Source organism: Rattus norvegicus, chromosome 20 (genome assembly GCF_036323735.1).
Source record: "Rattus norvegicus strain BN/NHsdMcwi chromosome 20, GRCr8, whole genome shotgun sequence".
In the NCBI taxonomy this organism is placed as follows: Eukaryota; Metazoa; Chordata; class Mammalia; order Rodentia; family Muridae; genus Rattus; species Rattus norvegicus.
In genome coordinates this window covers 51,454,029-51,526,117 of record NC_086038.1, presented here as the reverse complement: position 1 = coordinate 51,526,117, position 72,089 = coordinate 51,454,029, and the positions used below count along the sequence as shown (strand labels likewise).

The following is a 72,089-nucleotide window of genomic DNA, read 5'->3' as shown; positions in this document are numbered from 1 at the left end:
TAAATATCTTGGTGTAACTCCAAGCAAGCATGTGAAAGACCTGTTTGACAAGAAGTTTGCTACCCTGAAGAAACAAATCGAAGAAGTCGCAGAGGATGAAAAGATCTCCCATGCTCATGGATTAGCAAGGAAATGACAATCTTGCCAAAAGTGGTCTACAGATTCAATGCAATGTCCATTAAAATTTCAACAGAATCTTTTTACAGGCCTTGAAAAAGCTATTGTCAACTTCATACAGAAAACCCCAAAACCCAGGATAACCAAAACAATCCTGAATAAAAATCCTTCTGGAGGAATCACCATCCTTGACCTTAAGCTCTTCTACACAGAAATAGTGATAAAAAACTTCATGGTGTTAATACAGAGATTGACAGGTTAATCAATGGAATAGAATCAGTACCCAGAAAAAAAACCCACATACATACAGACACTCGAGTTTTTGACAAAGAAACCAAAACCATACACTGGAATAAAGAACACATCTTTACCAAATAATGCTGGTGATCTACATATAGAAGAATGCAAATTGATCTATATGTCTCACCCTCCACAAAGCTCAAATCCAAATGGATCAAGGACTTCAACATTAAAACCAGGTACACTGATTCTAATAGAAACTAGAGAAAGTGGGAATTTGCTTTGAACCCATTGGCCCAGGAGAAAATTTCCTAAATAAAGCACCAACGGTTCAGGGTCTAATATCAACAATTGATAAGTGGGACCTCATGAAACTGAAAAGCTTCTGTAAGGCAAAGGACACTGTCAACTGGATAAAATGGCAGCCTACAGATTAGGAAAATATCTTTGATAACCTTATATCTAATAGTGGGCTAATATCCAAAATATATAAAGAATTCAATAAGTTATAGTCCAAAAAAATCCCAATTTTAAAAATGGGGTACAAAGTTAAACAGAAATTTCTCAATAGAGGAATCTTGAATGGCCAACAAGCGCTTAAATGAATAACATCATCAGTCATCAGAGCAATGCAAATCACCTTGCACCAATCAGAGTGGCTAGGATCAAAAACTCAAGTGACAGCAGGTGCTGGAGAGGATGTGTAGAAATGGGAACACTCCTTCATTCCCGGTGGGCTCACAAATTCATACAATGACTCTGGAAATCAATCTGGGGGTTTCTCAAAACATACGGAAATAGTTCTATTTGAAGTCCCAGCTATACAACTCCTGGGCATGAACCTAAAAGATGCTCTGCCACGCCACAAATACATGGTATCCATTATGTTCAGAGCAGCTCTTTCCAAAATAGCCAAAAACTGGAACCAGTTCAGATGTCTCTCAACAGAAGAATGGATACATGTAGGGCTCTGGCGCCTGGAGGGCTCATCAGGGCAATCTCTGGCCATGAAGAGCTAGGTGTGTGGGCTCAGGTGAGGGGAGAGAGAACTCTCCTCAGGGAGAGGGGATTGCTTCAGCGGCCCCCAGCTGCAGGCCCTGCCCCAACCTCCATTTCTGCTGCCTGCAGCTTGGGTTGCTCACCCTGCTGAGCCAGCAGGAAACTGACTAGCCAGTGAGGGCTGCAGGGGAGTGATTTCAGGGATAACAGATCTTTTCCCCAAGCCGTGGTGTTACAGCTCTTAAGACAGAAGTTTTCAGACAATGGAATAATATCTGCGCACTTTTAATTCTGAACAGGACAGTTAAATAGTTTTTTGGATGGATCAAACCTCATCTACATATTCTGGGTCATGGTCCTGTTTTTATGACTGATCTGTCTTGAGCCTACATGACCTGTGGTCATGCCTTCACCTGTAGAGGAGGGCCTTGGGGCATTGCTCTATGTGACTGGTCTGTCTCTAACCTTTCTATAGGGGTTTGTGGGGGGGCTGCAACTAGTAATACCCTGATCTGGAAGGCCTACTGTCCCTTTTAGGGTCCCCCCCCGCCAGGGATTCGATCTGTCTCAACCAGGAATCAGGGTACCTGTCACTTCCTGCCCCCCCCACAGATACAGAAAATGTGTTTCATTAACCAATGGATTACTATACGGCTATTAAAAACACAGCCATCCTGAATTTTGCGGGCAATGCAATGGAACTAGAAAATACCATCCGAGTGAGGTAACATATACCTAAAAGGACATGCCTGGTATGTACTCGCTTAAAGCTGTATATGAGCCAAAAAGTACAGAAAATCCATGATATGCCCCACAGATTCAAAGAAATTAAACAAATTAATATTTAAATCCCACCTAGAAGGGGGAACAAAACAGTCATGGAGGGCAGAGGAAGGGAGAAGGGAACGAGAAGGAAATAGGGGGCTGAATCAGGTATGGGGAGAGACAAGGGAATAGACCCACAGGACCATGAGAATTAATGAAAATATGAAGAGGATGGGGTCAGGGGATCTCTAAGTAGTTACAGAGACCTGGGATAGAGGAGGCTCCCAGGATTCAATGTGGGTGTCCTTAGACAAAATGCTTAACAGTGGGTTCTGTATGGGTCCTGAAGAGACCAACTCCGGTAATCAGAAAGGACCCCCAGTGGAAAGATGGGAACTCCAACCCACCTACACAACTTTCGACCCAAAATTGCTCCTGTCTAAAAGAAATGCAGGAATAAAAACGGAGCAAACACTGAAGGAAGGGCTGATCAGTGACTGACCCAACTTGAGATCCATTCCATGGGCTGACATCAGCTCCTGACACTACGTCTAATACTAAGTTGTGCTGGCAGACATGAGCCTAACATGGTTGTCCTCTGAGAGGCTCTACCCAGTAGCTGACTGGAAGAGATGCAGATACCCACTACCAAGCATGGAGTGAGGTCTAGGATGCCTATGTAAGAGCTAGTGCAAGGATTAAAGGAACTGAAAGGGTGGCAACCCCACAGGGAGACCAACAGTGTCAGCTAACCCGAGAGTTCCCAGAGATTGAACCACCAACCAAAGAGCTTAGAAGGGCTGCTCCAAGACCCCAACACATAGGATAGGATGCTCCTAATTCTGGGTAGACTTGATTCTCCAGGATAGTAGGATACTCAGGGTGGTACCCTCTCAGAAGTGAAGGGGACTAGGGAACAGGCAAACTCTGCAATGGTGTACCAGGAGGCAGGCAGCACTTGGGATGTAAATAAATAAAATAACTAATTAATAAAAATTGCGTGATATTGATTTTTGACAAAGGAGCCAAAACCATCCAATGGAAAAAAGATAGCATTTTCAGCAAATGGTGCTGGTTCAACTGGAGGTCAACATGTAGAAGAATGCAGATTGATCCATGCTTATCACCCTGTACAAAGCTTAAGTCCAAGTGGATCAAGGACCTCCACATGAAACCTGATACACTCAAACTAATAGAAGAAAAACTAGGGAAGCATCTGGAACACATGGGCACTGGAAAAAATTTCCTGAACAAAACACCAATGGCTTATGCTCTAAGATCAAGAATCGACAAATGGGATCTCATAAAACTGCAAAGCTTCTGTAAGGCAAAGGACACTGTGGTTAGGACAAATCGGCAACCAACAGATTGAGAAAAGATTTTTACCAATCCTACAACAGATAGAGGCCTTATATCCAAAATATACAAAGAACTCAAGAAGTTAGACCGCAGGGAGACAAATAACCCTATTAAAAAATGGGGTTCAGAGCTAAACAAACAATTCACAGCTGAGGAATGCCGAATGGCTGAGAAACACCTAAAGAAATGTTCAACATCTTTAGTCATAAGGGAAATGCAAATCAAAACAACCCTGAGATTTCACCTCACACCAGTGAGAATGGCTAAGATCAAAAACTCAGGTGACAGCAGATGCTGGCGAGGATGTGGAGAAAGAGGAACACTCCTCCATTGTTGGTGGGATTGCAGACTGGTAAAACCATTCTGGAAATCAGTCTGGAGGTTCCTCAGAAAATTGGACATTGAACTGCCTGAGGATCCAGCTATACCTCTCTTGGGCATATACCCAAAAGATGCCCCAACATATAAAAGAGACACGTGCTCCACTACGTTCATCGCAGCCTTATTTATAATAGCCAGAAGCTGGAAAGAACCCAGATGCCCTTCAACAGAGGAATGGATACAGAAAATGTGGTACATCTACACAATGGAATATTACTCAGCTATCAAAAACAACGAGTTTATGAAATTCATAGGCAAATGGTTGGAACTGGAAAATATCATCCTGAGTGAGCTAACCCAATCACAGAAAGACATACATGGTATGCACTCACTGATAAGTGGCTATTAGCCCAAATGCTTGAATTACCCTAGATCCCTAGAACAAACGAAACTCAAGACGGATGATCAAAATGTGAATGCTTCACTCCTTCTCTAAAAGGGGAACAAGAATACCCTTGGCAGGGAATAGAGAGGCAAAGATTAAAACAGAGACAGAAGGAACACCCATTCAGAGCCTGCTCCACATGTGGCCCATACATATACAGCCACCCAATTAGACAAGATGGATGAAGCAAAGAAGTGCAGACCGACAGGAGCCGGATGTAGATCGCTCCTGAGAGACACAGCCAGAATACAGCAAATACAGAGGCGAATGCCAGCAGCAAACCACTGAACTGAGAATAGGACCCCCGTTGAAGGAATCAGAGAAAGAACTGGAAGAGCTTGAAGGGGCTTGAGACCCCATATGTACAACAATGCCAAGCAACCAGAGCTTCCAGGGACTAAGCCACTACCTAAAGTCTATACATGGACTGACCCTGGACTCTGACCTCATAGGTAGCAATGAATATCCTAGTAAGAGCACCAGTGGAAGGGGAATCCCTGGGTCCTGCTAAGACTGAACCCCCAGTGAACTGGACTGTTGGGGGGAGGGCGGCAATGGGGGAGGGTTGGGAGGGGAACACCCATAAGGAAGGGGAGGGGGGAGGGGGATGTTTGCCCGGAAACCAAAGAATTATTATTAAGTATTAAATAAATTAAAAAAATTGCATGATAATATTGTATGACTGTGATGCAGAACTGTTTATGTGGAAGGGTCAGTAGTACATAGGCAGAAAGACTTTTTATCTCAGAGCTTGCATGTACTCTTGGATGGGATAAATGGAACTAACAGAAGAATATCATTGTGTTCTGTTTGAGGGTTCATAAATGCAATTATGAGTGTGGATAACTTTAATACTGTTTGAATAAAAATGAGAAAGTTTGGACATTTTTTTAACCTAGGGATTAGATTTTATGATAAGATTGTTTTCCCAAATATAATAGATAGATAGATGATAGATAGATAGATAGATAGATAGATAGATAGATAGGGTATACACACATACATACATACATACATACATACATACATACATACATACATACAAACATAGATGTTGCAAAAATAACCTATGAATTGAATATGATGTAGCCTCAGGGTAAGAGTGATGAGTAAAGAAGCATGCCATGGGAGAAAACATTGAAAAATGATGTTTTCTATTGTCTGAGAGGTGTCAGTTTTCTATGTCACCATGACCATCAGCTTGGAATTGCAGGTGCAATCTGAGGAGTATGGGGTATGTGAGCATGAGCTGAGATTTGCAGATAACATCACGGATATTCTTCAGAAGAATTAGATCTACAAGGTGACAGGGAGACTGGCAAAAACAGAAGTAACAGATTTACATAGAGCCAAGATGCTAAGGCCCTCTTGCGGAATAGACTGAATCATTTAAAATAGTGATGAGACTTTGAAAGGAGAAAGAGAGAACTAAGAGGGTGGTTGTTGGAGACTCATGAACCTCCGAGTGAGTAGGTAAGGGGGCTCACCGAAGATAACAACAGTCTTCAGAGCACGAAGGAATGAAAGTCTAGACAGCAGCAGAGAAGAGCTGAGAGATTACAAACTCACAGCAGAGAGTGGGTAGGGGTGAGGTGGGAATCAAAGAACTGCAGAAAAATTAGATTCATTTAAACATTTGATTGGATGAAAAATTACATGCAAATTAAGTAGGTTGCATCATCATATAACCCAGTATAGCTCTTAGTCATCTGAGATATTTTGGTTCAGGGTGTATTTTGGATTGTGTGATTATTCAAGACACAAAAATGATCGCTCTTTGAAAACCTCATCCTCCCAAGACTTCTTATAAGCGAAAATTTCTTTTGCAAGAGTCTGAACTAATCTTGTTGCTTTTAGCTTCATGAAAGTTCAGTTTTTAAAAGGTACCCACTCTTTATTACATAAGAATAATCAGCAGTGCCTTGGCCTTAATCTCACTGGAAACAACAGTTTGATTTTCACTTCAGCTTATTTTCTTTGAAAATAAAAATACAGAATGAATGAATGAATGAATGAATGAATGAATGAAAGAAATACAGAAAAAATGCATTTAAGACAGATGCTTACTTTGTTATAACTGTGGCATTAGTGTGGAGATTAATGAATGTAATATAATGATAGGAGTGAAACTCAATCTAAAGTTGTAGTATATAGCTGTGTGTGCTTGTACATGTGTATGCATGTTTGTGTACATGTGAGCATTTGTGTACGTTAATATGCATGTGTGTATATTTTGTGTGTGTGTATTTACTTATATCTTCTTGATAAAAACATCATTTCCAAACATTATCATTTAATATTTGTCCAAAGTGTAGGTGTAGAGTGGAATAGAGATAAAATTTTATACTATAAATCCATCCAATTGTACCCAAATTGTGTGGACCTGTTTTTTTAAAACCCTGGTATTCTAAAATCAAGAAAAATATGTGTGTTCTAATATTCAGTTTCCTCAAAATACAACTGTAAAATATTCTAGACAAAAAAATGTTTAAAATTGTGAACAAAAAGCTATTTGAAAAGAGCATCGATGATTATATATTAACCTCCAGATAACATTTACTGAGCAATGAACCCAAGCAGAAGAAAAGGTTACAGCTCATTCTGTGAGGTGCTCCATTAGAGGTAAAGTTCTTTATTGGCAGCGTTTCAGGGGTCTCACTATCCAGGAATGGAAATCACTTACAAAGCTAGCTATGTGGTTCTTACAGACCCTTTAAAATGCCTTGAATCCCTGCTTTGAGCCATATTTTGTTTCTACGTACATGTACTTCTAATGAGCCATGTGGTGGCTTATTTTGATAGGATTTATCAACTCTATCATGGTAACTTTCACTAGAACACAATGACACGTATATATAACACATCAGTCTGCCCATTAACTTTCCTTACCTTCACTTTTCCCATACTTAATGCCCTGGTTCTTTCCTAATAGCCCCCTAACATTTCTATGTCTTCTTCCAGCCTTGTTTTCATGTATAGGTAAAAACAGACACTTGCATTTCTGTGTTTGGCTTGCTTTGTTCAAACATGAATGATCTCCAGTTCCATACATTTCTTGAAAAATGACCTGACACTATTTTTCTTCTGCTGTATTTATATAACCACATTTTTAAAATCCATTTGTTAGCAAGTGAGCAACTGGGCAGAGTCTGTAAATTGATGGTCTTCAATGGTTCCATCATGAACATGGATGGATTATAATTACAGTATTGATAATATGATAGTGAACATGGGTGTGCATGTTTCCCCACTATAAGCAGTCTTTGATTTTTTTTTCAAAAAAAAATGCACAAGGCGAGTGTAGCTCGATCATGCAAAGCAGGGATTGCTCTTCCAGAAGAACAGAGTTCAATTCCCAATACCTACAGGGCAGCCGACATTCATCAGTAACTCCAGTACCAGAGCATCTCACGATCTCTTTTGTCCCTTTGGACACTAAGAACATCTCATTATACATCTCATTGTACATGTAACACCTATACTCACACATAGCATAAAACTGATTTTTTTAAAATTATACAGTATTAATATTGAGACTCAACATTTAGGCATTTTATAAAACTTGAAAGTATGCAATTAGCTTATTTTAGGGATGCTGTAAAAAGAATATTCAACGAACCAAAGTTTATTGATTGCTCTTCAACAGAATTCTAGATATTTTTCATAAGGTCTTCAGTGTTTTCAGCTTGTAAAGTCCTGGGTTTTTAATTCCATTCACTGTGCAGTAACTACACAGGTGTGATATTAATGTAAGACATTAATAATACAAATAGCTCATCCATAGGCATCGAAATACATTTGGTGCTACTAGAGAAAAATCAATTTCTGCCCTGTGAAAAACAGGATTCCATACATTTTTACTTCCTTGTAGAAGATAAATCCATTCCCCAAATCCCTCTCAACATTCCTGGTTGTCCTTATGTTTCTCTCCTCCACACAATATTTCCATCCAAATGTAACATCTAATCCACAGTAATTTCAGTTAAATATTACCTTTAATGTATTATTCATTCCTTGAAATATAAAATAAACATTCTACTACTGAAATATGAAGTGTATTTAATATTATTTATAAATTTTTATATAGAGTATATATATGTATATGTGCATTGAGTGGGTAAAGAAAGAAGAAAGGTTTTTAATCTAATAAGTTTTATGAAAAAACAATAAATATTTGTTAGGTTTTCTACAAGAGTGTGTATGGACCAGCCCCAAGTCATATGGGTGTGTAATCAAGAACCAACACCATAGGAAGGTCATATATGTTAAAAGTTCATCTTTTTTACAACCATTAATGGAATCAATTTCACAATGTTTCATCCAAATGGTTATTTTTACTACAGTCAATGAATGGAAAGATCATTAAAAACATCTTGTTTAACTGGAAATTTAATATTTACTAAATATTCTTGTCTAATTGCAGTATATTTTCTTCTTAAAGTCATAATACAAATTTTAATGATAAATGGTTTTGTAAATCAATTCCTCCTTTCAAATTTTGAAAGTAGTTCAATGAAAACTATGAAATATTAAAAAAATTAATCAGAGCTAGGGGGATGACTCAATCACTAAAGGGTTTGCACTTGCATTTGGATAGCTACTACTCCCATGAAACGCTAGGCACAGCGTGCATATCTGCAACCCCAAAATGAGAGATACTGAGGCAGAAGAAGCCCCAAGGGCATAATTGGAAGCCTTGACAAACAAGTAAGTCCTAAGTTTAGTAAGATAGCCTGTCTCAAAAAGTAAAGAAGAGACTTATTCAGGAAAACATCCAGCCTGGATCTCAGGCTTCCATACATAAGTGCCACAAACTTGGACAAACATTTATCCAGGCAAACACACAAAAGGCTATGAAGGATAAAAGACGATAGCTGTGTTTGAAATATTGAATGCTTGCTGGATTTCATTTTAAAGTGCTAGCGTCACATACAGAATACCTAATGAATATAAACGACCTTCGTTTCAAATTAAGTTGGACCATTATGATAGGCTGACACATAGTTTTATCTGTGGGTCAACACATACAATGACTTTCATATTTATTATTTCATTTGATCGAGAGTCATGGGAAATGTTCTTACCAAAGAACATTCACAAGATTCATTGAGATTTGTTTTAAACTGAAACATATATTGAAGACAAAGCGTTTCGTGAGATAGGAAAGAGGCGATGAAATTTTTTCTAGGATGTGTATATTTTAAGGGTGCCTTTCAAGTGAGAAATATAAAGTAAATGTGAAACAAACACATATACGAATTGTAGTTCACGCCCTGAAAAGAAAAACTCTTCCAGGGCATGATTAGCTTCTGCATAATCAGGTGGTGATGTGTAGACAAGGGCTTGGGTGAGAACTATTTTATTTGAATACTGCCTTCACCAAAGCAAGGTTTTTACCTTGATTGTAAGTGCATAGCTACTTGTTACTTTGTGCATCACCAAATGTCGTTCCCCTGCTAAGTAGGATAAGATTAGCTGCCGAGACTGAGTTAAGATTAGAGACCATTTGTTAGACATTCTACGACCTCCATGTAAACTGGAGTGACTCTTCAAAACAGCATAGCCTCCCATCAAATATTCAAGGATAAGCCAATTAAATGGTGAACTATGCCCAACTTACTGCTAGTATATGCCTCAGAGGGAAAAATATTTGCTGTCAGGTCTGCCCACCTGCGCTTGATTTCTGTGAGGTACGTGGTAGAAAGAGAAAGGCAATTCTCAGAAGTTGTCCTCTGACCTCCAAATTTTCATCACATGTGCTCAGACATATAAATAAAAAGAATTGAATTGTAAAAAGCAAAGGGAGTGACGATGAAAAGTAGAGTTTGACCCTTCCGCAATTGTACATTGCTAGTGTATTTCAAAATCAACTTGTTTTAGGTGAACACTGCATGGGAGAATAAATACATTAGCAAAACCTCAATGCAGATTCATAGTATCAAGACCGAAGTATGAGTGCATCCAAATTTGGAAAGAAATATGACGTCGACTTTTTGGTTTCCTAATAGAAGTTAGCTGGAGTAACTTTAACATGGCAATAGAAGATAAAGGCATAAATATTTAATCTTTGTATGCTCATGCGTAATTAATCAAAGGTTGATAAGGAGTCATTACATTATTTAAGAATGATTCTCACAGTGCAGGTAGTGCCCATACCCAGCCTCTAATATAAATTATGCCATTAAATACAGTTTTCCCAACTGCATCTGCATCTGTCACAAAACATGTTTTCATTAGAATGGTGCAGAAGCATGTTCCAAAAGTCCAGGATCGTCTGAGGCCATTTGTATAAACTAGTTTGCATCAGCAACACAACGAAGAATAAGCCACAAAAATGTTCTGGGTACATTAATCTAGTAAAATTCAAACCATTCTGTACTGTAAGGATTCTAAAATAATCTGGTTTTACCATGTACACTGTAAGGCAATGCATTAAGGAACTTCTAATATGGTCACCAAACCTTGACAATTAGGCACCATGGAAAATACACTTGATTCAAAGTAGACCTAAAAGAATAAAATATTAAAACTATGATTAAGACCTGCTTGAAGTATGATGAGGTGTCTTGAGAGCAATATGTCTTAATGGGTAAGTGAACAGTTTCCAGCTGGCACATGTCCCACCCAGTTGAAATCTATTACCGTCATTTATTTTTGGCTTAAATCCACTTGAATCACAAAAGTTTGTGGACAAATCCTTTAATAACAATAATATAAATAGAAATATATTCACAAATTATAAAATGCTAACTTCAGGACACTAAGATGATATAACAAAGAAAACAGAGGGCTACCGTGGAAGCTATTCATTCAAATGGACATTTTCTTTCAAATGGTTTAGTACTGCAATTCCTCATTCTAAAACATCAGACATTTGTATCATTTAATATGTTTCAATATTCTTCACTCGCATACAAGACTGGTAAGAAAGTCACATATTCATTAGTTTCTAAGATATTTTTAAATTAATAATATCCCTGATACAGACTTAACTAATCAAGGTTGGTTTTTACAGTAAGGAAGGAGTTTTTCGAAGGAATTTATCATTTTAGTAAAATAGGACTGCTTTGGGAGTTTTTTGAAAAGCTGGAATTAAAGCAAAAGCTGTTTTGCAGTTGTTCACAGACCTTGATCTGCTGCCCTGCCCTGAAGCAGCCATTGTGAAGCTTTAGCCTTGGGTTTTATATCCACCATAAAGGCATTGTCCGGGACAAACAAAAGTAGCCGGAGAGGACTTTCAGTAAGACGACTCAGCCATAACACTTTTTCATGACGCCTACCATTATGTAGACTCTCTGTCAGTGCTGGAGGCTGGCACTGTCCACTTGTCTTAAGTGGTAAAAGGATAAAATGCACAGTCCTTTTCATTTTCATTTCAAACACTTAAATTATTAGATGGATTGATAGGTGATAGATGGATGATAGATGATGGACAAGTTGATATAGATAGATGATAGATAATAGATATAAATAGATGATTGATAGATGGATGATAGATAAACACTACTTGATAGATAAACAGATATGATACATAAATTGACAACAGATGAGAGAGGAGATAGTTAAATACATCTATGTATTTATAGATAACAGGTAGATAGATTATAGATAATTGATAACAAATTTTATTCTACTTCCTTTTTCAATAATTTGGGAAATTACAATTAATAATATATGAATAAAATAAACTTAATAGAACATATACAGCTATTTTTCTTCCTAATAAACTTCAGACCAATTGCCTAGAGATCAGATTTGTTTCAGAATTTCCAGGTCAAGTTGTTTCTGTCCTGCCCTTCAGAGATCCCCATACAGATGCTGTCCACACTTATGGCCACTAAGGCTCTGAAGGCTGCTCACCATATATATATATATATATGTATATATATACATATATATATATATATACATATATATATATATATATCCATGAAGAAAAGGGAAAGGGGGAGGGCAGTTCAGATATGGGAGGAGATGAGGAAATACAGAGGATCAGGAATTTGAAAGTAGGTGTATAACAGTAGGGGAAGGGAACTGGGGTTAACCACTAGAAAGTCCCACATGCCAGGGACCCCAACAGATTCCCAGGATCCAACAGGAAGCCAAAATACCCAACAAAGGGGAGATAGAACCTGTAGAGACCACATCCAGTGGATAGGCACAACCTCCGGTTTAGGGATGTTGCCATCCACCCATCTCACAAATATTAATCCAGAATTCCTCCTGTCAAAAATGCAGGGACAAAGAGTGGAGCAGAAACTGAAGGAAAGGCCATCCAAAGACTGTCCCATCTAGGGGGTCCACCTTATCTAATGACACCAAACCCAGACACTATTGCTGATGCCAAGAAGTGCTTACTGAGAGGGGCCTGGTATAGCTGTCCCCTGAGATGATTTGCCAGAGCAAGAGCAATACAGATGGATGCGGATGTACACTGCCAAACATTGGACTGAGCAAGGGGACCCCGATGAAGGAGTTTGGGCAAGGACTGTAAGAGCTGAAGTGGTTTGCAACTCCATAGGAAGATCAACAATATCAATCAACCAGATCTCCCAAAGCTCCCAGGGACTAAACCACCCACCAAAGTGTACAGGATATCTGGCATAGAATTGCCTTATCTGGCATCATTGGGAGGAGAGTCCTTTGGTACTGTGGAGGCTTGATGACCCAGGGTGATGACCCAGCTTGATGACTCATCAAGCTGGGGCACTGAGGCAGGAGTGGGTAGGCAGGTGGAGTAGCATCCCTATAGAGGTACCGAGGAGGGAAGGGATAGGGAGCTTGTGGAGGGGAAACTGGGAAGAGGGATAACACTTGAAATGCAAGTAAATAAAATAACCAATAAAAATGAAATAGAAAGAAAAATACGAATTGCTAAGCATTGATCCTCCTATTGTTGCAGTGTTCAGAGCTTGAGGCCTGCTGAAAGAACACTATAAACTTGGAAACAAAGTCTTTATGGTGTAAACATCATATCTGGCTATATATAAGGAGAAGGGCTGCTTTATATGGAGGAAATTTTATACCAGGGAAAATACAGCAGATCTTGGTCACAGAATCGTAATCAAATTTAGAGTAAATCATAATAGTCTGAATCTATTTCCTTGATGCACACAACATTCACAAATGTCCACACATAATATGAAATAAAAAATTGATTTACTTAAGATATATTATGGGTTCAGATGCAGATATGTGTGTAATACACCCTGTATATATGTATGTATGTATGCATGTATATATGCTTCACATGTGTTGTGATTATCAACATTGTAGTTAGAATAATCTTCTTTTAAATTTTTTGCAATAATAATTTATTTTTTGCTTTATTTCTTAATGCATAATATTGTCATTATATCTGGAAGGTTATTCAAATGTACTTAATCTCTTTGGCCACTAATTAATATTTCAGCATTTTTGAGATATTTCAATATTTAATTCTTTTACACCATTTTTGAGCATATACACACACACACACACACACACACACACACACACACACACACACACATATATATATATATATCATTTTATTTTTGGAAATTGTTCATTTACTTTTTAAGTCCCGAAGTTGATCTGGATCTTTGAAAACAAGAGTGGAAATGATGAGTCTACAACAAGAAACAAAATCCAGGGTTTTTTCTTGGATTTATTGCCCATTAGCCATCGCAAAAAATATTGACCTTAGGTCTTTATGAGATTTAATAATCTTGAATTCGTTTAGGACTGTCATTTTTATTCTTAACCTTCTTAATTACAAGCCATATTTTTATGAGTTTCCAGTCTGTGTTTTAAAGCACACCTACATGCATTTAATGCACACGATTCAGCAGCCTTTCCTCCTATTCAATTATTAAGAGCATTTTATTTTAATTTGCAAAATAATGATACTTTGGTTAAGGATAAACAAGGTGTTGTAAATAAGGACCAGAGTTCTTACAGCATTTGAAGTGTGGGAAAAAGGAAGTGAGCTAAAGTGCTTTATTAACTATACTCACATGTCATCATCAGCTCCGGCAACATCTTAAAAGGAATTTTTAACCAGCTTTGCTATTACTGTAATCTGCTACAAAGTAATCTTTGGTGAAATTCTTTCTAGCAGCGAAGCGTGATTGTGTAAGCCATTAGAAGTCATGAAAGAGGAGCTCGTGGGGAATATTCTAACAGGAATTCCTCAATGCCTGCAACTTGTTGTCCTTTCTAAATCACCATTAACTTCTAAAACGCTACAAATTTTCCAACCTACTCTGAAAGCATCAATCAGGAATCTTTGAGAGACAAGAATGAGCCATCCTCTGAGGAATTTCAGACTAGAAAATGTAATGTTGTTTGTGTGATGAATATGACACAGAAAGGAGGCTTATATATTAATTGATTTGATTCCAGAACAACATAATGCGTAATGCATAATGGCAGTAGTAGGAACTTACACTGTGTTCAAGTTATCCAGAAGGGCCATAACTTCATCCCTTTCGTCTCTGCCTCAGTCCTGACTAAATGCTGCCTTTCTGTGCACCAAGAGAATGTCATGTACACAGTAACGAGATAGCTAAGGCCTGCCTTAACCCTACCTGTTCAAGAGAGCAAAACACTTCATTTAATTCTTTCAGCTAAGATTTCCATGCTGTCTTCAGTGTTTAGGTTTTTTTGTTCTGTTTTCTTTTGGTTTTTTTGTTTGTTTTTCGTTTGTTTGTTTGTTTGTTGTTTTTAAGAGACAGAGTCTTATACTGCCCAGGCCATTTTCCAGCTCAATCTCATGAACGCCCACCTCTCTGGCAGGTGTACACATTCTAATTAGGGAATAGAGTACAGTTGGAATCATTTACTACAGAAATCTCACCCATATAAGAAAGTATGCTGTGATCCATGTCACTTCATTTCCTCAGTCTTTTGAAAATGACGATCATTTCCTTCTTCCTTATACAGTATGTCCCTTCCAGATTTTGGCATGTGTCCTATTTAATTTGAGAAAACGGTAATCAGGCCAATTTCCCCCTCCCCCAGAGGAACCATATCTCATCATTTTGCCTCTGACAATTAGAGTTTCACTTCAGTCTAAATGACATTTTCTTATAGAAATCAAACTGTGTTGGAATAAAACAATTATCTAAGACATGATACCCCTGCATCCTACCTAGCCTTAATGTCCATGCCAACAAGCCAAAACGAGCACCAGTGTCCTGGGCCTCAACAATCATGGTTATTCGATTTCTTGGTTGTTCTGTGAAGAGCATTTCTAATCTTAGACTCTGAATTAAGTCTCACTTTCTCCACTACCCCATGGATGAAAACCCATGATACTTTGTACCTACCTGCACATGGACTCAAACACTTACACATAAAACTGACACACTTCTCTCTCCTTTCCTACTGTCTTCTAGAAATCTATGTCGGCCTTACATTTGTTAAACATTTTGCCTGAAAAAAAAAACCTTACCTCCCGTAAATTCCTACTTACCGAATGATTTGAATGCTCTAACTATGGTATACACAGATGATAACACTTAAGTTCAGAGATATGAACGGCACAAGTTTTCGAATTCTCTTGGAAATTCAATACCTCTAAAACAATAAAATGTGAATTTTTTAAAAATACAAGTAAAAATTCTTTTAACACTTGAGGCTATTATTTCATTTTTCAAAATTCAATTTCAATGCATGCCTACGAAAATCGGAATGCATCTTCATAATGAATCCTAAAATAGGTTAAACGTAATGCTGATCCTAAACTACCTTATTAGCATATTGCCATAGCCAAGCAAATGGTGATTAGGTATTAAATGATTTATATTCCACCAAATGCAGTAGTTGTGGACTGTTTTAAAATAAAAGCAATTTTCCAACAAATGTCACCAGAATCTGAAAGAATTAAAGAATGAAGCTCAACCTCCTTCCTTCAGTGAGCCCGGAGTTTGGCTCTCTGCTTTTAAGTGAAACACCTCAAGGATCTGCTACACTGAGAAGCATTTCTAGGTCATTGCACGTGGGGACAGGAACTGACTTAAAGAAGCTTCACGGTGTATTTGGGAAGTGTAGTCAAATCTTCTGTGCTCTGATTGTTGTGACAAACACATGCATAAGCGTTTCTCAAAAACCTCAAAACTGTCAGAGAGAGTGAGCTTTACTTCATTTAAATGGATGGATAAGGGAACAGGTTAAACCTGAAGAGTGTAGGCCACATCCCCTAAATGAAGTTAAACTATTTTTGATGATGTGTGGTGGGTTATAAACATTCCATATAGATAAATCGAAACGAATCTGTATCCTTTGCAGAATTATAAAATAATCCATGTATTATACACAGTCCTCATGTTAGGACAAAGCATCTATGTTCGTAGTACTGTGACTGTGAGGTATATACTTCAATACTAAATTTATTTATTTTTAGTTTACTGATATTCTTAATATTAATAACACTAAAGTTATAGAAAATATACTACTTTTAATGACTAAAATCTTTGTTTCACTAATATGACAACGTCCCTGAACTAATCACTTCATGCCTTTCCAATGCCCAACATATAATAAAGACAATATTTCATCAATATTTCTTTGTAAAACCATTTCATAATTTAAATACATACAAATTAAAATATATACTTCTCAATCTATAGGAATTGTGTCATATATCCAATGCTTTCCTTAAAATTACAAATGGAAGAGTTTATATCAGAAATGTAAGCCCAATTTATTGGAGTTAGAATGTTGCATTAGACTGGATAGAAGTTACATTTTACTTTGATATGGCTTATTGGCTTGTATTTTTAAATTCCTCTGTAACAACTCCTTCCTGGGATCTATCACCATCTTCGAAGGTTTTGAGCCTGATGTCTTAGCAAAGGTTTAAACTCTGTCAATCATTCAGCAATCAGGTTGCCACTGCTTGGAAAAGCTTTAACTGAAAATAAGTCATAAATCAAGAGAAAGACTCCCAGAAGATGGAAAGATAAGTCTAAACCAAGGAAGATTGATCTTGATTCTGTTTTCTGTTAGTTTTTTTTTTAACTGTAACACTACTTATTCTCTCTTCCCCAATTTAGCTGAAATTCATTACAATAACAGTCAGCTATACAGAATGGAATATTTCCCAGAGAGTGACAGGGATTTCAATCTTTTAAAATCACATTTCCTAAGGACATAGGACTTCCTTCTGTGCACTGTCTGCTTTTGGAATTAGGCAACAGGTAGGTCAACTCCTTCAGCTGATTGGAAAGCTGAAAGTATTCACCCTCTGCCCCAATCTCAGACCCACGTTGCTTTCTCCAAATGTATATCCTTCAAATAAATTAAACCTGTAAGAGTTGGAGAAGCAGTCTCAGCCTGATAAAAGGCAGCGGTAGTGACTGCATGGTGTCCATTCTGTAAATTCCTCAGCCCCATACACTGTTCTCAGGAGTTCGGCTGAGGTCTTTGCTAGAGACTCTCATAATTTCTTTTCAATACAGAGACACCACAGAATTGTTACCGTAATACAGAAAGGTTCTTCACAGTCACTCAGAGAGGGTAAGGATCCATCACGGCAAATCGTATTTACTGTCTTCTGAGTACCAGACTGCAATAGGCACTAGACGCCTCAGAGAGCAGAACATGTTACACGGCCCATTTTCCATCCTACCTTTGAAATAATTGGCTGATTCTAATAAACGTTCCTCTTTTTTTTAATCTCACGATGTCGCTTTTCTTTTTCCTCCTTGACCCGCTGTGCGCAGTCTTTGTTGTGAGCCCACATCTGTGTATGCTGACATTTCCTTCCCTGTAAGGTGTCAAATAGAGGGTTTGTTTCTTCTTTTTTTCCCTGGGTGATTTAATGCATTTACTTTGCCTTCACTTGCATCAATAGAGAGACAATACACTCAATGATTCAGCTTTTCTTAGAATCTTTGAATATTCAAGGAGACAAGACCCTCAAACAGTGATCGAAATTGAAACTACTCTTGAAAATCCTCACAGTTGTCTCCTGAGAAAACAATTCCTGGAAATGATGAGGCCAATTTTATTTTCTTGAAAACTATGTGAGATATCTGGCTTGTATTTGGGATCTGTGCTATAGGGAACACAACCTGTTGTAATGTAGTAAGATGGTATAGTCTCACCAACCAGGCAGCATACACTGGCTGAGATGAGGCCCCCAACACATGTATAGCAAAGGACTGGGTTCAGTCAGAGAAGATACATTTAACCCTCAAGAGACTGGAGGCCCCAGAAGCTTAGAGGTCTGGCGGGGTGGGTGGGGTGGGAACATCCTTGTGGAGACAGGGGTACAGGGAGAAGTGTGGGCGAGGGGAGGGCAGGGAGGAGGTATGGGATGCGGAACTCTGAGGGGAGTAAAATCTGGAGTGTAAAAATTAATTAACTAATTAATTAATTTTAATTCAAAGATGATATAATCTTAAATATCAAAAGGGTGGTTTACTAGGAAAGAAGGTCAGATCTGAGGCTGAGTTAGAGTCAGTGGATTCACCTGTACAGCCTGCTGTCATCTGGGTCATTTGCTGGAGAACAGGCAGATTCCCAAACTATTTAAACTGGTATGTACTTTGTGTGTGTGTGTGTGTGTGTGTGTGTGTGTGTGTGTGTGTGTGTGTGTGTGTACCTGTGTGTGCACTCACGTATACATGTGGACATGTGTGTTACACACACATGCATGCCTACTTGAGTGTGTATCTGTGTCTGCAAATGCATTCTTGAGTGTATTTTTGTACATATGTGTATGAATGCATGTGCATGAGTGTCTGTGTGTGTGTGTGTGTGAGCGTGTGCATGCTCACTCATATGTCATAAAGCAATATTATCTTCAACATAAGCCTTTGGTTACGTTTCCAGAGTTTTTGACCCACTCACAAGAACACTTAAGAGCCATTTGAAGTAACATGGGGTCGCTGCAAGTAGTTGGTAATCATTAGCAGCATGAATGAATCTGAAGAAACTAAATCGTCTGTGAAGGAGTACTGAGCTTCTGAGCATATCTATGAGGGACTAAGGCTTAGTTAATTTACATGAGAAGACCCACGCCCAAAGTTGAAGGGACCATTTCGTGGGCCAGGATTCTGGACTGTTTAAAATGGAGAAAACATGCAGAGCTGTAGAATGCAATATCTTTTTCAACTGCAGATGTGATGTGACCAGCGCTTTATGATCCTATTTTCTTGACTTTCCATCATTAAGCTGTAAACCAATGGGAACCCTTTCTTCCTCAGGTTGTCTTTGCCAAAGGTATTCAACTGCAGAAACAGAAAATGAAACCAGATAGCATCAAAACCTGAAGACTGATTAATTGGTTTTTTTTTCCTCCATCTTTATTAACTTGGGTATTTCTTATTTACATTTCGATTGTTATTCCCTTTCCTGGTTTCCAGGCAAACATCCCCCTAACCCCTCTCCTTCTCTATGGGTGTTCCCCTCCCCATCCTCCCCCCATTACCGCCCTCCCCTCAACAATCACATTCACTGGGGGTTCAGTCTTGGCAGGACCAAGGGCTTCCCCTTCCACTGGTGATCTTACTAGGCTATTCATTGCTATGAGGTTGGAGCCCAGGGTCAGTCCATGTATAGTCTTTGGGTAGTGGCTTAGTCCCTGAAAGCTCTGGTTGGTTGGCATTGTTGTTCATATGGGGTCTCAAGCACCTTCAAGCTCTTTCAGTCCTTTTTCTGATTCCTTCCACTGGGGTCCCGTTCTCAGTTCAGTGGTTTAATGATGGCATTCGCCTATGTATTTGCTGTATTCTGGCTGTGTCTCTCAGGAGAGATCTACATCCGGTTCCTGTTGGCCTGCACTTCTTTGCTTCATCCATCTTGTCTAATTGGGTGGCTGTATATGTATGGGCCACATGTGGGGCAGGCTCTGAATGGGTGTTCCTTCTGCCTCTGTTCTAAACTTTGCCTCCCTATTCCCTGCCCAGGGTATTCTTGTTCCCTTTTAGAACCTTTTCCAATTCAATAAGAGCCACATATTTCTATTACCTATTGAGGAAAAGAAAATTATAATGTTTTATTCTTTCCTATTTGGTTTAAAATTTATTAAAACCATTCACAAGTGTAAGACTACTTCTGTCTCTAAAATGTATTTGGGATCTGTTCTCACTTGTCCATCTGCGCCTGGTGACTCCAATCCAAGCCAGGACATTTGCTCTCCATGTTTACAAATGTGCCCACTAGGGATCACAGACACGGACACCCAGACTCCTCATTGACTGCATGAAAGAAAGAATATTTTAAGCATTTGTTTGCTTCTTGTGTGTGTGTGTGTGTGTGTGTGTGTGTGTGTGTGTGTGTGTGTGTGTGTGTGTGTCTGTGTCTGTGTCTGTGTCTGTGTGTCTGTGTGTCTCTGTGACATGGCACAAATGAGGACAAGTTCTTTCCCTCTATCATTTGGGACCAAAGGGAAGAACTCAGGACATCAGGTTTGGGACCAAGCACCTATAGCCTCTAAACGAACCATCTTGCCAGCCCAAGAATAATCATTTTAAGACATAAATTAGATTATGCAAAAGTTCTGCTTGAAAGCCTCAATAATAAAATCGACTCTTAGCCTTAAGAAACCTCTGCTCTCTGACCATTTATTTATATTGAAGAACATTTCAGATTATTTATGGCTATATGACCATTCCTTCTGATAGCCACATGTCCATCACTGCCTGAATTTATTCCCTTCTTGTTCATTAACATTAAACTTCATTGCTATCCCAAAACCTCTTTTACAAAAGAGACAGCTCACCATTTCAGAGTATATATTGCTCATCTAGAGGATTGAAGATTGTTTCATAAGACCTACACCTGATAGTTCACAACCTCCTTTAACTCCAGCTTCAGGAAAATCCGATGCCTCTGAACTTTGCCAGCATCCTCACTCGGAGACACATAGACATAAAGAATTAGAATGAATAAAATCTTTAAAACAAATCTGTTTTCTTCCCTGTACCAATACTGGTTTATATACAATTTTACTGAATAATAATTAACAAACAATAATGACATATTTAAATAATTTTTTATGTGTAACTTTATGAAGCTATCACTAAACCCGAGATATTAAATATGCTCATCACTTCAAAATGTTTTTCTGATCTCTTTGGAAGTGAACTTTTTATCCCTCTCTGTTCATACTTCTCAGCCAATCAATCCCAATCCTAAGCAACTAACTAGTAATCTGTCATTATAGAATAAATTTAAAGTTCCTAGTGTGTGTGTGTGTGTGCTACCTGGAAGAAAAGTGCATCTTGTTAATGAAATCAAGAGGAATTTTTATTATGTCATTCCTGGTAGATAGAATAAAGCTAGTGAAACTAGTTGGAATGGTTCCACACTGCTGAGAACCTGGCAAGGAAATAATGGCCCGTGGACTAGCACAGGGAAGTACGAGGTCTAAGGAGTTGCACCGAGTGGCCTGTTTTCAGACAACTTGCTCAGAATGAAAGTAAGAGAATGCAGGCATCACAGGGAACCTTCTTGAAAAGCCTATTAGCTAAGGTGAAGAAATGGACTACAATACCAAAGATACACAGGCTTGGGATTCCAGTTCCATTAAGATTTGATATGCTTCTCAATAAGCCAGCATGTATAAAAATATATACTCTATTCATTATTGTGAAAACTTGGGGACGTGTTGATATGTAGTTAAACGCTAAAATCCGGTTAATCAGGAAAGGTCAGCACTAGGTCTTCTCAAGTACTAACCCAATACCTCATCATAATTTTGCAGTTCTCAAATTTACTCAATGCCCCTTAGACCATTTATTTTTCCTTCAGATTAACCCACATTTAATTATGTTTGGAAAAGAGAGGCTTCTAGCCATCATACAGTTAAACAGTTCCTTTTCATATATTTATGCACTTCTTGTGAAAATACAACTTAACATTTGTTTAGTTTGGAAAAGTAAAGGACTGTAAGGAAAATTTTTAAAAGTATCCGTCAGATAATTTAAAAATGTATATTCTTGAAATATCACTGTGGTGGTGAAAATAACAAGCCATAAAATCCCAACAAAAGATTTAAATAGCTTTCTACCGTACTTTTACAAAAGTGGTTGGCAAAATAAAAAATAAAAAAAATAAATAAGAAATCAAAATTTAAATCACCATATGAGAATTCACCTAGTAACTCCATCTATGAGAAAAAAAGCTAGGCCTGTCAGCTTTAAAAAAAAAAATGTCTAATGACATTTTGAAAGAAAATCAGAAAACTTCAAAACTTGTGCTCAATCTACTTCCTTAAATTGAAAGGTGGGAACTGCATCAAAGTGATAAAACCCACAAAATAAAGTTGAAATAAGGAGGCACATCTCCCTGCTTCGTCATTTTCGTGAAAACAGGGAGACTAGTTTCATTTTAAAATGAAACCTTAAAGCGAAGAGTTCTCTGTGGTGAAATACCACAAAAAATTATCAAAAAATTTGAAAAACATCTGAGAAGGATGTATGAAATGACTTCAGCTTGCATTTCTCAGCTAATTCCAGTTACTACAATCAGCCGATGATACCTGTATTGTTAAATTTATTTTGTTTTTATTATATTGTGCGTATTTCACATTTTCTTCTTCTGCAATGTGACTGTTGACACATTCCAATGTCTTTGAAAATTATTCCACAAACCCAAACTTCCTGTATGACCTGCAGCTCCCAAAATATTCCTTCTGTGTAATTATGTGGCCTGTGACTTTGATTGGACTCCATTAACTGCCTAAGGGTGATTTTTTTTGCTGTTGTCCCAAAAGAGTCAATAGATTTCTAGACAAAACAGCCTAATTCTACTTCTTGGTCAAATTTATCTTGGGGTAATTATATTTGGCTCTCCTAAATCTGAGCTGTTCTGTTTTCAGTCTGACTTGATATCCCTCCTGGGTACCAGCATTGTTCTGGTGCTGGGCTGTGAATTGTGTGACAGATGTGGAATCTCACCCTGGGGTGTGATAGAGTGGAAGACGCTGAAGTTGCTACACATCTACTTAAACTCTGTACGATCATTGAAATAAAAGACACGGTGCGAATAAAGGTTGTTTTTCTAAATGAAAGACATGTGGTATTAGGAACATTGGTAGCTCCGCATAGTGGTATCCTTTCCATAGACCCAGTTCATTTGACACTCACTGTAATGTTCATCACGAATAATTTTGAATATATCATTATTAACATCTACGATCTGTAACATTAGATTGAGGCACCAACAAAAATCACACACTGCTGACACCCAGGAGTTGCAGTCCAACACACAAAGACATGGTCTTTTTGGTAATTAGAATTGGTGTAAAAAGAATTGTATGTCCAAGTGGGTAAACCTCTATCTTGCCACAAGGAATGTAAAGTTGTCAGTGAAGAGAACAAAGGGAGATTCACACCCATAAGGCAGGACATTCCAAAGTCCTGATTTCTCTCTGGAGATTTTGTATTCCTTACTTTTAGGTTTTGCATCTTTAATACAAAATAAGGTTCAGACTATATATTTGAAAACCTGTTAGTGAAACTGCTGATTACTCCACCATACAAATACAATTATAGTTAGAAATTTAATTATAACCCACAACATTCATATGTCCACTATCTCAAAATGTAACTTTGTCTTGTAATAGGGTCCTAAAAGACATATATATGTACATTGTCTGAGAGATGTAGATGTGATAAGAGAGGAGATATCTATAGCTACATATATATCTATATATGTATACATATATGCATATACATACGTATACATGTATGCACATACATACATACAAACACACACATTATATCCCCATTGTATATGTCCCCATATAATAGCTTCTATCTGGAATCAACTTCACTGAATAAATGGATTGAAATACAGTTCACACGATGGAATATTATATAACTATGAATGGAAGTCTGCCATTTGTGGAAAAATGAGTAAGGATGAGTGATGTGCCAAGGGAAATGGGTCAGATACAAAAACATGTGTCTTGTGAGATCAGTCATCTTGTGTTGGTTTGAATATAAAATGTCTGCTGTAGGCTCACCTTCTTGAACAGTTTTTTTATTGGTTATTTTATTTATTTACATTTCAAATTTTATCCTCCTTCTCTGTTTCCCCTCCACAAATCCCCATCCCTCCCTCTCTGCTTCTATGAGGGTGCTCCCCCACACACCCACCCTCTCCAACCTCAGTTCCCTAGCATTCCCCTATGCTGGGTCCTCAAGCCTCTACAGGACCAAGGAACTCCCCAACCATTGATGCCAGATAAGGTAATCCTTGGCTATATATGCAGCTGGAGCCATGGGTTCCTCCATGTGTACTCTTTGCTTGGTTTGGTTTATTTTGTGGGAGCTTTGGGGGTTCTAGTTGATTGACACTGTTGTTTTTCCCATGGGGTTGCAAACCCCTTCAGCTCCTTCAGACCGTCCCCTAATTCCTCCACTGGGGTCCCTGTGCTCAGTCCTATGGTTGTTTGCAAGCATCCACATCTGTATTTGTCAGGATCTAGCAAAGCCTCTCGTGGGACAGCTCTATCAGGCTCCTCTCAGCCAGTGCTTCTTGGCATCAGCAATAGTGTCCGGTTTGGGTGTTTGCAGATGGTTTGGTTCCCAATGTGGAGAAGTCTCTGGATGGTTTTTCCTTTAAGGGTTATAAAGTTGACAACCTTGCACAGTTGGATCCTAACTAGAGCAGAGCAAATCTTTGGAATGTTATCGTCCTGCCCAATGTCCTGTCCACTCATTCCTTCCTGACTTCGAATTCAATCCATCCCTGGTGGTTTAAATAGATATGGCCCCCATAGACTATTTTGAATATTTTGTTTGAATGTTTGGCCCATAAGAAACGCCACTATTAGGAGGTGTGGCCTTGTTGCAGTAGTTGTGGCCCTGTTGGAGGAAATGTGTTCCTATGGGGACAGTTTGACATGTCATATGCTCAAGATCCACCAAGTCTGGAAGTTAAGTCTCCTCTTTGCTCCCTACTGATGAAGACGTAGAGCTCTTGTCTCCTACAGCACCAAGTCTGACTACACACAATGCCATGCTTTCTACCATGATGATTATGGACTAAGCCTCTAGAAGCCAACCCCAATTAAGTGTTTTCCTTTAATAAGAGTTGCCTTGCTCATGGTGTCTGGTCACAACAAGAAAACCCAAACTAAGATATCATCCATTGTTCTCTTGCCATGTTGCAACCCCTTACAAAATGGACTGTATCCCTCCAAACTGCAAGTCAAAATAACCACTTTTGTCTTCAGTTGATTTTTGAAATGCATTTGATCACCATAACCAGAAAAGGTAATTAAAACACACATGGATTTGAAAGAATTACAGTCACAGAAAGTAAAATCTGGCTACTTGAGGCTGGTGGAAAAATGTTATCTAAAATGAAAACAGCATGCAGTAATAACCTCAATGAGATATAGAGACCCAAAGTACAAAATAATGGCTGCAAGCTAATAAAAATGTAATTAATTTCAACTTTGCTGAGAATTTTCTTCACACCACCATGAAACAAGAAAAGAGACACCTGTAAGAATTCAAGGTCTCGTATTCTTACGTAAAGAGGAAATTCACAGATAGATACACTCACAGGGAACCTGTAACGAAAACATGAACACACAGCTTGTAATGGTACAAGTGAATGAGACTGCCAGCAATAAACTCCAGGAGGAAGAAAATGCTGACAGATTCCTTTCGCAGTCCTCAGAGAAACCAAGGCTGGGCCATTGACATTAGATTCACAACCTTTAGAACCACATAGCAGTAACTTTTTACTAAGCATATGTAGAAAACTAATATACATTTTATTTAACTTTAATATTAGTTGATATATATTATGTACTATATGACATATAATTATATTAATTGATTTTATATGGTGTTTATTTTTTATTTAGCTTTATAGTCTGCGTGTAGGACTTTCAGGCAAAATTATGCTATGTAGCAAAAGCTATCCTTGAACTCTTAATTCCTCAACCTCAGCTTCCCAAGTGCTAAGGTTAAATGGGTGAGCCACCATTTCCAACTGAAAAGCTCTTTCAAATATTAATATAGAAGAGAAATATTAACATTTCTACAAATGAGAAGGTTGAACACCAACAGTATGACAGAAGAATTAGGTAAATAATGTATGTTTCCACATGTTTTTAAAATGTATTTGATCTTGGTATTAGAATATATTTTAATTATACATTAAAATTTGGATAAAATATAATTTGTCCTTTCAGCATCACAAATGGAGAGTCAACCAGCTCTTGAAGCTCAAGTAGATATTCCTGGAATTCTTTACAAGGTGGAAATGTGCTGTGAGTTCAAACTGTCTCTTCACTGTTACCATCTGTCCATTCATAATTCTTTCTCATCCAAATCATACTATTCAGAGTTTTCCCTCCTTGTGCTCCTGCCAGACCCTCTTCATCATGCCTCTCCCCAGATCCATCTCCCTCCTTTTCCTTTTTGGAAAAAAGTCTGATTAAATCCATATTCCATTTTTAAATTATGTTATTTGGTTTTTTATTATCTAGTTTCTTGATAACTAGATATTCTAGATATTAGTCTTCTATCAGACATGGAATTGTTCATTTTTTCCCCACTTAATAGGCTACTATCTTGTCCAAATTACACAGTTTTCTGCCTTAGAGAAGACTTTCAGTTTCATGAGGTCCCATTTATTTTATTGGCCTTGGTGTCTGCCCCATTGGTGTTCTGATCTCAAAGTCTTTTTTGTGCTAATCAGTCATTGCTATTCTCAACTTTCTCTTTTACCAGATTCATTGCATCTGGGTATTCTGTGGTCTTAACATTAGGACTTAAGCTTTGTGAAGGATGTTAGGTATGAATCTATTTGGATTCCTTAACATGCAGCAATCCGGTATGACCAGCACCATTTGCTGAAGATACTCTCTTTTTTCCACCATGTATCTCTGGCATCCTTATTAAAATCGCATGTCCATAGGTGTTTAGAGTGAAGTCTGGGTCTTAAATTCAATTCCATTGATCATAGGTCTAATCATAGGTCATGTGAGGTTTTATTATTATAGCATTATGATACAACTTAAAATCAGGGATGGCAATATATCCAGCAGTTTGTTGATGTTGCTGCTGCTGCTGTTGTTTTGTTCTTTTTTCTGCCCGGGATTGTTTTAGCTCTCCTGGGATCTTGCATTTTCCTACTTTCAGGTCCAGGAAAAATATTGCAGTGGAATTTTGATCACAATTGAATTTCTTTTGTAGGTCGTTTTTAGTAGGTTGGCCATTTTTACTATGTTACTGGGAGATCTTTCCATCTTCTAATATTTTCTTCAATTTTTTTCTTCAAAAACTTGAAACTTTTACTATATGTATATAACTGTTTGGTTTCAATTACCCCCCCAAGGTATTTTATATTATTTAGGTTACTATGAAAGGTATTGTCTCCTTAATTTTTTTCTCAATCTGTTTGCCATTTGTATATATGAGGGCTAGAATTTTTTTTACTTAATTTTGTATTTTGCTACTTAGCCGAAGGTGATTTTCACCATTAGGAGTTCCCAAGTTCTTAGGGCCACTTGCGTATTCTTTCATTTTATCTGCAAATACTTACTTTTCTTCCCCATTGTATAATTTTGACTTTTTATCAAAACTCAGGTGCTCATATGTGTGTAGATTTACATCTGCGTCTTCAATTTAATTCTATTTATCAGCCATTTGAGTATACTTTTATTCAAATATCATGTGATTTTTTTTTTATACTATAGCTGTGTAGCAGAGCTTGAAATCAGGGATTGTAAGATCTCCATAAGTTCTTTTATGGTACAGGTTTGTTTCAGCTATCTTGTTTTTCTGTTTTGTTTTGTTTTGTTTTGTTTTGTTTGTTTATTTTATTTTGCTGTGCTTTTCCATATGAAGTTGAATATTGTTTCCTCAAGGTCTGTAGAGAAATGTGTTGGAGTTTAATAAAGATTTTACTGAGTCTGTAGATTATTTTGGTAAGATGGCCATTTTCACTGTTAATCCTACTGATCCATTAGCATGTAAGATCTTTCTGTCTTCTAATATCTTCTTCAATATGTTTCTTCAAAGAATTGAAGTTCTTGTTATACAGGTCATTCACTTGCTTGCTTAGGGTTACACCAAGATATTTTATATTATTTGTGACTATTGTGAAAGATATTATTTCTCTGAGTCCATTTAACTTTCGTATATAGTAGGGCTACTGATTTTTTTTGTTGTTGTTGATGTTGCTGCTAATCTTGTATCCATCCACATTACTAAAAGTGTTTACCAGCTGTAGGAGTTCCCTGGTAGAATATTTGGTCAATGTATACTATCATATCATTTGCAAATAACATTACTCTAACTTATTCTTTTCCAATTTACATCCCCCTGATCTCCTTTGTTTGTTTGCTGTAACTAGATCTTCTAGTACAATATTGCATAGTTATGGAGAGACTGGACAACCTGATTTTAGTGGAATTGTTTTGCAATTCTATCCATTTAACTTAATCCTAGCTATTGGTTTCTGTATATTGTATTTATTATGTTAAGGTTCGTCCCTTATATCCCTGATCTCTCCAAAACTTTTACCATGTGAAGGTGTTGGATTTTTTCAAAGAATATTTCAATATCTAATGAGATGATCATGTTTTTTTTTCTTTCTGTTTGTTTATATGGTAGACAAATTTCTATATATTGAACCATCCTGCATCACTGGGAATGAAGCCTACTTGATCATGGTGGATGATCTTTTTGATGTATATATACTTGAATTTGCTTTGTGTGTGTTTTAGTGAGTATTTTTGTATCATTGATCATGGAGGAAATTGGTCTGTAATTTTCTTTGTTGAGTCTTTGTGTACTTGGTGTATCAGGGAGAATGTGGCCTTGTGAATATGGCAATGTGCCTTGTTTCTGCTTTGGGGAATAATGATATGATCTCTTCTTTGAAAGTCTGTGAGAATTTAGCAGTAAAACCATCTGGCTCTGGTCTTTCTTTGGTTGAGATATTTTAATGACTGCTTCTATTTCCTTAGCAGTTATAAGTCTATTTGAATTGTTTATCTAACATTGATTTAACTTTGATAACTGGTATTTAATCAAAAACATTGTCCATTTCTTTCGGATTTTCTCATTTTGTGGAGGAGGGGCTTTGGAAGTATGACCTAGTGATATTTTTGGACTTCCTGTGTCTGTTGTTATGCCTCACTTTCAGTTTCTGAACTTTCAGGTGTGCTGTTATGTTGCTATTGTGAGCTCTCTCTAATTTCTTTATGAAGGCTCATAGTGCTATGAATTTTCTTTCCTTTTAGTGCTGCTTTCATGATTTCTCAGAAGTTTTGTATATTATCCATTAATTTTCATTAATGCACACATATTCTAAGAAGTCTTTAATTTCTTTATTTCTGCCTTGAAGTGTTTTCAGAAATCGCAAAGAAGTAATACTCCAGGGATAGCAGCTGGACATGGTAATGTGTAAGAATCATCCTGGTGGTGCTAGTTTCGAAGGCCTAAAGGGGTCATAGAGCATAGCTGAGGCCTGACACTGTGTGAGATGAGGGAAGGCCATTGATGAACATGCATCCCAGGACAGAAGAGATTATGCAAAGAAGTTGAGATTTGGCACCATGAAAAGAGCCTATGGGAGGTTATTTCTAAAACTTAGTTGCAGCAGAAGACCTCAGCATATTAGAGAAGCCAGTACCATGGGAAGACTACCAAGAACAACAGCAGTAGAAGAGTGGAGCCACCCAGAGCCTAGGGTGCTAAAGAGAGCAGCGCTGCAGAAGTGATGCAAGTCCTTCAGAGAAGCCCAGAAGTTCATATGTGAATCCTAGACATTGGAACAAGGTATTCTGGAGAACCCAAAATGTTAAAGATGCCAGAGCAATGGGACACCCTTGAGGAAATCTGTACAAGGAGTGGAACCATCCTAAGAGAAGGAAGTTTGTGGCAGCCATCAAAAATGAAAAGTGAGTTCGAGATCTGAAGACCACTTTGATATCCGACATGGAGATGCAGAGTTTGGAGTTAGCCTAGCTGGTTTCTTCTCTTGCTTTGGGGATTACAGTTAAGTGCTTGAACGAATCTCAGAAGAGACTTTTAACTTTGGATTGTTAACATTGCTGAGTTATAGACTATGAGGATTATTTTAAAATTTGGATTAAATATATTTTGCATTGTGCTATGGATAAGTATGGCCCCATAGACTCATGTATTTATAGTATCCAGGGAGGGGAATATCATGATTTGAATATGCTTGACAATGGCAGTGGCATTATTAGGAGATATGGCCTTGTTGGAAGAGATGTGGGCTTGTTGGAGGAAGTGGGTCATTGTTGGGGTGGACAATGAAACCATCCTCCTAATCACGTACAAGTCAATCTTCTCTTAGCTGCCTTCAGATGAAGATGTAGAATTCTCAGATCCTCCTGTACCATGCCTACTTAGATACTGCCACACTCCAACCTTGATGATAATGGACTGAACCTCTAAAACTGTTAGCCAGCCCCAATTAAATGTTGTTCTTATAAGAGTTGCCTTGGTCATGGTGGTCAAAGCATTAAAACCCTAAGACACATGCTGATTTCTGAGTTCATCGTTTTGGATGGATTTCTCCCCCTTGGTTTCTGTTTCCTCTCTTGTCTTATGGCATGAATGGCTTGAGTTTCTGGTAACCAGTGTGTCTTCAGGTCCAGTAGGGTATCCTCACTGAAGTGTAAGGTGTTCACATTGCCTTTTGGGTTCTGGGATTCTGGAAACTAGCATTGTCTCAGGAATTCCAGGTACCAGTTTGGCCTCTGGAAGAGCTGGAAACTTTTGCTAAAATTCTAGTCAGAAATATGGAACTGAGGGAAATGGTGCTATTGAAGACAGCTGGGTAGGCTCTAAGGAGTGTTAGCACTTCCATTAAAATGGGCAGTGTCTTACCTGGTATCTGTAATACTGGTTTGGCCTCAGTTAGAACAGGGTTCTTCTAGAGCTGTGGACTGAGCTAGGATACAGAGCCAAGGTGAAGATTATGACTTTAAAGAAAATCTTACCAACAGACATAATCCAACTCAAAATAGGTCACATGGGGAAGTAAAACTAGAGATAAAACAAGCAAAGCTCAAAAGATTTAAAGTAGCAAATCTATGACAAAATTAGCAATGACACAACTGAAACACTTTTGTTAGATTTCCAATTTTATTAAACAAAACAACAAACAATGCTTTTCAGTGACTGCTCCAGAAAAGCAGAGATTGGTGGAGTTGGTAAAGTTAGCTTTCACTGATCAGTTTTCAGGTTGCGCAACACCCTGAGGCCTATCTCAGGATGACGCTATGGCCCCTCTGCATTTACTCTTTTGTTGTCCTCAATTACAGTTTTAAACACCAGTTGGCTCCTGCTGTGGTTTTCTCCAAACCATTGGGTGGCCAGATATTCCTTGTTATCATATTCTTAATTATACATTGGTTCCTTTTGCAATCATTATATAAAGTTATTCCAAGTTACTCTTGTTTGTATTGCTAGTTTTCTGCATGTCTTCAATGTCACATTCTAAATATTTATTTCTTAAACATAATTTTGAATATTTTTCTTTAAGGTTCCCCTGAATGTAACATTTCTTCCCTCCCACCCTCGATTCTTTTCTTCCTCCTTCTTCTTCTTTCCCTCCTCTTCTTGCTTTCGCTTTCTTTCTCTTCTCTTCTACCCTTTCCTTTCTTCTCTTTTGGTCAGTTAGGTTTTCAAATTCTTGTGATTTCCCTCATGTATGTGTTTTATATATTATCTAACTGTACTAGATCACTGCATTTTGAAAGGTTATGAAAAAGTGTCTCGTTGGTTTTGGTTTGTTTTTTTGGAAATGGGCATCACCTTTCATTTCCCAGACTAGACTTGAACTCTCAGATGAAAAAAAATTAATAAAAAAATTCATTAGCCTTTCTCTATTCAAAGGATAAACAGGCTGAGAAAGAAATTCGGGAAATGACACCCTTTATACTAATCACATAATATAAGATACCTCAGTGTGACTCTAAACAAGCTAGTGAAAGATATGTATGACAAGAACTTCAGGTCTCTGAAGAAAGGAATTGAAGAAGATTTCAGAAGACAGATCTCCAATGCTCTTGAGTTGGCAGAATTAATATTGTAAAAATGTCTACCTTGCCAAAAGAAATCTACAAATTCAATGCAATTCTTATCAAAGTTCCAACTCAATTCTTCATAGAATTGGAAAAGCAATTTGTAAATTCATTTGGAATAACAAAAACCCAGGATAGCTAAAACTATCCTCAACAATAAAAGAACTTCTGGGGGAATCACAATCCCAGACCTCTGTATTACAGAGCAATCATGATTTTAAAAAAAAAACTGTATGGTATTTGTACAGAGAGAGGCAGGTAGATCAATGGAATAGAATTGAAGACCTAGAAACCAACCCACACACCAATGGTCACTTGATCTTTGACAAAGGAGCTAAAACCATCCAATGGAAAAAAGAAAGCATTTTCAACAAATGGTGCTTATTCAACTGGTGGTCAGCATGTAGAAGAATACAAATCAATCCATTCTTATAGCCCATGAAATTCATAGGCAAATGGATGGAACTAGAAAATACCATCCTGAGTGAAGTAACCCAATCACAAAAAACCACACAGGGTATGCACTCACTGAGAAGTGGATATTAGCCTAAAAGTTTGGATTACCAAAGATACACTCCACAGACCACATGAAGCTTAAGAAGAAAGACAACCAAAGTGTAGATGGTTTAGTCCTTCTTCAAAGGCGGAACAGAAATATTCACAGGAGGAAATACAGAGACAAAATTTGGAGCAGAGACTGAAGGAAATGCCATCTAGAGACTGCCCCACCTGGGGATTCAGCCCATATACAGCCATCAAACCCTGACAACATTACTGATCCCAAGAAGTGCATGATGACAGGAGCCTGAAATAGCTGTTTCCTGAGAGGCTCTGCCAGAGAATGACAAATACAGAGGCGGATGCTTGCATCCAACCATTGAAGTGAGAATGGGGTCCCCAATGAAGGAATTAGAGAAAGGATTGAAGAAGCTAAAAGGGTTTGAAACCCCATAAGAAGAACTATACCAACCAACAAGAGTTCCCAGGGACTAAACCACCATCTAAAGAGTTCACATAGACAGACCCATGGCTCCACATGCATATGTAGCAGAGGATGTGAAAGCCCTTGTTCCTGCCAAAGCTCAATGCCCCAGTGTACAGGAATGCCAGGGTGGGGAGGTGGGAAGGGGTGGGTCGATGTGTGAGGGAACTCTCTCATAGAAGAAGGCTGAGAGGGAATGGGTTAGGGGGTTAATGAATAGGAAACCAGAAAAGGGGATAATATTTGAAATGTAAATAAAAAATATCCAATAAAAGAAAAAAAGAAAGAACTGAGTATTTTCTTCAGAATCCCAAACTTCTTCTGAGTTTCATTTTTCTTTCAAATTCAGTCTCCAAAGCTGATCTCTGTCTTCTCTTACCTTTTTCTCCTCTAAGAATTTTTATTACTCATTCTGCCACTGGTCATCTGCCTTTTCAAGTCTTGTAGTAGTTAATATTTGGCCTAAGAGACCTTTTCATCATTGTCCTATTTGAAAGAGACACACTCTCAATGAAGATAATTGTAGCTTAACCTCCGTTCTTTCCTCTGCAGGGGCAGTAACCTGGGTAGAAATTGAATCTAGTTTTATGATCAAAACCTGACTCTTCTGCTTTTTTCATACATGTGATGAATCTTCATCTTGTCTGTGTTTGCTTTTACTTGCTTTGTATGTATGTGATGAAGCTGGACAGCATATTCAGATTTGGGGAGACATGGCTACCTCAGTTGCCCCAGCTCTAGACTAAACCATGTCCCATGTCCTACAAGCTAGCTTCCCTATTTTTTTCTATATACCCATCGTTAGTATGTGGCTTCGATTTTTCAAAAATGCCTCAATTTTATGAGACAGGGCCTGCTCAGTCATTACTTTCATGTTCAAAATAAGGAGAGAAATGGAGATTGACAGGTAAAATGGGGCATTCTCCCTGATAACGCAGTCCCCTTTAAGAGCTCTATCAGAAGTTTGCCCCAGAACTCTGCTTATGTCTCATTAGCTACTGCTGCCGGCAGGAGAGGAGAGATAGAGTATCTTAGTGAGGTACCCTCCTAACCCCAACAAAATCATTATTTTCTTAATAAAGGGATGGAAAATGGTTTCTGATAGGTACTGAACATTTCTGCTATAGGAAATAAAATTTCTTTGTTTGGATAATGGAAGTGGCTTGCTTTACTCCACCCCTAACATATCTCTATTTCTAGGCATGCATTACCCCCAAGTGATTATGTATCTGAATTGGATAATAGTCAAGATATATTCAGTTCTGCTAACCCATTTTAAATCTGTGCATGCATTAACTATATTTTATAGTAATATGTGTTAGCTCAACTTTATAATCCAAAGGTATTAAGTCAGCAAAATATGGCAAGTTTAAAAAGATGTTATAAATTTGAACAACTATTTCAGCCAGAGAAGTCAAATCATTATAAATTTTTCTGTTCTGCATGCATTTGAATATTCTTTGATATTAAATAACTATATTTTGAGCATAATAGCTCTAATAATAGCTTTGATGTATATCTACTTGAATCATTCAATATTTCACCACTGACTAGAAGTTTCTGGTTAGCAGCATAGCTGTCATTTAGCCTCTTGCCCCAGAGTGTGAAATGTATTTGATTAATACTGAGCTTTTTGCTCTGCAGAATTCTCTGCACTGAATGACTAATGTAAACTTTGAAATATTTAGTATCAAAGGGTAAAAAAGAGGGGAAGCAATAACCATAGTACATTGAAGGACACAGAGAAACCGCTTGAGTCCAAATGAGACTCTAAAAATGAGGAATTGGAACAAGGGTTCCCCCATTCTCTCCCCTTGGTGGGGGAAGAAGTTAGTCCTTCTCAAGGAGTGAAAAGAATCTTTACGAAATCTGTTTGCATGTTCCAAATTTCTCACATATCCTTCAGGAATTATTTTAGCCTTACTCAAAAACTGTGTGTGTGTGTGTGTGTGTGTGTGTGTGTGTGTGTGTGTGTGTGTACGCGCGCAAGTGCAGACAATTTTAGATGGTTGGTACTTAAGGTTAAATTCAGACAAAGTCTCCAAATCCAGCACCATTGACTTAAAATTTAAATTTTTCTCCTGGACAGACATTTGATGGGAGATTTCCCAGACAATAAAGTAGATTGGCAATATTTTCTTAGTTGCCCCAGGTTTAAGTCTCCGTATTTGGGAACTGTTAACAATTCTGTATTTATTTACAAATAGCAGGTCTTATATGAGGGTTGAGGAGACAAAGCAGCAAATGAAGATGCGGGCGTGTGGTAGAGCATGCTACACCTTGGATGCTGTTGATTTAGTGGCAGTGGGAAGACTGCTAATAAACTTCCAAGGCAATATATTGCTGTAAAAGTCTTTTCCTAGTAGCCACTGTGCAATATTCTTTCTGAGATACATTTCTGCCTGAGATTGTATCTTCAGTATGGTCTCACCTCCAAATGAGAGCTCAGTCTCTCAATATCTTGTCTACCAAAGATTTACCCAATCTATTTTCTTGTGGAGAACAGTGACAGAAACACTGAAAGGCATATGTTAAAAAGCCAAACCAGTCCTACTCCTCACATGGGCCTCCTGAAGCAAAAGCATTGAGAGTCATTAAGTGACTTCATTAATAAGTCAGTTGTAGGAATAGAGTGGACATAAGGAAAATTACACAGCCTGCCTTGTCTTGAATGGTATAACCAAATACCTCCTGGATTTATTAAATGACAGAAATTAATTTCCTCTAGTTCTGGGAGCTAGAGGTAACAAATGTAGACCTGTCAGTGTCTAATGGGAATGACAGGGGTTTGGGGTTTTAAATGGATAGCTAACGGCCATTACCTCACATGACCATTTAGGGGTACTTACTTAGGGTTTCCACTGCTGTGAAGAGAAGGTCTGATCCTTTCCAAAGGGAAACAAAGGGAAGAGTGAATTTAGAGGAGAGGAAAGGTATGCTGGGGGAAAGTGCAAGGAGGGCAGGGAGGGGAAACTGTGATTGGGGATACAATGTATGAGAAAAGAATATTTAAAGGAAAAACATCAAAGAGTACTACTCATTGCCATTTCTTTTATGATGTCTCAATATATAAGATATATTCCAGATTTCAAGAATTTTATAAATTTCTTTCAAACCCAAAAAAACTATGTTCTATGTAGTTTTTCGGGATACATGAGCACAATTCCCAAACATGTTTATTCTAGTAATTTAATAAATAAATAATAATATTTTAATTTAATAATAATAAACTAGGGGGTTGGGATTTGGCTCAGTGGTAGAGCACTTGCCTAGCAAGCACAAGGCCCTGGGTTAGGTCCCCAGCTCCGGAAAAATAATAATAATAATAATAATAAACTAGGTTCAGATCAGATAAAAACTGAAGATGTTATGCAAAGTAAGTAAATAGGTAGAAATCTAAGTGGAAAAAAGAGAACACAGAAACTTGGCATTATCCTATCAAAAGAGAAACTAGACATTGGAACTAACCTGACAAATACAAACACTATACAAATCTCTACAGAATAATGTCTAAGTAAGATAGTATAAGCAATAAAAACGAACTCATTCTCTTCTTAGTGCAGGTATGATGACATTTAAAGCAGGCAGACCATGAGTGGGAATGATAGTCCCTGATAGCATGATGGATATATTCAGGATATAGTGTGCATGTCATTTTAGGTGGTATAAATAATACTTGTCAAATTCATTACAAATGATTTTAGTAAGAAGTCATGTTTGTGTAGAGCACAAGTTTATTTTACTATAAGTTTTAGTTTACTTTAATTATAACACAACACAGGACAAAACAAAATAAAATTAAGCAAAGTCTCTGTCATTTCATTGCTTAAGTCTGAATTAATATATGAAACATTATTTTAAAATCAACCTTAAAAAGATGCTTAATTTCCATTAACAGTAAGACAAAGTGAAAAGTTATAGAGACTGGAGAGATGACTCAGAAGATGAGAACACTGACTTCTCTAGCAGAGGACCCGTGTTTGATTCCCAGCACCTATGTGGCTGCTCATATGTAACACCAGGTCCAAAGGATCTGACATGCTCTTCTGGCCTCTTTAGGTACCGGGCAGACATGTGATACAGAAGCATACATGCAGGGAAAAGACCCAAACATGTTTTCAGAAACTTCCTTTCTATCTCTCTCCCCTTCTCTCCCCATCTCTCCTTTAAAAGGATGAGATATGGTCAGAATTCTAACTTGCATAGTCTCTTAATTTTTGTGAATAAATGAAGTGTTATTCATAAAAGAACGAATGCTAAGAAAGTTATGCAATTTCTTTGATATTTTTGAGGAAGAAAAACATTCACTCCATGAAAAGAATGAAGATCAGCTCTCTATATATAAACAAGAAGATACTGTGTGCTTTTGGCTCACTGTCGAGTTTCTCTATATTCAGTCACAGAAGAAAATGAGAAGTTAAAATAGTTTCATTGCAAGGGAATGAGAGAATTCTGCTCCGGAGGAAATTTTCCTGAATGAGGCTCATGCTACCAGTCTGCACAGTTCTAAATGTTTATAAGCATGGTGCCAACAGACAACTTTCACAATGTCCATAAACAACACTGATTCCAGACCCAAATGTCTCCCTGCTGTGGAATGGTTAGTAAGCAAATGCAAGCTGTCAAATAGCACCTTGAAGCCAGATTCCATACCCAGAGCAATGTGTACAGGCTGATTCGTGGGCACAGCACACTACCCTCTATCTTTAACAAGAGAGGCTCTGAAACACCAGATCTGTTTGTACTGAAATAAAACACCCCTTTTCTCAAGTTTCTTTTCTTTCACACGGTGAGTTCAAGTGCCAATTAATTATGTATTGAACAGGAAACTGAAGCAGAGAAAGGTTGGTTGGTATTTGTGTCTTAGGGGGTGGGGATGGGTGGAAGCAGTGTTTCAGTAAGGAATAGAATAGTGTATGAAGACTGTAGACTACACTTTGAGAACATTTCTTCAACGTTTTAGCTTTCAAACAGCAGACGATGCCAAAGACAGAAAAATAAGTAAAATGAAGAATGCAGTTTCCTAGGGTGCTTATGCTGAGTGGCAGCAGGGAGTAAAAATAATTGAAACCCTGTTTCAAGAAGTTTTGAACTTCTCAGTGTTTATTATTTGACTTTATTTTTCTCCTTAAAGAAAAAAGTGTACACTTTAACAGTGTGATGAGCTTTTATCCCAAATCCAGATATATAATTTGAAATTCTGCATTTATGAACTACTAATAGAAATTATGTTTCGTGACATCCTAAATCAATGGCACAGTTTACAAACATTATTATTAAGAGTGCTCGGAATCTTTGCCATTTATTTCCAGGGTCTTAGCTTCTTGTTCAAGAGAGAAATAAAAACCTAAAGTTTAATAAAGAATAGCAATAAAAAATGTTTTCAAAGAAAAGCTATAGAACAGATAAGAAATACACTGTCAAGAATTAACACCAGGCCAAATGAGTGAGGGTACTTAAGGTCATAATTATTTGGGGATGTTTCCTTTCAAAGAATGTCTAAGTCACTGTTCTACTGCTGTGAAGAGACACAATGACCACAGCAACTATCACAAAAGGAAACATTTAATCGGGGCTTGCTTACAGAGATCTGGACCCTTATCATCATGAGGGGAGCATGGCAGCAGGCATGACAGGCATGGTGCTGGAGAAGTAGTTGAGAGCTGCTTCTGATGTGCAGGAAAAGAGAAAGAAAGAAACTAGCATGAGTTCTTGAAACCTCAGTCTACCCCTAATGACCTACTTTCGCCAACAAGGCCACACCTGGTTCAACAAGTTCACAAGTCCTAATCCTTCTAATCTTTTCAAAGAATTCTACTTCACTGTAACTAAGCATTCACATATTTGAGCTTAAGGGGTCTATTTTCATCCAGACCACCACAAGAAGCTCAAGAGAAAACATTTCCTTTCTGGGCTAGTAAGTGTTGTCAGTTTCACACCACATAGAGAGGAACTTCTTGACTGAGCGATTTCCCGGAACAGAGTAGCCTGTGAGCATGTCTGTGGAGGACTGTCTTGATCTTGGAGGGCCCTGCCTTCTGTGGGCAGTACAGTGTGTATCCAGGTGCACCTACTCTGCATGAGAAATCTAGCTAAGCCTGAGTTGTGAAGGAGTCAGCAAGATGCCATTTTGTATTGTTTCTGCTTCAGGCTCCTGCTTGAGCTCCTGTTTTGTCTTTTCAAAGATGGACTGTGACCCGGAAGTCACATAAGCAAAGGAGAAACTAGAAAAGTTGTTGAGTGTGTACTGTGGGTGGTTCTTCATTTGATTGACAAGCCTGAGTTAGATAGGCCTCTGCATTATGCTGTCTTGTCCCATGATATCTCTGATTTTAACCAACTGCCTTTAACCAACAGCCTGGATGGTTAAGAAAGCAAATTGTATTCTCAGTGATACTTGACTATTCTTGTGAATCTGTCCTGTGCTGGTAATCTATTACTGGAGTGAACAATTTTTGTTTCAACTACACAGCATTAATGATGCCCGAAAGCTGGTGTCTCCAAGATTTGGATCATCCACAGCCTGGACTCCAGTAGGCATCACGTGCACAATTTCAACTGTTCTTCCTCAGGCATGCATGCTCTCTTCCTCTCTTTGAATTTTCTATTTACACATAAAATTCACTATGTTGAAACTTACATCATCCTGCTAGTCTGTCTCACTTCTCAATATCCTCCCAGTCAACAAATCACATTCATAACCTCAGTATTTCTAATAGCTTGATAGTTTGTAGTCATTATTAGATATGCTGATGCTTCTTGGATTGTAAGAACAGTCGCTTTTTTTTTTTTTTTTTTTTTCCGGAGCTGGGGACCGAACCCAGGGCCTTGCGCTCACTAGGCAAGCGCTCTACCGCTGAGCTAAATCCCCAACCCCGTAAGAACAGTCTCTTATCTTGATAAATCCACTTCCATGTCCTTTAGTCATTTCCCACATGCTTTATATAGTAATATTTATAAAAATGTTGAATATGACATGAATATGATAACTTTCCCAAAATTCTTTGAGAACCCAATAAACTCTTGATATAATTTTCTTAATAAAATGGTAATATTCCTACATGGTATGGCCATTGGCCATCCTCCAACCTCAGATTTTGGATATTTTGGTGCTTTCCTTCTCGTGTGATAATCTAGTCATACCCATCTATACTTAGGTCTCTGAAGACACTGGAGTCTAGCACAGATGAAACCCTCTTAGCCACAGAATCTTTTCCATCATTACCTGTCAGCCAGCATTTTTCTACAGTGCTCCCTTTTGCTTAAGGTTCATTTAAGTTCTGATAATTCAATCTTCTTCATTAGTATTATCAAATATTAATTTTTATTTTTATTATATTATACTTATCTCATTAGCTAAATCCTCTACTTAGTTTTGTGGGGCCAAGAAGTCCATTTGCCTTTTGGCTCTTAGTTCTGCCTGGTCAGTCATAGTAGCTGACATAACATAGGTGTTCAGTAATGTGTTCAAGGATGATACTGTCATAGTTCACTTCAGCTGTCCACTTGATCCAAACTTGACCTGGAAAGAAGAATGCAACTGAGGAATTCTCATCATTGGAGTGGCCTAGATCTATGAAATATTTATCAAATTTAATTAATAGAGGAGGACCCAGTCCATGTGGACATTGCCAATCCTAGGAAGGAGGGCCTAGAGTATATGGAAAAGGAAGGTGAACTTGAACATGGGAGCAAGCAAGTAAACAGCATTCTTCTGTGGACTCTGCTTAGAGTGAGTTCCTAACTTGGCTTCCCTCAGCAATGGACGGTAACCTGTAAGCTGCCACGAACCCTTTCCTCCCGAGTTTGCATCAGGTCATGCTGTTTCTCACAGCAACAGGAAGAAAAATACTTGTATAGACAAAAAGATATCAAGTAGAAGTTTAAAGGATGGTCATCTCAGAAAACTATGTATATAAAAGAATTTTCCCTGAGACATTTTTAAAGTGAACACATTCAACATCACAAGTCCCCTTGCAGTGATTGTGCCATGAGACCAAACCATGCTGAGATTTTACCAGTGTCAGCTATACAGGCAAAGAATCATCCAGGAGTGGGTTGAAAAAATAAACAATGTAAATACATTAGTTTTAACTAAGAAACTCCAACTAACAAACTCTGAGAGCTGCCAAGGCACTCTGTCTAAAGAAGTAAAAATGCTTTCAAGTTAGCAAGTAAATTGTAAGCATGTGGGCGTTTGGGAAAGTGTTTCAAAATCACCCATTCACTTAAGTATTTTAAGCATGCCTCCTGCGATTTAGCTCAAGCTGCAATTTAGGATAATTTGAGGGAAAGATTCTCCAAGTAGAAATAATTTCAATCAGCTCTTTTCTAAATTATTACAAGCTTTAAATTTATAATATTAACTGTCCTAATTAATAAGGTCTCCATGTCTTTGAAAGTGGAAAATAAGAGTGTTTGGTCTTAAATTATAGGTAGTACGAAAAAAGCATGTTTTTAAATAAATGTTATCTTTAGCAAAGAGGATAAGAAAATGTCCTCAAAACAAGTGAACAATAGCTTTTAAAAAGCTGCAAGAGCCAAGGAGCTGGTGAATCATCCCCTTATTCTTGCTGACTAAATCAAGAAATAGTCATAGACCACACCTACATGAGCTAGGAGGATAGCCACCAACCCTTTGCTAAGTGTTCGTTGAAGAGTTCCAAGGGAGAACACATGTGTAAAGAGAGGTGAGAAAACTTGCAGGCAGGATCCCTTGGGGAACATTTCAGAATGGCATAAGTCAATTTCATTGTGTTTATTTTGATAGTAAAGTGCCTTTATTGGATTTTAGGGATTGGGGTCTTGCATCTGCAAGGTCAAGAAACATTGCACGGTATCTCAGTGTCTTCCTAGAGCCAGTATTATTTGTGATTTTTATCATCCTAATTTCCATATGTTCATACATAAAACATAAATGTCTGTGTACAAAACATATGCAAATTCTTACATTAAATGATAAGGTATTAAGATGATAAGGTACTAAAACATTCTTTTAACTATGCTTAGTCTAATATTTAATTAAATAGATAATATTTAATATTGCATTCATAAGAACAAAGTCATCTCTAGTCTATTTATTTGTAGGTATTAAGAATATAAATGCTCCCTCTATCCCCTCCCTTCATGTTTTATAGAATCATATATAAGCCATACCAAACTGATGAGGAAACATTTTGAGTCTAGAGACATTCAAAACATAGATCTACAACCTTCTTTCAACAATGAATTCCTGAAAAAAAAAAACGCATTAAAACTTTTGCCTGAAGAAACTATTTTCTATAATAACATGAATTCCTCTGACAGCCGCGAGAACCTGTCTCCTGCTGTTAGACTCTCAATGGGAAAGAGATGAATAATTTTTCATCCTATCTTTGAACAATGTTTAAATTATTCCCCAATCTTCTGTGTTTCACACTAAATAATTCTCCAGTCCGCGGCAGCTCCTCTTATTTGAAATTGTCATTGTTGATCTCTCCCTGTACCCCTTCACAGTCCTTTACAAGTTATGGAAACCAAGACTGCGAATTTTAATAAGACTCAGATGTTACGTTTTTCATAATACAGTTTGTAGATTATATCCGAGTTTAAAAAAAAAACAAAAACAAAAACAAAAGAATCTGAGAAAAAATGCCAACACTTTACCGTACAGATTATCCTCTGAGGAAGGCTGTCTGTATTTACCGTCACCCTCATGGGAACCTGTCCCCCTGCTCTGCCTGCCTTTGCTCACCTTCATTGCAGAGAAGGACCAACAGAGTATACTCTGAAACTCTTAAGAACTGTTAACAACATCATGGAATGACTACTCCTGGGGCCATTTAAATAAAATAAGAGTACCAGAGGTTTTTACTAAATCAGAACAGGAGTGTGTTATAAAGGACAATTCTGATTTCTCATATAGTCAGAAGAAAACAGTTTTAATTGGATTATTAATGTAGCCCTTGGGGCCCATACAGACCTATAGTGTTCAGTCAAATAAAATTTTACCTAAAAAATTTTGTACTGGGATGAAGTGTTTTCAAGCTCCTTAGAATGAAGTGAGTTATTGAAGTAGTGTGCCTTTGTGACACTGTAGAATACAAGTTTACATTTTCTTATCTGACCTCAATTTCTTTTAGAACTGTGGAGGATAATGAAGACATTCTAAAATGAACTTGTTACCTTAGCCTAAATAATCATCCAAGAGCTTCATCCCTTTACATATTTAATAACTTTAAGCTAATGATAAGAAATATTTATTCTGACACTGGAAATACCTTATACTTCTTGAGAGTAACATATTTCAATGTTAAGGTTCTTAAGAGCGCAATAGACTGCCTCCATTTGAATATCTTCTCTCATGTGTTAGATTTCAATCACAAGCTCTTTGCTTTGTTTTTCTCATATGTAAAACAGAGGTATAATGCTTTGGCATGACGATGGGCTAATGCTTTATCTTCACTTGTCTTAGTCAGAGACTTGTATCGGTGTCATAATGCAAAGCCATCAATGGTCCATCATTGTCTTAGCAGTGCTAAAAATTCCAAAGTTCAAATTCTATCTTGAGACTCAAGGGTTACCTGTAACCCCCTGTAAAATCAAAATAAAAAAGGAGGTCACATACTATCAATATACAATGGGGCAGAATGTACATTACCATTTAAAAAGGAGGAAATGAAGCATAGTGAGGAAATACTGGACCCATGTGAGCTCAAAAACCAGCAAGACAACCTCCAAATTCTGCATCTTTTCAAAGTATTCTTCAGATCTTCAATTCCTTTAATGTTTGTTGAATGCAAGCAAATTCTCTCTCTTGGGCTGACTCCATGTAGACTCTGCAGCTCTACTTGGCAGGTATCTATGACTCTGGTATCTTCAACATTTGGGGTCTCCAAAACAATCCTAGGCTTAATCTTCACGAATTCACATAATGGCCTCTCTGGGCCTACATGCAGAGACACCTGTTAAATGTCTTTCTTCAGTGCATTTCCTGAGCTGCTGATGGAGATTTCGCAACCTCTTGGATCCTTGACTCTAGAGCCAGAATCATAGGGATGAAGCTGGCAAGCTCTGCTTGTAGGAGCTGGGTCTTAGCCTTCTTCTTCAACTACATTTTCATTATTTTTGTATTGTCCATGGTTTCATTCATTTCATTCATTTTCTCATTTAATTTATTTTTAGAAGTTGGAAGTTTAGCTGGTTTGGGGGACTTTATTTGGGCTCAGCACTCTGTTTATTTCATTTAGCATCAGACTTTTCCTTAAACATTTTGTCTCCCTGAGTGTAAGACTTAGCTCCATTGTACTCCCCAGTGTTTCTTTACTAACCAAACTTTACATTTTCTATTTTTCCTTGGTCTGCTCTCCCCATTTCACTATAGATCTACATAAGGGTGACCACTAATAAACACAAAATAGAGTCAATATAAAGCTATCTTGAACTCTAGTTTGCTAATGCTATTAATCCAAAATTTTTCTTTTTTTTTGGTTTTGTTTTGTTTTTTAATTTTTCTTAGATATATTTCTTTACTTACATTTCAAAGGTTATTCCCCTTCCCAGTTTCCTGTCCATAAGCCCTCATCCCCTCCCCTCCCCCTCCCCGAAACTGCCATTCCCCCCTATACGTTCCCCTTATTGCCCCCCCATATTCCCCTGCACTGGGGGTTCAACCTTGGTAGAACCAAGGGCTTCCCCTTCCACTGGTGCCTCAACAAGGCTATTCTCTGCTACATATGCAGTTGGAGCCCTGGGTCTGTCCATGTATAGTCTTTCAGTAGTGGTTTATTCCCTGGAAGCTCTGGTTGGTTGGCATTGTTGTTCTTATGGGGTTGCAAGATCCTTCAACTCTTTCACTACTTCCTCTAATTCCCCCCAAGGGGGTCCTATTCTCAGTTTGGTGGTTTGCTGCTAGCATTGACCTTTCTTTGTATTGGACATGCTCTGGATGTGTCTCTCAGGAGAGATCTATATCCGGTCCCTTTCAGCATACATTTTCTAGCTTCATCACTCTTACCTAGCTCTGGTGGCTGTATGTGTATAGATGTGTATATATATATACACACATGGGCCACAGGTGGGTCAGGTTCTGAATGGCCATTTCTTGAGTTGCTGCTCTAAACTAGCCTCAGGCTTGCTTATCTATCTATCTATCTATCTATCTATCTATCTATCTATCTATCTATCTATCTATCTATTTAGATGAGAGTTGAAACCACATTTTTCACCAAAATGTTATGATACTGGATTCTAGGTTTCTTAATACCCTTCCACACTGAAACCACATGGCTAGAGCCATTATAATCTACATTGCTCTCAGCACCACTGCTTCTCCTGCTCCTACTAGATTAACGTGTTCAACTAGATTTCTAGCCCAAAAGTCCCAAACTCTTCCATAGTCCTTCAAAAAAAAAAAAAAACCCAGCATGGTCAAGTCTGTCACAGAAATACCCTGCTCCCTGGTCTCCAACTTCTGCTTAGTCGGTGTTCAGTTCTACGAAGACACCATGACAAGTCTTATAAAAGGAAAGATTTATTTGAGGCGTATTTATACCTCCAGAGGTTTGCTCAATTATCATGGCAGAAAACATGGAAGTGAATGCAGACAGGCTGCTGCTGCTGCTGCTGCAGACATAGCTGAAACTTCTACAGCTGGACCCCAGGCAGCAGGAAGAGAGCGCCACTGGGACGGCTTAGGCTTTGCAAACGTTAAAACTCACCCCAGTGACACACTTCTTCAACAAAGCCACCTCTCTTGCAACAAGGTCATATGTCCTATTCCTTCTCAATTAGCACCATTCCCTAATGATTGTGCATTCACATATATGAGCCTATGAAGGCCATTCTTATTCAAAACACCAGAACACTTCTCCCCCTTAAATATAAAAGATGTTATGTGAACCTTGACCCTGCCTCTTACTTTATCCTCCTATATAATAGTCATTTCAAATGAGGTTAAATAATTGAGTGACATGAAGAAAAAAAAAACAACATTGCTTAAAATACCGAGGAAATTGAAATCACAAAACTAGAAGGAATATGGCAATCAAGTCCAAAAAGATTCAATGACACAATTTCTTCTAAAAATATGCATCAGGAGGCAAACAGACACAGATTTCCACTGAAACAGCAACTTGAGAGAGATTTAGGCCTAAATTTAAGAATGTACAACAAGATCTTTTGGAAGGAGGAGGAAAAATAGGGGAAAGGAAGAAATTCATTTTTATTTTCAGTTCCTAGAGAAAGTACTAAAAGTTCTCTCCCTTTGAGAATCAAGGGACAAAGAAGTCTAGGCAGGATCCTATCAGTACTGCAGAACCTGGAGTGAGAATTGCAATTTCTGACAGAAATAACGTAAACAGACACTGGAGATGTTTCAGTGGCTAAAGGTGTCAGCCTCCAATAATGATAACCTAGGTTCACTTCCTAGCTCCCGCGTGGTGGAAGAAAACGGACTCCCGAAAGGTGTTCTTATTTCCAACCGTGTGTCATGATGTCCCCTTGCCCAAACACAAAAATGTATTTAAACGTACCTGTGCACACTAAATAAATAACATGTAATTTCAATTGTAAGTACCGTAGACCCAAACAACACCAACGCTGACACCTAAGATAGCTCTAAGAGTTGATGTTATGGCTCTTTCCATGCACGAAGCTTCTCAGTCATTCCTTTCTTATTTTGATTCACCTCATCCACACACCTGTTTTATTTGACATTTAACTGAATTTATAAGAATGGTAATTTTTATATGCCAGAGGAATAAAAGCAAGATTCATGTATTTTTATTGAGTTCATATATCTATGATATATGTATTAGCTATAAAATGTTATGATTTAGAGAACAAGTCTATGATTGACACCAATGATTTAGGCCCTTAAATAAAGCAGGAACAGAATATATATAACAACATACAAAGCACATATTAGCAACATATTTAAAGTTTGGTTGCCTACAGAAAAGTGTGATCACATCCAGGTGAAACTTGAGATAAGAGAAATAGGATTCACATTTAGTCTGTACACTGATTGCTATGACTGCTGTATACTTCCTGCCAAGCACAGTATTTTTAAGGCAGGGAGTTTTTTAATGCCTCTTCATTTGTAGGCAAATGGTTGGAACTGGAAAATATCATCCTGAGTGAGCTAACCCAATCACAGAGAAACACACATGGTATGCACTCATTGATAAGTGGCTATTAGCCCAAATGCTTGAATTACCCTAGATGCCTAGAACACATGAAACTCAAGACGGATGATCAAAATGTGAATGCTTCACTCCTTCTTTAAAAGGGGAACAAGAATACCCTTGGCAGGGAATAGAGAGGCAAAGATTAAAACAGACACAGAAGGAACACCCATTCAGAGCCTGCCCCACATGTGGCCCATACATATACAGCCACCCAATTAGACAAGATGGATGAAGCAAAGAAGTGCAGGCTGACAGGAGCCGAATGTAGATCTCTCCTGAGAGACACAGCCAGAATACAGCAAATACAGAGGCGAATGCCAGCAGCAAACCACTGAACTGAGAATAGGACCCCCGTTGAAGGAATCAGAGAAAGAACTGGAAGAGCTTGAAGAGGCTCGAGACCCCTTATGAACAACAATGCCAAGCAACCAGAGCTTCCAGGGACTAAGCCACTACCTAAAGACTATACATGGACTGACCCTGGACTCTGACCTCATAGGTAGCAATGAATATCCTAGTAAGAGCACCAGTGGAAGGGGAAGCCCTGGGTCCTGCTAAGACTGAACGTGATTGTTGGGGGGAGGGCGGCAATGGGAGGAGGATGGGGAGGGGAACACCAATAAAGAAGGGGAGGGGGAGGGGTTTGGGGGACGTAGGCCCGGAAACCGGGAAAGGGAATAACACTCGAAATGTAAATAAGAAATACTCAAGTTAAAAAAAATAATAATAAATAAAAAAATCAGAAGAATTGTACACTATCTTTTATGACTTTGAACCAGAGTGCATGTCTTGAATATCATCAAAATCCAAACCCCTGCTCAGTCTTTATGTTTTAGGGACTTGTCTGAAGCCTGCAAACAAATGGTACTCTAAACAGTAAGGTTTGCCACATGAATGACTTTATACACTAAGATAACACGTGGTAAATAAGTTTTTTTTTAATTTACATTCCAGCTATTGCACCACTTCTGGTTCTCCTTCCCACAGTTCCTCATCCCATTCCTCCTTCCCATGTACGCTGGCTGGCTGGTGGCTCAGTCTCTGGGAGCTCCCTGTAGTCCAGTTTAGTTGAAACTGCTGATCTTCCTATGGGGTCACCCTCTCCTTCAGCTTCTTTAATATTTCCCCTAATTCAACCATAGGAGTCCCTAACTTTATTCCAATGGTCAGGAGTGAGTATCTGCACCTCCCTCAGTGAGCTACTGGTAGGCCCTCTCAGAGAACAACCATGCATGCTAGGCTCCTGTCTCTAAACACATCAGAGCATCAGCAATGGTGCCAGGCCTTGGTGTCCACCCCAATGAGAAGAATTCCAAGTTGGGCCTTTCCTCCAGTCTCTTCCCCATTTTGTCCCTGCAGTTCTTTTAGAAAGGAACAACACTAGTTTAGAAATTCTGACTGAATTGGTAACCCCATCCTTCTACTTGAGGCTCTGTCTATCTACCGGAGGTGGACTCTTCGAGTTCTTCCACCATTGAGTCCTGAGAGTCTCTCACCTCCCAGGTATCTAGGACTTTCTAGAGGATGCTCCCAACTCCCACCCTCGGGTTGCATATTTTCATTCATTCTCTGGCCTTCTGGACCTCTCTCCTGTCCTCCATCCCATACCTGATCCTGTTCCCCTTTTCCTGTTCTCCCTCCCCTCTCTCACCCAGGTCCCTCCCTCTGTCTGCCTCCTGTGATTATTTTCCTCCTTCTAAGTGCGATTGAAGCATCCTCACTTGGGCCTTTCTGCTTTTGAAACTTCTTATGGTCTATGGTTGTATCCTAGGTATTCTGTACTTTTTGGCTACATGTGTTTTAATTCAAAGCAAATTCATAAATATGTAAATATGTGGTATCAAACAAGAATAAAGCCAGTGTGCTCCAAAGAGAAGAATTTGCTCTCAGGTGTGTGCAGAAAACTGGGTGTCATCTACACAGCAGGGCACTGATAAGGAGAGAGCACAGCAAACATCATGAGATGAAATGAGACAGGAATGCTGGGGTCGACTTTAAGGAATTCCAGTTATCCTTTGCTCATGCATAAACAACACTGAAGGATTGTAAATTCCATATAGTGCCATTATCAAACGTCACACCTTGTCAGGGGATTGCTGTGTCCGGAACGCACTAGGTGATGCAGCATGCCTTGGGCATTTGTTGGAGTCTTTTAATTTTAATTTTAACTTATTTTTTATTTTTTAATTCTTTTTATACAGTCCAGACTTCATCCACCACTTCCCCCACCCCTATCTGCCCCTCAACCACTCCCCATTCCATACTTCCCCCTCCACCATTCTCCAAGAGGATGTCTCTACCCCACCACCCTTACCCCACCAGATCTCCCCACTCCCTGGGGCCACAAGTCTCTTGAGGGTTATGTATATTTACTCTCACTGGAGACAGACCATGCAGTCCTCTGCTGTGTATGTGTCAGGGTCTCATATCAGCTGGTGTTTGCTGCCTGGTTGGTGGCTCAGTGTCTGAGAGATCTTGGGGGTCCAGGTCAATTGAGACTGCTGGTCTTCCCATGAAGCCACCCTCCTCCTCAGCTTCTTCCAGCTTTTCCCCAACTAAATCACGAGGGTCCATGACTTCAGTCTATTGGTTGGATACAAGTAACGGCTTCTGTCTAAGTCAGCTGCTTGTTAGGACTATCAGAGGGCAGCCATGCTTGGCTCCTGTCTATAAGCACACCATAACCTCAGTAATAGTGTGAGGCCTTGGAGACTCCCCTTGAGCTAGATCCCAAATTGGGCCTGTCACTGGACTTCATTTCCTACAGACTCTTCTCCATTTTTGTCCCTGTAGTTCCTTCAGACAGGAATAATTCTGGGTCAGAGCTTTTGACTGTGGGATGGCAACCCTATCCTTTCACTTGATGTCCTGTCCCTCCATTAGAGGTGAACTCTACAAGTTGAACACTTCATCCAAGGTCCCTCCCTTTGAATCCTGAGAGTTTCTCACCTCCCAGTTCTCTAGTACATTCTAGAAGGTCCCCCCACCTCCTACCTCCCAAGGTTGCCTATTTCTATTTTTCTGTTGGCCCTCAGAGTTTCAGACCTGCCCATCCAATACCTGATCATGTTCCCCCCTCCCCTTCCTGTCCCCTTTCCCACCCAGGGCTCTCACTCCCTGAAATTGAAAACCAGGCTCAATATGTTTCCTCTCTGGCGTGAGAGTTGGTAGGCCAGTCATTCTCAATTTCTGAATAAAAAACAGCAAGAAAATTTGTCTCTAAAAACTTACATGAGGGTTTGACAGGCTTTACACAGCTACTTGTGAGCATCAAGGTGTTCTGGAGGTTCTAAAATGAACCATGGGAAAGGAGCAGTTATGTTTCAGATGTTCCACACATTAGCAAGAGGGAACTTCCCAATGTCCTCATCTAAGTCCTGGATCCCAAATGAATTCTGAAGTTAGTAGTCCTCAGATGCTCTAGAGTCCACTCTTAGCACTGTCACTGTTTAGCAAACAACATGGGCTTTAAACTACTGTCTACAATGGGCAAGCAAAAAGACCATGATGAGAAAACCACCAACCTGAGAAGTGAAAAAAGGGGAATTAGATCATGCTTCAATTGGTGAAAAACCTTCAGATTTTTTAAAATGAAACAACATTTCCAAGAAATGTAAATATTTGCAGAAATGTGATTGTATACACAATCTTCCAAAGTTTCTTTGGCAGAATAAGGAAAGATCACTGAAAGGTTATCGAGCAACCAATCAATAAACAATGATAAATGATTTGCAGAACTTAACTGGTGGTCTTACTCATGGAATAAACATCTCATAATGCAGAGGAAAATATTCAAAAAGGTAGAAAGCACAGAGAATATCAAGGAGTTGGATGGTGAAACCAGGAGGCATATTTCCCAGATGCAGGAAAAGACACACTAGGGACCAAAGGTGAGGTCCTTTCCTAGATCTTTTTCTTTCAATATCAGGCAGGTTGTAAAGACTTAGAGCCTTCCTATAAGCTCAGAACATTAATTTTCCTCTGGATACCACATATAACATGGGAAAGTCAGAACTGAATCTGTACCATTGAGAAAACCTCAGGTCCTTGTCTCTTATCACGCTCCCAATTTATCTTCTAACCCACTGCTTAAGGCAGATTCCAAGGGCATAAATCCCTAAATTAGTTCAGTGTGCTGCTGATGGGGAAATCAAACTGAGTGGCCAAGTGTCTTTGTGACCTGCAACAAGGCAGATAACTTCACAAGGAGGGCTATTTCATTTATAAAGTATATTTTTATCTATAAAGTAACCAAAGCCAAGTGCACCCCTTTTAAAACCTATCTAGCCATGAAGAAACGAACTGCAAATTGGTCGCATCCACAGTTATTCACATATTATATGTCCCAATGTCAGCCAGTTCCTGTTATTTACCAAGAACATTTCATGATGATACACATCAAAGATACAGATTAGAACTTCAGTTTTATGAAGTAAAAGATCTTTTATTGATCTCTGTGCCTGTTTCAAAAACTCAACTTTAAAGAAAATGTCCTTATTAATTTCCCATTTGATCTAATTGGATTTAAAATTAAATCCAGTTCAGGAGTGATTTCCATTTGCCTGAATGAGAGGAAATGGGAAGGAGAAACCTATGTTTTTTTATTTTAAATTTGAATAAGACAATAAAAGCATAAAGAAATAAAGAATTAAAATCTATATTGCTTTTAAATCTTTAGAAGCAGCAACAATCATTTGGGGTGAGAAAACGTCATATCAATAAAATGTTCTTCTATTCATAAGGGGCAAAAGCTCCGGGAGAGCCTGACTAGTGATAAAGGAAACACAACAGGTGTTTCTTAAGGGCCTGCCGTTTTCCTATGGTGGAAAAGCTACAGTCGCAGATGAGACTAGTGTGTCTCCATCAATAAGAACCGAAAATAGGAAAGCAACAGCAGCAAACTTCAGGTCAGACTTTCAATGGAAAAAGAGTAGAATGAGTAACTGAACGGAGAATAATTAAGATGGTTTTATTTCTGTTTTTTATCTTGGAATATTACTCTCCTCATAATATTTGCTGAAATATGTCTCAGATAATATATCCTGATTAGAGTTTTCTCTCTCTATAAACTTCTCAGTTCCTCTCCACACCCCTTCTCATCCAGATCTACATGCAAAACACCAGAGTTCTGAGAGATAGTTATGATATAATATGATGCTATGATACGTGAAATGTGGCACAAAGATGAAAAAGAAGTTAATACATCAGAGTGGACCAAAACAAAAGGAAAAGAGCCCAAGGGAAGGCACAAGACACTCACTTGTTCTCACATTCAGGAATCCCATAACAACACGAAACTGAAAAGCACAGTACCTAAAGGAGAGGAAGAAAATAAATAAATAACCTAAATAAACTAAATTAAAAACAAACAAATGAAAAAAGGTAAAATAAAATTTAAAAGGAAAGCCATGGCTGACATTACCAGTCAAGAAACCTCCAAAAATGCTACTGAGTTTGTTTTGTTTGCCATCTATTCAACCTTAAGAGTAGGTGGTTTTCCTAGCGAGACCTCCTTGGTGAAAATTAAATTTTCATTTACAAGTGGTGATCAACTGGGTTAGGGATGGGGCCATGTGTCCATGAGAGAACTTTGAGCTATAGAACCGCATGAGGTGTGGACCCATATAAGCCCTTTGTTTGATGGGTTAGTCTCTGTAATTTTATAGGTTCATCAATTCTGTTCACTTAGAGAGACCCGATGCCTTGGTGTCCCCCAAACCTTCAAACCATTACATTCCTTTGGCTTCCTCTTTTGTAGCATTTCCCGAGTCCTGAGGGTTGGGATTTGATGAAGACATCCTATTGAGGGTTAAATTCAAAGGTCTTTTACTCTCAGCATATTGTCTGGGTCTGTATTTGTTCTCATTTGCTGTAGGGGGAAGCTTCTCTGATATGGAGCTAAGAAAGCACTCTACAAGTATAAAAGAATGCCTTCAGGAGTGATTTCTTTTTTGTTAATCATTTTTAAGGATTTGGTTTCACTCTAGGGCCCTAGGATATCTAGTCTCAGGCTGATTGTCATCCAAGCAGTGTCAGAAATATGTCCCATCATGTGAACGAGGCTTAAGACAAATCAGGTATTTCTTGATTACTCCCATAAGCTCTGTGCAACTACTCTGCTAGCATACGGCTCTTTCTTAAGAGTACAACATTAAAGACAACATTAGAAATCAATGTGGCTGGCGTTGTGGCTGGCTTTGTGCTTACATTTTTCTTTTGCATGTCTGCAAAGTTCCTTCCTGTGCGAAAGATGCTAGCATGTAGGGGGTAAAGGCCCTATCACCATCATGTACCTCAGCAGCAGCACAAGCCGCAAACAACATGGTCTTGAGGATACAGGCCACAGATGTTAATATGGTATCCAATGACAATCTGGTCCATAGACCACACTCGTCTCTGTTGGTAGGAGGACCACGGACCCAACTTGGCCCTCTGTGTGCAACACAAGCCACTCACATTGACATGGCCCCTGGACATCAAAATGGATTCAGGTGGTGGCACAGATTAAGAGCATCTGCATGGCTTTTGGTGGTAACATAGGCCATAGACATCAGAAAGGCTCCCAGCTAGAGTAGGACAATGTAAAACACCATGGCTTTTAGCATTAGCACAGCCCATAGAACTCAATCTAGTCTCAGACAGCAGTACAGGCCACATGCATCAACACGGCCTCAGACTATGAGCATCTACATGGCCTCAGGTGGTAGAATGGGCCTAGGACATTGATATTCCCTCTAGCAGCAGTCTAGTCCATGAACTTCCACATGAAACTCAGCCTGGGACCGTAGGACTGACCATGGATATTATCATAGCCTGTGAGGCAGCACAGACTGCAGAGGTCTTTCAAAGAGGTCCAACCCAGAAAATGAACTGTTCATCTTGGATATCCTGTCATTGCTCAGAGCCTGAGATGGGCAACGTATAGGTTTCTGTGTCTGCACAAGCTCTAGGCTTTGCATACTATCCTGCCAACTCTACAAAAGGGACATATTTTCCCATTGACTGCAATCTTCTCTCACATCTGTCACCACCATCACATTTCTAGTTCAGCTTCTCTTCACGGTACACATGCAACTCTGTTTCTCCTTCTTTCCCACTTCTCCATCTCATATCCATTCTTCATAGTAGTAATGGAAACTCCTGTGCATGTCACACACACACACACACACACAGACACACACACACACCCCACACACATGCACACTATAGACATACACCTACACATTTAGCATTATGTGTGTGGGGGTTGTGGGTGTGGGTGCATGGGTGCCTACGTGCATGTGTGTAATCATTAGAAGCAATTATTCATTGAAACAAACTGTAGGTCTGGTCCAAGTTTTCTTATTTCAATTTACACCATTGTTGGACCTGTTTTGGCTATTATTATTCAGAGTTGGTTCTGTTATTCAGAGTTATGGTGATCACGCACCTATGCAGGGCAACTGGGATCAAGATCTGCTGAGCTCCAAGCTACGGCATACCTCACTACCATCAATAATGATGGCACTTGCCCCAAGGCTCACTGAGCTCAATCTTTGTGCTTGTAGTCTACAGGAGACACCACTGTCCTGTGCTCTTTTACTACCAGAAGTGTAAGCAGTGTGGGCTACAACCATAACAGCTTCATGCTGGGAGGTAGCCAGTAGAACTAAGACCATCCCTATTCAGTAATAACATTTGGTTCTTCAGAACTGTGTCCTACACGCACTTCAATGGAGTAGAAGTTGGGGTGGACTGACTCACAGCACTGAATCTGTGCCCAGAAGGCAGTCATGTTGGGCATCTGGGTCTCTTCTGGAATGTGTCAGCCCACTCCAGTCTTCTTCTTGCTTGGTTAGATTTACCCTAACCAGGATATTTTCTACTATTTGAGGATATGAAAGTTATTGTCTCCATGATTTTCTTTCTCAGTTCATATGTCACTTGTCTTAGAAGGGCTACTGATTTATGTAGTTAATTTTATATCCTACTGCTTTGCTGCATGTTTTTATCAACTTTAGGGATTTTCTCATGGACATTTTATGGTCAGTTATGTATACTATCATATCATCTCCAAAACAAGATACTTTGATTTCTTCCCTTTGAATCTATATCCTACTGATCTCCTTTAGTTTTCTCATTGCTCTATAGAGGTAAGACTTCAAGTAATATATTGTATAGCTATGGAGAAAGTGGACATCCTTGTCTTGTTCCTGATTTTAGTGGAATGTCTCTCCATTTAAGTTGATGTTAGCTATGTGCTTGCTGTAAATTGAATTTATTGTGTTTTATTATGTTTAAGTATGTCCCTTATAATTCTAACCTTTCCAAGACTTTTTTCATAAAGGGGTACTGGATTTTTATCATAGGCTTTTAGATTGTCTTTCAGCTTGTTCATATGATAAATTATTTTTATCAATTCACCTATTTTGTACTACCTACCCCTGAATTTCTACGATGAATTCTACTTGATCATGCTGAATGACACAAGGTATACGTTGCCAGTTCTTTTTATGAGGTGGCAGGTACCCTGATACTCAAACCATGTAAAGATCCCAAAAAGGAAGAATTACAGATCAGTTTCGCTTATGGACATAGATGCAAATTTTATCAACAAAATATCTGCAAACTGAATCCAAGGACGTATCAAAAAGAAGGACCTGCAGAATCTATAGTTCATAAGGTATCTGCAGTATGGAACAGAGAACTGGAGAGACACATCAGATACTGTACCTCCAGGGGTTATTTTCTTATTTGCTTAAAATTTCAATGATCTTTGTATACAGCCCAGCATATGATAATGTGATTTGTCCAATTGAGTGAATATCAGGCAATCATGATCCAATATCTCAAGTTTAACCTGCCAATTAAATGTAGGCCTCCTGCACACTTACTTCTTGAGTAGTATGAACTCAACTTCTAAGTGTGAATAGTGAGTAGTGGTTATACGTATTGCCTCCTACTAACCTCTAGGATAGGTTTACTCATTGACATCTCAAATTTATTACCTTAAGACCAACATGATGATTTTTAACTGTTGTGCTCAGGCTGCTCCTGTTCTTCCCTTGTAAATAAATAAAAGGAAACTTCATGATACGGAATATTTAGCAAGGGAACAAAATACTGTTCCTTGGTTTTGTTTTTGTCTTCACGTACATCCTATATACAATCTATCTAATAATACTTTTCACTCAACTATCAAAATATAAACTAGGATTTGACACCATCACCTTCTTAAGGCCTCTCTGTCACTCTGTGTATATCAACCGTATGCATCATTGCTAAAGTACTACCTGGTCTTCATGCCTCCTCTCTTGTCCCATTATAGTCTTTTACTATGGAACCGAATGTCCTTATTGACACTGAGGACCCTGCTTATGACCACTCTACTGAAAAACTCTCATGAGCTCCCAGACAGCCTTCTTGAGATGCTCTTACTCACCAACCCTGAGGAGAGGTGCAGTTTCCTCTCTGGCTCTGTATTTTCTCTCAGTGTCAGAACCTTTTCAGGTTTTAATGAGATGCACTTCCCATAGAAATGCACTTGATCATTCTGTATCTTCTTTTGCTCTTTTTAATGAGAATTCAGTTTCCCCCAAAGGTACTTCTCAAGATTTATCTTTGCAATGTTCTAGATCCCTTTGGTTGATTTACTCTTTCCCATATAATTCATGATAGTGTAGCACAAATTTATATGGTCACTTTTTATTTTGCCTTTCACACATCAACTTCCACAGGGTGAAATTTCATAAGAATTGAAAATTTTATTCACTGATAAAGCTATATGGCACCAGATATGTTAATGATTATATCATATGTACTTACTAAAGGGGGGAATAACTAAATTAAATGCATGTTTACTATTGAAAAAAATTTAATTGTAGGAAAATGTAGCCCCGTACATTTGGGAACTTAAATTTCTGATTGATTGATTGATTTTCTGCATAACAGTTTTATTGATTCTCTGGGAGTTTCCTGTCATGTACCTCAACCAGGATCCCATCCTAGTCTTTCCATGTCCAAAACCCCTTGTAAATTCAATGACAAAAAAAAAGTAGAAAAAATGGAAATAAGGAAAAAATGGGGGGAAACATCAACAATAAAACAAAAAACAAGTTCACTGTGTGTTTTCTATATATTCCCTGGAGTACAGTCAAACTCTTGGCCTACCCCTTAAATAGAAGTGAGTCCTTCCACACTTCTATCAGAAGCCATCTATTGGGGAGAGTTACTTCCTCATAAAAAGCTCAGGTGACTGTAGGTGCTGGCGAGGATGTGGAGAAAGAAGAACACTCCTCCATTGTTGGTGGAATTGCAAACTGGTACAACCACTCCAGAAATCAGCCTGGAGGTTCCTCAGAAAATTGGACATAGTACTACCTGAGAACCCAGCTATACCTCTCCTGGGCATATACCCAAAAGATGCTCCAACATACAACAAAGACACATGCTCCATTATGTTCATAGCAACCTTATTTATAATGGCCAGAAGCTGGAAAGAACCTAGATGCCCTTCAACAGAGGAATGGATTCAAGAAATGTGGTCCATTTACACAATGGAGTACTATTCAGCTATCAAAAACAATGACTTCATGAAATTCATAGGCAAATGGAATGAAGTAGAAAATATCATCCTGAGTGAGGTAACTCAATCACAGAAAAACACACTGGGTATCACTTATTGATAAGTGGATATTAGCCAAAAAGCTCGAATTACTCACGATTCAATCCACAAACCACAGGAAGCTCAAGAAGAAGATGACTAAAATGCAGATGCCCCCATTCCTTCTTAAAAGGAGGAAAATATCCATAGGAGGGGATACATATATACAGCCACCAAAACTAGATAAGATTGATGAAGCTAAAAAATGCATGCTGAAAAGGACCGGATATAGATCTCTCCTGAGAGACATGTCCAATACAGAGGTCAATGCTAGCAGCAAAACACTAAACTGAGAACAGGACCCTCTTGGGGGGCAATCAGAGGAAGTATTGAAAGAGTTGAAGGAACTTGCAAACCTATAAGAACAACAATGCCAACCAATCAGAGCTTCCAGGGACTAAACCACTACTGAAAGACTGTACATGGACTAACCCAGGGCTCCAACTGCGTATGTAGCAGAGAATAGCCATGTTGGGGCAATAGGGGAAGGGGAAGCCCTTGGTCCTGCCAAGGTTGGACCCCCAGTGCAGGGGGAATATAGGAGGGCTATAAGGGGGATGTATTGGGGGGAATACCTATGTGGGGGATGGGGAGGAGAAGGGATGGGAGCTTATGGACAAGAAACCAGGAGGGGAATAACATTTGAAATGTAAGTAAAGAAATATATCTAATAAAAAAAATTAAAAAGAGTTCTCTTTGGTATTTCTGTCTAGACTGTTATATTTTGGGGAGATGGGGAAGTTTTCAGGGCTAGGGGTTGTCGAAGAAGCCTTCCATGTCCTTCCCTCTCAACTGTGCACTTGGCGGTCATCAATATCACACAAGTAACTCCTTGTTTTTACTGCTTTCAGATCCATGGATCTTGAGCCTCCATACAGTGTCTGGAAATAGTAAAGATGACAAACAGGACCCTGTCCTCCAGCAGGACCTGGGTCCCAGACATGTCCCTGAGAGGCTGCCTGGAACTCAGACATCACTGTGGCCTCAGGTGACAACTCAGGCAGCTCAGCTCTGATTCGTATTTGGTATCAAAATGAACACAACTTTTAATTTAAAAGAAAATGCTTCACTTTGAATTATTGGTATTTCATTCCCGTGTTCCAATGCTGGTCTGTCTACACAGGTGTCATACCTAGCAAGCTTATTGTTATGTGTTCCCATTAATGGAAAATATAACTAGAATTTTATTTTACACAAAGGTCCAGAAATTCAAAGTGATGGTTGCCATACCAACTACCTCTTAGCCCCTCAGCTCATATGAATTTTTCTATTACTTATACTTGCTCTTAACTTTTATGCCTTAAAATATATAAAGGCAATTTGTCTGCCTTCCTACTGCTGTGGGATTTGTCTACAATTTATACTTCGGGGTTCACTATGGAACTAAGACATGGCACAGCACACAGAATTCCTCGCCTTCCTCTGCTTTTTGGGCAATGAGAAAGAGAATGTGTTTTCTTTACTGCTGAACTGCTGAAGTCCACTCATAAAATGGAAAAAAAAAAAGCCGTTGCTCCACATTTTAAGGAAGAGAAAAACTAAAGTACTTTTATATTCCACATCTGCCTTGGTTCTCCCCAAAGCCTACGTTTTATTAAGGTGCCTTCTCCTGACATATGCACGGCTGCTTTTTATCTGTCTTGTGAGACTCCAGACACAAATCCTCATCCTTAATCTTGCAATTCATATGGAAATTAGAGCCTTACAGATTATTCTGTCTCCATGAGATGACTTCTTGTCTAGAGCTGTATTTTAGGAGAAATAATAGAATCAGGCTAGCTGGATGCCATTTCTTCAGGCCTTTATGGGAAGAATAGTCGACGGCAATACCACTTTGGGACATTAATTTGTTCCTGCCATCTAGGTTGAAAGTTAAGCCACTAAACACAGCATCATAGCCCTCTGCTAGTGGCTAATGTATTGAACCTGTTACCTTCTCAAGATTATATCCCAATTAAACTGAAAGAAGTTAAGGAGGTCAACTTCACCAAGTTTCCCAGCAACCAGACAAGGACAAGGTCATCGAGGAAGAAATTCAACATTTGGCAGAATGCAAATTTTGAGTTAAGTGCACTGGATAAACTTGAAAGCCAGGTATCATGGCAAATATAACTTGACCGTTGAAAACTGATGTCCACTACTTAAAACAGTGAGACCTAATCATGTCCAGAGCCCAGATGGTTTCCACTCTCTGCCTGGTATGAGGACACGCTGTCCCCATTTGTTTTGGTTTGGTTTGGTTTTTTGTTTGTTTCATTTTGTTTTCGTTTTTCACTTTTTGGAGATATTTCAGGCCTTTGCAGGTCTCCATGAATCTTAGTTTACCTCTCAGAATAAATTATGAGCAAGATAGTTAAGTCTGTGAACAAGTTTAAATACATTTCGGTTTGCTCGCATTGTCATTGTTTATGACACATGAAGCATAGCATAAGCATTTTCATAACATAAACAGCATAACATTTTCGTTGTGTGCTATGTTCCTGGGGATTGTTATTCAAAAGCTTCTATTGAGTGTGTGATTATGAGTGTGTGGTTACATATTAGTGGGCTTACTTTTATTCTAAGGGATAAAAAGATGTTGAAACTACTCTTAAACCAAAAGTGTGTACAATCCGTGGCTATTTCATTTTTCTCCTTACATAAAATATTAAAGATTATATATAGAACCTCTGTTATACACTGTGCTGAATATTATTACATATTTAATACATCGTCATTTTCTTAAGTTTACTTTCACTACTGTTATGATTATCTTAGATTCATAATTTATAATGAGAAGGGCTTTTATAAAAACATTAAGTAAGGTTAATTTCACAGGAATCACATTGTACAAATATCTGTGTAATTAGTATACATTTAGGTCTGAAATTATGATGTTGTCTATGTTTTAGTTTTTGCTTTCCTGACAAGGATTTCAAATTCATAAGAGATACAAAATCATTTTTGATATTATTGTAAGTGGCAATGATTTTAAAATGTGCTTCATCTTTGTAAACCTGAGTTTTATCAGAGATATGATTGGGGTTGAAGGAAGGAAAATTATCTTCTATCTATTATGCTAGTCCTAATACAGTGTGACTCTATTCAAATCATTTGATCTTCTGTTATTCAAAAAGATTTTCTGTTTCGAAACTTTCTTTAAATTCTTCTCTAGAAATTATATATTAAAGTATAATGATGGAGAAAAATGATAGCGAAATAAAGTTATTGAAACTAGAAAGGGAAAAATGAAATAAGACATTTAAGGGAAAGCAGAGATAATGTTTATAGGAACAAATTACTTACACTGCTTCTTTCACATTAGAAGTAGCCATGATGCCTCCTAGAAAATTGAACCAAAAGGAAATCTGCAAAGTTCCTTCTAAACACAGGGATATGGCAGGTTCGTGTTGCAAGGGCAAGGCAAAAGGAATAGTAGCAATAATTACTACTATATATGTGTGTATGTATACACTATATGTGTGTATACACATATATAAACAATATAGTGCATAATTGAATTATTACTATTATTTATTATACAATTTTTCTTTTCATAAAAGAAAAAAATAGGTTCTGCTCAGGGTCCTCTTGTCCATTAACTAATGGCCTTGAAAAGAATTTTTTCTAACTGAGAAACTTATGGGCAGACATTTTCCTGAGTTAGCTATTACTCTGATGGTTAATTCTACATGATACGTTGACTCATGCAGATATTCAACCAACAGGTTATTTGGTATGTGCCTGCAAAGATATTTCTGAGGGAGATTAATATTCAGATTGGTGAATGATAAAACAGACTGTATTCTTTCATGTGTGTGGAGATTGTTTACTGAGTTGAAGGCCTGCATTGAACAAAAGAGCTAACCTTCTGATGAAGTAAGACATTCTCTTGCTAGACTGAGTTCCAACTTGGGCGTTAGCTTTTTACCAGATATCATAATCAAGCTGACACAGACGTTCTTCCTGGATCAGCCCCACCAGGGTTTACAGTGAAAATCTGTCAGTGGTTTGAGCTTTCATGATCTGAATTAACATAAACCGTTGGCTTTCTTTGTCCACATGAATCATGCACATCCAAGGCCTTGACACTCATAACACCATTCCTTATGACATATCTCTTTACAGACAGACAGACAGACATCATAGAATCCTATTTCTGTGCATCATGGTTGTGGGACGATATTACAGGTGAGGCAGGTATAGGATAGAATGAGCCTGTCTTTGAACAAGAAGGAAGGATGGGTGGGAAAAAAGTTTGAGGAAGGGGAGGAGACTGGGACAGGAAGGACGGCAGACTGGAGTAGAAGGGAGAAGCCGGGAGACCACATGGAAGCTGACTTTAAGATTCCATGCTATCTGTACCTTTTCAGGGATGGACGTGTACTGGGCTTTGTATGTTTAGGTGGGCAATTATATCTTATCAATTGGATCAAAGGTTATTATGTTGTATGTGCTTTCATGTGTAGATTTAAGTGTAAGAGAGTGTGCGGCTGCTAGTCTGGGCTGCCGAGGAATTGGGATATGTGTTTCTGGCAAGATATCTACCAAATTATCTTGAGGCATTGCAGTGCTAGACCTAGCGGGATAAAAGAAAGCCATTTTATCATAATTTTATAACACATGGTCTTGTGTGATCACCAATAACAACTCAGTCCATGGACTGAATGTTTGTGCCTTGTCTTCCTCAAATTCAGTTATCAAAGTCTGAACCTCCAAAATGCGATGTTTTGGGAAAATTGCCCTTTGAAGGGTGCCAAAGTTATTAGGATTCTTAGAAACTCCAGAGTATACTGGCTTTCTCATCCAGTAATCACATGTCAGGCTTACAAGCACAGTGAGGAGATAGCTGTACACAAACTAAGAGGGAAATCCCAGGAAGACACTGATCCTGTTGATACCTTGAGATCGGACTTTTATCTTCTTGTAGTGTCATAGAAGACAAGTCAGATGTTTAAGCCACCTATTCTATGTCTATGCCTTTTGGCTTGGACACCCATTCCATTCTGTCTATTAACTAGGATTTGTGTAGTATCTTGTATTTTTAAATATATGTCGATCATCACATTACAATCTCTTTAAAATCCTAAGAAATAGATATTTCATTGGCCACATATTAACTGCTCTAAAATTGAGAACTTTTAATAACAGAAGTCAAGATATAGTTTGTGTACACAGTATTTTCAAGATATTGCTGGAATGTACCATGTAGTTTTTAAATAAACCCACGCTAAATCCAGATACGCACCGGCATCGGTGGTCTTGTCAAGCTCTATGTGAGGATCTTTGCCCTCAGCTAGCTTGCTAAGTGAACCAAAACTGTTTAACAAGAAATGCCTGGAGCTACCACTCTCTGGCCATTTCTCAGGACATTCAGCCCCTGTGGCTGGTCTGCAATATTGAAGGGTGCTTAGGTTGGCAATATGGCTTTGTAGAAGAGATTTTGTCCAGGGTGCATGGATGCCATCTTCCTTCCCTGCTTGTCTGATTCTGTTAAGTCTGAGGCTTGCAATGGGTACCAGTTGAGTGGTTTAGTTCAACTGGGGTTGATATTAATAGGGAATGCTCGAGCACTTGGGGGTTCTAGTTCCATTTTAGACTGGGGAGAGGCAGGTGGAAGCTCCTTTGTTTTTTTAATGGAGCCCTGCCCTTGGGTGGGAGAGGGAGGGGCAGGAAGGGCAGATGGTTTATTTAGTGTCTCCCCTAAGGAGGCAGTGGTGGGCAGATGGATTTTATTTTCCTTATTAGTTGGATAGGGCTGTGAGATCTGAAATAGGGTGGTTTCTAGGACCTTCATCTTTGGGCTCATCTGACTGAGGGGTCTCAGGAGCTGTGTTGCTGCCAAACTGTCCTATTTTAGATGGACTTATGCATTGCCGAAATGCGGCTAAGATCGGCAAAAAATCACGGCAAGGTGGTTTTCCTTCTTGGGTATCTCTGTTATTGATGAAAAAAGCTACTCAGATCCATGAGTCTCAGCTATAAATATTGTCATTGACCATGCATAGTGCTATCTGAAGGATTTCCTCTCAAAACATGGAGGCTTGGTTTTTGGCTATTTTTGTTCCGAGGGATTTTAGTAAGGCACATATCTCCCTGGCCTGGGGGAAATTTTTATTTGATGATGAACTGCCCATGACAGGAAAGAGGAGAAACATTTTGTCCAGTGGGAACATTCCCTTGGCCTATCGGCTTTGGGAGAGTCCACAGAGGTCCAAAACACTAAGCCTTCCCACAGATTTAAGAACTGGCAGCCGCTCTGTGGCTTGTAAGTGGCTGCTACATCACCAGGTTTTTCTTTTTATTTTAAGGTGAACTTAGAGAGTCTTAGCCAATGGACTGTCAGGATTTAGACCGGGGCTACAGGGACCTTCAGCAAACACCAGAGACTACCTCTGGCCAGGAGGTTTCAGTTACCCCTTCAGCTTGTCCATATCCATGCTATGGCGCTGACTGAAACTACAACAGGAAAGGATAGGTTGCTTGTCTCTGGAGTTGGGGAGGGAGGCTCACCTTCCTGCAATATCTATTCTGTTTGTGCAGTTGTGTCACTGTTTGGGCCCCATGTTGGGCGCCAGATGTTGGTCTTCATACAGAGATGAAGATGGCTTTCCACAGAGATCTCTGGCCTGGCCAGGTGTGAGGGTTCAGGCAAAGGGGAGAGAACTTGAGCGGGGAGGGGGAATCTCCTGGGCTGCCTCCACTGCTGCCGCTTCAGTTGCTCCAAGATTTCGGCTGAGCTGAGCCAGCAGGAGGATGGCTGGCCAGTGAGAGGTGCAGGGGAGCTTCTAATGGCAATTTCAAGAGAGCAGATCTCTTCCCCAAGCGGTAGTGTTACAGTTCTTATGACACAGTCTCTCGGATGACAGAGTAGTTCTTACACACCTTTAATCCTTCTGGATAGGATTGCAATAGACATAGCCTATTTTTTTTCTCCATCCCTCTCCACCCCCGGAGACTGTGAACACTTTGCATTCTCAGTAACCCCCATTAACAACTCTGGCCCGGATTCATGATATGAATGGACTGTCCTCCCAAAGGGAAAGACTAACAGCCCAACCATTTGTCAGGAGGCTATAGCCACTGCATTAAAAACTACTTAAACTAAGTACTCAATATATATCACTATATGGATGATATCGAAGATCAAGGGCAGAAAAAGAGGAGATAAATCCTGTGAGGTCAAGCAGCAGAAACAGATGCATGTGACAGCATGATCCAGTGCTGTCAACTCTGACTCTACACAGCTACGACTTGGCTCCACAACTTGTCCTCTAAGAACTCTGGTTCTTAGAGATAATTGAGAAGAACACAGTTGTACCTTAATATCTGCTGAGAAAATACAAATAAATATGATGCTCATACATGGCCATCTGACTCATTCAATTCTCCTTGAATGATCTGATATTCTCACTTGTCATTTTCTACACATTCACACCACTGTTTAAAGGAAAATAAAAGCTGGTACTAGTGTATTGGTGAGGAGAACAGCCCAGACCGTGTGCAGCTGAGTAAGGAACTAAATATCAAAGTTCTTCTGACCAGAACGGAGGGAACATCAAACCATGCAGCTCTTGATTGGAAATAGGCAGCAGGTACTACCCTACATAGCAAGAAGTTCCCAATTAAAGGAGTGTGGACTTGGCCACCACCAGAGAGGCTCTGGAGCCTGCTTGCTTTTATTACCCAAACAACTTCCACAACTGCACTTGGCTTCAAGACTGAAAAAGGCGGCTCACACTAGATGAAGGTGAGTTAAGGCTGGCACCACAGAGGTGGGATCGCTCAGACCTACTTGCACAAGCCATGAGGAAGAAGGTCTACACTGGTCCAGTGTGATCTGCCTGGCTCTATCCTAGCCAGTCCCTTGTACTGATTCCGCTTCAAGAGATGGGGTGGCTGTCACTGCTAGAAAGTCCTGTACATGAGGAACTCTTTCACCTTCTTGGGGATTGGCAGTGCTGGGACTTGATATATTATAAGGAAACTTCAGAGGGCTTTGCTGCATAAGTGCTTCAGTGAGGACAGGTCTCAGGGAGCCATCCAGAACTGGACATGGCCATCTCCCATCCCTGCATCAATAACTCCACCATGTGGGAAGAATGTGCAGTAAAGACCATTAGTCATAGAAGCAATGACAACTGAAGCCTTCAGCTCCTGCTATTTGTCTTATAAATGTGCTGTTACAATTTATTCAAATTTTTATAAGAAATTTTACTGAGTATATTAATCACGGTTCTTTAAAGGAACAGAATTGATAGAACTATATATAGATAATGTATAATTCTATTCACTATACATAAACTTTATGTATACATATATACATATAAACATATATACAAATACACATATACCCACAGATACATATATACGTATATATATCATATACTTATCATATATACATATATACATCATATATACATCTATACATCTGTACATCTATACTCTATACATATACACTCACATATATATGCACGTATACACATATTCACACATATGCATATATATATATATATATATATATATATATATAATATATACCATAACTATTCCTTCTCTGGTATTAGAACACACTTCTTGGAGATTTCAACCCAAAGTTAAGACTAGTTAAGACATTCAGTCTCATGAACTGAATAACTTACTGAATATACGAAACTTTTTTCCAGGTATGCCTAGCTGCTTGGGATTTAGTGACTTCAAATGTAGCCAAGTACACAACAAGGTGAACCATCAAGCAGCATATAACTGCCTGTTGCATTCCACTCTTCCTAACTTAGCAATTCCAATAATTTCATTTTGCCTACACTCTGTATTTCTGACGTTGGACGGGTCATGCTTAATGAGCCTTTTATTCCGGCTTCTGGTAATATCTTTTTACCTTTATCTGGCCAGGTTTCCAGTGTCAGGCATAATTTTCCTGTGTTGAACAGGTCCTAAGTCCAATTAGACAACTTTTGTTTGATGCCAAGATATGAGTCCCAGTATTGTACCTTTTGGAGTGTCTTGTCTTGCTGGTCATTGTCATCGTTCACAGGCATCACAGATGGGTAGGACTTTCGGTTGCTATGTTCCCTTGGTGGTAGCTTGCCTAGTACCTTGCTCTGAGAGTGAAGAGGTTTTTCAGGGTAGCTATAACTAGGATTATCTAAGTTCAGTGTCTGAGGCACATTATATCCCCAGCAATAGTTATTTACATTCACTCTCTAGGAGGCAACCAATAATAACCCATATAATTTTGGGAATCCATTCAAACTTGCCTGTCCAGAAACTGAAAGGAGATTTCTTATGCCTTGTATTGGAGAGACTATGGTTTTTGCAGTGTGCACTGTCAACACAGGTAGATTAATTTCATTGTGTGTGTGTATATATATATATGTATATATATGTATGTGTATATATATATATATTTGTTCATTTGAGTCATTATCATAAACTCATGTTTGAATTCTTAATCACCAGCTGGTTGAACTGTTGGGGAAGAATGAACAAGTGTGACCTTGAACAAGAAGATGTGTCACTGAAAGTGGGCTTTCAGATTTCAAAAGCTAATACAGTTCTTGTTTGACTATTTTCTGCAGTCTCTGCCTCTTGAGTGTTTGCTTCTTTTTTTTTCTAGAGCTTTCAAGTATGTCGATAAGTTCCTAGTATGCAATTTCTCCAGTTTCTTTATGAAGGCACTCAGTGCTATGAACTTTACTCTTAGCATTACCAGAGCGTACAGAGGCAGATGAGGCGGCCTGGAGCCGATGGTTCTACCTTTAGTTTCACTTTCTCTAAGCTGTCGGCGATGCTTTCCAGATCATCTTCCGACATTTTCCCCTCGCTAGAATTTCCTTCGGTCTCTAATTTTTGAGAACGTTCCTCCCTAACCTGATTTAATGCCTCATTTCCCATTTTGAGCTCTGTGCCACACCTTTCCTCATCCCCTATGCAATTTTTCACTAATTTCCACACTGGCAGCACTCCTTTTGGTAAAACCCCCTGCTCCTTGGCAAACCTCAAATCTTTCCCTAATTTCTTCCAACTGGGCATTGTCAGGTGTCCTGTTACAGGAAACCATGGAGCAACTTGGTCCACTGCTTTTAAAAAAATTTTCAGGGTCTCCTTTTTCAGCCCATATCTTTTTACTTTCAGTAAGTCTTTGAGAGCTTGGCAAACTGTCTGTCCTGATGTAGAATTTCCCATGGTGCTTGGTGCAACTTGTCCCAAAACCAGGAACCTTATTGTCTCAATCCGAGAACTTAACCCTCATCCCAAAACCTGGGAACTTTATTGTCTCAATCCAAGAACGTAACCCTCGTCCCACTTACCTGGGAATTTACCAGCTAGCTGCCCTGGCTGCAATGAGTTCTGAACGAGCGGAGGAAGAGTTCCCGTACAGGCCACCACTTGTGGTCTCTGTCTCAGTCCCGCAGAAAGGAGCGACACCAGGATGCTCTTCTCAAAGCAGTTTATTCAGGAACCTTTCCTTTCTGCATGCAAGCAGCAATCTCTCTTTTCTTCCTTTCCTCTCCCCAGCCCCCGAGTACACTCCCTTATATCCTCCCTCAACTCCGCCTCCTCAGTCCAGACTTCGTAGTCTCAGTTCATAGGTCCACGTCACATGGCCTGATCTTGCGTCATGGTGCGCCTGCGCAACTCTCACAATGGACGTGGCTAGTTTCAGGTGTGTGAGGAAGTCAGGTGCTAGTCATGAGACTTAGCTGCAGTCCCGGGCGCCATTTTGGGACTGCCGCCACACCCGCTCCCCACATCTCTTGTGACTGTATAGCTCAGAATGGCTCCCTACAATTGGGAAGTTCTCCTTACTTGCTTTCTAATCCATTAACCCTTTCTTTACAGTCTTAGTTTAAGCAAAGACATTCAATGATTCATTATTTCAGAAAATGTATTAAATTAATCTGACAGCTCCTACTTCTCTATTGTATTGTCTATAATTTCTTTTTAATACTCACATTTTAAGTACCTAAAAATATTTCTGATCTGATTTTAAAATCTTATTTTTGAAGTATATTTTCATAATTATTTTTTATTTATTATGAGTTATAATTTCTTATTTCTTCATTTGCCTGGTAACATTTTCTAGTATTAAATGTGTGATTGGGGGGGTTAAATGTAGGCAACTGAGACTAATTTTTGTTTGACAGGAAGTGACCTTGTTAGCAAATCCTTGTTAGTTAGGACTTCCTTTTATTTGTGAAATGTGTAGTTCAGGAAAGTCAATAACTATGAACCTCAGATAATAATAAAACATTTAAACTGTTATATTTGGAATTAAAGTAATAAATTACTTCTAGAAATTTAACAAAAATCATAATCTTCAGGGAACACTTAAATGATAATGAAGTAGTATAATGTAAACCACAAATTCCTATGGAGTCAAGGGAGAGGCTGATGATTAATCCAGGAATGTGTATTACAATGATTCAGTCAATGGCTCTTGTGCATCTTTTCATCACACATTCCCACGCACATTAAATTACTTAATTTAAACATCTGCCACTATTCCAGGTATTTCAATAGTGCTTAGAGTTGGATACACTAGAGATTTGGAAATAGCTCTGCTCGTGATCCACACTCTTTTTCAATGTATTACCTCAAATGCATATATATATATATATATATATATATATATATATATATATATATGCCTTTTAGAAGATATTTGTATATGAAGGAAAGTGCTAACATTTCTCTGTTCCTTTTATCTAAGGTCATGCATTTATACATCCAGACATACTTGACTCCATTTATGCTGATTTACAAAGTTCTTTAAAACCGAACGATATCACTCTTTTGTATGTTGATTATTTTCCTAGGATTTTTTTTCCACAGTTGACCATCTGCCAGCTATTATTTTACAGTTTTGTTCTCTTTAATTTTACCATATATAAGTTAAAATTTACTTTCCTTCTCAAAGATTTTTTTTTCATCATAGATTGGTTTTCCCAGGCCCCAGTTACCTACCCGGTGCACTGCCTCTCCCACATTGTACATTTTGCTATTAATGGGTCATACCACCCCTGTCCTTTGGAGAAGCAGTCTCAGCAGATGCATGGCATGGAGTGAAGGTGAAGGCCATAGTCACTGACTGACTAAACAAGGAGCACATGGATCTAGTTGTGATGGTTTGCATATGCTTGGTCCAGGGAGTGGCACTATTAGGAGTTGTGACCTTGCTGGACTAGGTGGGTCACTGTGGTTGTGAGCTTTAGTGCCCTTGTCCTAGCTGCCTGGAACTGAATCTTCTCCTAGCTTCCTTCAGATGAAGAAGTAGAACTCTCAGCTCCTCCTGCACTATGCCTGCCAGGATTCTGCCATGCTCCTTGATGATGATAGACTAAACCTCTGAACCTGTAGCCTCAATTAATTGTTGTCCTTAAAAGAGTTGCCTTGGTAATGGTGTCTGTTCACAGCAGTAAAACCCTAACCAAGACACTAGTTACCATATTTCAGTGTGGCCTAAACTCTATATTAATAGTTCCTCCTAAATGAAGCTTCACTCAACTCAAACCATCCAACTTCACCCCATCTCTGAATCATGCTCCTTCTGAGTGCATATGATGGTACAAAAAGTGCATGCAGTTTATACCTTCCACAGGATCCTCTGTACTCAACCTCAGATACAAGCTAATTGAGGCCTTTACTTATTACGTACTGTAAATTATACATATTACTGGTAACAATCCATCATTTTTGTGGTAAAATCTTTTGGCTGTTGGTCATACTCTTAATTTTTAGCACATATTACATGAAAACATGTGTATTAAGCTGAGATGTGCCTATAAAGGAACTATTAGATATATACTGAAATTTCCTCAAGCCACAGAAAAGCAAGTAAGACTAGCTGAGGTAAAATACGTAAGTTATTGCAAAATAGAACCCAGGAAGAAAACAGACATTCAAATTAGAGAAACACACAACTAATACAAGATGAAAAGTAACACTCTAATCACTGTATAATTCCAAGTTTTCTTTTCTTTGTATCCCACTATTGTTGGTTAATGTTTTACCTGCTCTGGCTTAAATGAAGCGCGCTCGCTCTCTCTCTCTCTCTCTCTCTCTCCCCAGACAGACAGACAGACACACAAACACACACACACACACACACACACACACACAGAGAGAGAGAGAGAGAGAGAGAGAGAGAGAGAGAGAGAGATGGTTGTATTCTTCAATTCTACTATATATCTTTAAAATCCTATAAACAATTTTGGTTTAGTGCAGGATGAGTACCTGCCATTGAGCCAAACGAGCTTGTCAAGAAAATTGGTTGGTTTTTGTGCTAAAATATATGGATATACAAGGAGGAGATGGGAGGTCTTGAGAGACACAGAGTTACCTAGTGAAATCATGATTGGAGTTCTTTCTCTTTTTGTCTAAATAGTTCAAAGCCTTTACTTTTATATGGCCCGATACACAACTGGCCATGCCTAAATTTCTGAACTCATTTCCTCATGGTGAGATTCTAGCATACTTTTTGAAGTCACCTAGAAGCAATGACATGGTACAGAAGTCATATGTATTAACATAAAGTCACCTGAAATTGAGTTACATCAAATACAAAAATTCATCAACTGACAGCATTAAATTTCACATCCCAATGTATTAATCTTATAGTAATGTAATAAAATAATCAAAGCTGTATACCAATGACTTCCTAAATGTACATTTTAAGATACTCAGTGATGTTAAAAACATAATCACAATGCAATCATTCTGATTTTTTCTGCTTTTTCATTATAGTCAAGTCCCAAGCAAAAATACTGTTAGCTAATTTCACTGCACCTAGCTTCCAGAAACTTCCTTAATTTCTAAAATCCTGGGGTTGAAAAGCTACAGGATACAAAGTAAATGTTTGTGGTAATGTCTTCATTAAGGTTAAATTAAACAGAAGAAAGTGTTAATTGTATGCAAGGAAAGCCTAAATGAGCTAAGTCTGGGACTGTGAAATAGCCTCCCCAGAGGATGCCTTTGAATGGATGCTTTCAAAATTACCCAAGCAAAATTCTTTCAGGCAGACACTGTAGATTTAGGTCTCTGCT

At 38.7% G+C, this 72,089-nt stretch overlaps 1 long non-coding RNA gene across 3 annotated transcripts; it reads right to left on the bottom strand.

The window, feature by feature from the left end:
* Positions 1 to 16,909: 16,909 nt before the first annotated feature.
* Positions 16,910 to 68,563, bottom strand: LOC120098847 (uncharacterized). Of its 3 annotated transcripts, none has more exons than XR_010060925.1 (5): positions 68,355 to 68,563; positions 52,684 to 52,736; positions 50,655 to 50,712; positions 20,961 to 40,777; positions 16,910 to 19,467 (listed from the first exon to the last, which is right to left on the bottom strand). It is a non-coding gene; the product is annotated as an uncharacterized LOC120098847 (long non-coding RNA). The 3 variants fall into 3 exon arrangements; XR_010060926.1 differs by lacking the exon at positions 20,961 to 40,777 and having other exon boundaries at positions 16,910 to 17,999; positions 19,257 to 19,467; XR_005497489.2 differs by lacking the exon at positions 20,961 to 40,777.
* Positions 68,564 to 72,089: the final 3,526 nt, after the last annotated feature.